Source organism: Hypanus sabinus, chromosome 13 (genome assembly GCF_030144855.1).
Source record: "Hypanus sabinus isolate sHypSab1 chromosome 13, sHypSab1.hap1, whole genome shotgun sequence".
Lineage (NCBI taxonomy): Eukaryota > Metazoa > Chordata > Chondrichthyes > Myliobatiformes > Dasyatidae > Hypanus > Hypanus sabinus.
In genome coordinates this window covers 45524651-45596739 of record NC_082718.1, presented here as the reverse complement: position 1 = coordinate 45596739, position 72089 = coordinate 45524651, and the positions used below count along the sequence as shown (strand labels likewise).

Sequence of the window (72089 nt, the reverse complement as noted above, 5' to 3'; positions counted from 1 at the left end):
GCTTTTCCACTCAGTTTAGTGTCATCAGCAAATTTTGCTTCGCTACACTCAGTCCCCTCTTCCAAATCATTAATGTAAATGGTAAACAGCTGCGGGCTCAGCTCCAGCCCCTGTGGCACCCCACTCACCACTGACTGCCAACCAGAGAAACACCCATTTATACCAACTCTCTGCCCTCTATTGGTTAACCAATCCACTATCCATGCCAATACTCTTCCTCCGACTCCATGCATCCCTTACTTGTTTATAAGTCTTCTGTGTGGCACCTTATCGAACGCCTTCTGGAAATCCAAGTATATGACATCCACCTGTTCTCCTCTATCCACTGCACTCATTACATCCTCAAAGAACTCCAGTACGTTTGTCAAACAGGACCTGACCTTTCTGAATCCATGCTGTATCTGTCTAATGGAACCACTCCTTTCTAAGTGTTTCGCTATTTCTTCCTTAATGACAACTTCAAGCATTTCCCCGACTACAGATGTTAAGCTAACTGGCCTATAGTTGCCCATGTTTTGCCTACATCCTTTTTTTAAAAAGTGGTCTTCCAATCCACCGAGGCCTGCCCAGAGTCTAGAGAGTTTTGATAAATGATTACCAACGCATCTACTATAACCTCTGTCAATTCCTTCAGCACCCTGGGATGCCTCCCATCAGGACCAGGGGACTTATACTACCTTCAGGCCTTCTAGTTTGCTCATCACTACCTCTTTAGTGACAGTGATTTTATCGAGGTCCTCACCTCCCATTTCGTCCATAACATCCTTCTTTGTCATAATAGATGTGTCCTCCACCGTGAAGACTGACACAAAATAGTCCCTCAATGCCTCAGCCATTTCCTTATCACCCGATATTAATTTCCCCTTATTGTCTTCCAAGGGACCTATGTTGATTTTAGCCACACTCTTCTGCTTTATATATTTATAAAAACTTTTGCTATCTGTTTTTATATTTTGTGCTAATTTACTTTCATATTCTATCTTCCCTTATTTCTTGTTTAGTTGTTCTCTGTTGCTTTTTAAAAGTTTTCCCAATCCTCCAGTCTCCAACTACTCTTTGCGACTTTGTACACGAGCTTTTACTTTACTATCATTATTTCCTTAGTTATCCATGGCTGGCTGTCCCCAGACTTACTGTCCTTACTTTTGACTGGAATATACTTTTGTTGAGCACTGTGAGAAATCTCTTTGAAAGTATTCCACTGTTCCTCAACTGTCCTATCAAATAGCCTGTGCTCCCAATCCACATTAGCCAACTCCTTCCTCATCCCATTGCAGTCTCCCTTGTTCAAACATAATACACTAGTTTTAGATCTAACTATTTCATCCTCCATCTGAATCCAAAATTCAATCATACTATGATCACTTTTTCCAAGAAGATCCCTTACAAAAGGTTCAGAAAACCAGGTAATAATAGAGATATAGAAGACTATAAGGCTAGCAGGAAGGAGTTTAGGAAAGAAATTAGGAGAGCCAGAAGAGGCCATGAGAAGATTGTTAATCTTACCTGTCTTAGTGCACAGGACTACATCTAAGATAGTATTTTCCCTTGTAGATTCACTAACATGCTGTTCACGAAAGCCATCACGGATCCATTCTATGAAGTCCTCCTCAAGACTTCCTTGACCAACCTGATTCACCCAATCTATGTGGAAGTTAAAATCCCCCGTGACAACTGTTGTTCTGTTCTTACAAACCTTAGTTATTTCTTGGTTAATTGCTTCTACTAATGCAATATTTTTATTAGGTGGCCTATAGACATCACCCACCAGTGATTTTTTTCCCTTTGCTATTCTTAATCTCTACTCAGATGGACTCAACATTCTGCCCCATAGATCTTATATTGTCTCTCACAATCGCCCTGCTCTCATCCCTAATCAAGAGCGCCACTCCACCTCCTCTGCCTTCCTGCCTACCTTTCTGTATTACCTGACCATCATCGTCATCATCATGTGCCATACTCTGCCAGAGCCTCGGCGACCACTTTCTTCCACTGCGATCTGTCGGCAGTCAACCGCGCGCATCTCTGGTGATGAGGCTGGTCCACTTCTCAATGTTGTTGATCCAGGATGTCCTCTGTCTGCCTGATACGCTTGGATATTTAATTACCTGTCATCTTCACCTTGCAACCAAGTTTCTGTAATGGTCAGTAAATCATATGCCTTGGTACTGATCCGTGCCACAAGTTCACTAACATTGTTTCTAATACTACAGGCATTTAGATAAAGTGCCCTTACACTCATTGTCCTTTTAGAATCTACTGACCTGTGTGATTTTTTGTGTGGGGGTCTGTTCCAATGACACAGGGAAAGAATGATAGGTTACAGGAACCGTGGTGTACAAAGGCTGTTGTAAATCTAGTCAAGAAGAAAAGAAGAACTTACGAAAGGTTCAGAAAACTGGGTAATGATAGAAATATAGAAGACTATAAGGCGAGCAGGAAGGAGCTTAAGAATGAAATTAGGAGAGCCAGAAGGGGCCATGAGAAGACCTTGGTGGACAGGATTAAGGAAAACCCCAAGGCATTCTGCAAGTATGTGAAGAGCAAGAGGATAAGACATGAGAGAATAGGATCAATCAAGTGTGACAGTGGAAAAGTGTGTATGGAACCAGAGGAGATGGCAGAGGTACTTAATGAATACTTTGCTTCAGAATTCACTACGGAAAAGGATCTTGGCAGTTGTAGGGATGACTTGCAGTGGACTGAAAAGCTTGAGCATGTAGATATTAAGGAAGAGGATGTGCTGGAGCTTTTGGAAAGCATCAAGTTGGATAAATCACTGGGACCAGATGGGATGTACACCATGCTGCTGTGGGAAGTGAGGGAGGAGATTGCTGAGTCTCTGGCGATGACTTTGCATCATCAATGAGGACGGGAGAGGTTCTGGAGGTTTGGAGAGTTAGATGTAGCGTATATGGATTTTAGCAAGGCATTTGATAAGGTACTCCATGCAAGGCTTATTAAGAATTAAGGAGGCATGGGATCCAAGGGGACATCGCTTTGTGGATCCAGAACTGGCTTGCCCACAGAAGGCAAAGAGTTGTTGTAGATGGGTCATATTCTGTATGGAGGTCGGTGACCAGTGGTGTGCCTCAGGGATCTGCTCTGGGACCTTTACTCTTTACTCTCAACCCAGGTAAGTGTGAGGCACTTAGAAAATTAGAGGGCTCTGGGTAAGCCTAGGTAGTTCTAAGGTAAGGACATGTTCAGCACAGCTTTGTGGGCCGAAAGACCTGTATTGTGCTGTAGGTTTACAATTCAAGGAGCAGTTAGAATGAAAATGTTTTAGATTGTAAAGAATACATAGCAAATTATTTATTATTTTACTTTGTCTATATCCTTTGATATATACAGAGGAATGCCCATTATTTTCAACAGCATCATTTCATTAAACAAATTGAATCTAGCTAGTTATTTTCCCTATTTCTTTTAGGTTTTCTTTGTGTAGTTTACACTCAATGTTATTTGAATAGAGCAGTTTAAAGTAATTATTTACTTTTCCTTAGTTTAGTCTTCCAGTTACAATATTGTCAGTACCTATTGTGAAAGGAACCAACCATTTTCTTCTCCAAAAATCTTTGCTAACATCACCTAATATCCATTCCAGGCTTTCTTCCCTAAATTTTACTGCAGTTCTTATCACTTCTTTATATTCACTTGGTATACATGATATCCTTTCCCCAATCTAGGAGATCTTCCTTTTTGTCCGCCTTATTTTTTTAAGATTAATCCTCTCTGATTGCCCTGCTTGACCACTCTGACCTAACACACAATGGTCCTCTGTCTTTCCATCACTCTCCCCAATGAGTATACCATTTATTTTAATTAATTTCTATTTTTGTAAACTTAATTTTCTTTTTTTAACAAGCCCATTGAAAGACATCTAAAAACTTTTAAATTTTCTTGTACATGGTGCTCCTATTATTTCTATCTATGTATAAATTTGTTATGTCTAGCTTACATTTATGGACTGTTACTCTTAATTGATCTGATTAATTACAAAGGCTTATTATTCAAATTTATTCTTGGATCAAGTACAAATAACATTAAACAAAATAGTCTTGATAAACTTTATTGATTAAATGATTAATCAAAGATTATTTTCACTCCAGTATCCCAAATTTCTGTTTCCTTGCTGATTTCTTTTGATAATTAAATTATTAATAGCACGTGTCTGAAATTTTATCATGCTGTGTTTCCTTAATTGTTTTTCAAAAACAATTATTTTAAAATTGTTTCATATCTTTCTCTCAAAGAACTTAAGAAGAACTGGGAAGTATTTGTTTAAAGTTATTCAGGTCTTAATGCTCAATATACTGTATATAATGCTTTCATCATACCGGAGAAAATAATTTCTTTAATTATTTTTTGCTTTACATGGTTATAAAAGGACAGTATAAAATGATTTTACTTAGCTTTTAGCCTTTCAATACACTTCCCATTAATGGTCCTATTGACATTTTCTTATTTATGCCTTGTTTATCTTTGATTGTTTCCATTTTAACCTTATTGTACACCAGCATTTTGCATTCAATTTTAGATTTTGTCTCTGTCTCTAGCATTTTATCTGCTTATTTTGAACAAATGTATGAAAAAATTTGAATATTTTTGAAATCGATAAATCCAAAAATTGAGCTTATTGTAATATATGAAGTTACAGATGGATATATGATGCTGGAGACATGCAGATGGCATGTTTTGTCACCCTAGAATTATTAGCTGTACAGGCAGGGTAAGTAATGGATGATCACCCAGTGGAATGGTAAGTGCAAGCAGGTAGTGCAGGAGCCCTTGTGACCAATCCATCTCAGATTTACCACTTTGAATACACTCCAAAGGAGGGGATGGTTTTGAGCAGAAAGGAGGAGCAGCCATGTCTGTGCCACTATGGTTGGTTCTGTTGCACAGAAATGGGGGAAAAGGCTAATAAAGCTATAGTGATAGGGAATTCATTTGAAAGGGGAGCAAGCAGACAATTCTGTGGCTGCAAACAGGATACTCACTTCGTATGTTTCCTCTCTGGTGCCAGGGTCAGGAATGTCTCAGAGCTACTGTAGGATATTCTAAAAGAGAAAGGTAAACAGCTGGAAGATATAGTCCACATTAACCACCTAGGTTTAATAGAGGGATAACATCCTTTAACATGAACTCAGAAAATTTATGTCATAGATTAGAGCAAGACCTTGGAAGTTATAATCTCTGGATTGCTTCCTTTGCCACTTGCAGATGAGTATAGAAAAAGCAGGATAGGGCAGATGAATGAACGACTGAAAGAATGGTGTAGTAGGTAGGATTTTAGATTTTGATAAATTGTGGCATTTTCTACGGAAAGTGGGTCCAGTACAAACAGGAAGGATTACACCTGAAACAGAACTGGTCCAACAACCTTGCAGGAAAGTTTGCTCATGCAGCTGGAGAGGGCTTAAGCTAATTTAGCAGCAAAATACAACATAGTGTAGATGGAACATAGAACTATACAACATAGTACAGGTCCTTCAGCCCATGATGTTGCATCGACTGTTTAACCCACTCCAAGATCATTTTAATGCATCTCCCACATAGCCCTACACTTTTCTTTTGTACCTGTGCCTATCAAGTAGATGCATAATTGGCAAAAAGGTATTGTAAAATGAAGAGGAACAGTCAATTCAATAGGCAGAGCAGACATGGACATACAAACAAATACAAAGACTGGAAGTCACCTATTTTAATGCAACTAGCACGACTGGTAAAGCATATGAATTCTGAGCAATGATTGGCACATGAGCATGGTATTGTTATGTATATCAGTGATTTTATTGGATGATATGCAAGTCTGGAATCTCAATATTCCAGAAGCTTCAGAATTGAAGGAGTAGAAAATAAAAAAGCAAGGTGCAAATGCTATATTGGTTAAGTAGACCATTGCTTCAGTAATGAGTGGAAATATTTCAGGTGACACTTCAAATGATATCATTTGAGTCGAGCTTAGAAACATAAAGGGGTGATCACTTTGGTGGGTGTATACTCTAGGCGTACAAATGTTTAGCAGGGGGTTGAAGAGTAGATAAGCAGGGTGGTGAGAATGTGGAATGAGCTGTCAGACGAAGTGGTAGATGCCAGGATGATTTCAGCACTTAAGAGAAATTTGGGTAGGTACATGGTTGAGAGTGGAATGGCCAACTACAGTCCAGGTGTAGGTCGATTGGTCTAGGCAGATTAATGGTTTGGCGTAGACTAGATGGGCTGAAGGGCCTGGGTCTATGCTGTAGTGTTCTATAAATATCATGTTAGTTAGAGGATGGCTTTTGGTGCCCTCTGTTAAGCAATTCATTCAATATAATGGAAATAATAAAGATTTGGTAAAAAAAGAGAAAATAAAAAAAGGAGACAATAATGTTTACCTGAGTATGTTGTTTTCTTTTTATTAGTCTGAGAAGATCTGGGATAAATATCATTGCTGCTATTCCTGTCCTGCGCCAGGTAAGTATGTATGAGTATAGTGTACAATTAATTGTTTGTTATTCATTAAAGGTGCATTACTCAAAGAAGGGAAAGTGCTCAATTATCCCCAATTGTGAATGTGTGTTAGTTTGTGGCAGAGTTGGGCATTCCTGCTGCAAGCATGCTACAAAAGATTTTTCTTAATACAGTGGATTCTGGTTAATTGGGACACATCAAACCCAGTGCATTTTAGCCCAATTAAATGGCTGCCCCAGTTAGCTGAAGTTTTATGAAAATAGTTATAAAAGACAAACTGCTGTTGAACTGAGTAACAATTTGTGTATTTGAATGAAATATAGAATAAATTAGAATACCATCAATATATCTACAGTACAATAAAACTGTATTTGTTCCTAATAATTCTCAACAGAAAGTTCACCCAATGGATCATCTCTGATAATTGATACATTATCTTGTGAATGAAAGAACATTTAGGGCAATGGGTGTTCAGAGGTTGGGGGTGGCCCCCTTGCCTAAGCTTTGGGTGAAATAGAGATCTGAGCTAAATCATGCTTTAAATTGCATTGGCTGAGTTGCTAATGATATTCGTATATATAAAAAAACTAATCTGTATAATCGTAAGTGCTCTATGATCCAATCTCAAAACATTGAAAAAGAGTGAGGTTATTTTGGATACACCTTTAACTATGGGTACAATAGTATTGTACCCGCTGCATTATCTTTGTGCCTACACCTGACTTTCCATCATTGCAAGAAGCATATTTCAGTGTAAAATTCCACCAAGTCATGCAAACATCAAACAATTTTCAGATATTACTTCCAATCTGATTTTCAATTTCTTAGAGAAAAAGGTGCCAATTTACTTGCAGAACAGTTAGTGTGTTTATTATTATTATGTTCTTTACCTTTTGTGTATTTTTGTGCGGCACTGGATCCAGAGTAGCAATTATTTTGTTCTTTTTATACTTCTGTAAGCAAAATGACATTAAACCATCTTGAACGTTGAGCTAATAGCCTGCTCCAAAGCCACACCACTGAAAGGCTTCAAATGCATTTTTTGTAAGACTGTTCCTCAGCCCTCTGTCGTCTCATAGTTTACTTTGTACACTTTCCATAAAAAGCAGAGCTTTCCTTGCATCTCTATGATTTTGCTGCAGATAAAATGTTCAATGTGTATTTGTCAACAATCAATTTGTAGGCATTGCAACCTTCCCCAAACATTCACAGGTTACTTATATGACTTCACTGGCAAATTCTTGCAAGATCAATTGATTGGTTGCCATGGCCTAGAGCACTGAAAATACTGCTAAAGGTGTTACTTTGAACAGCTTGTCCAGGATCACCTCTGACCACTCTTCCTTTTATTCCATAATGATAATAACAATAATAATAATAATAATAATAATAATAATAATAATAATAACAATAACCATTCTTCAGCACTTTGATATATTGCTACCTATTTTTCAGATCATTAAGTATAAATTCAGAATTACTCTGATAATTTTCACCCTCGTTGAATACTATTCTACTCTGGAAGTACCAATATTCAGCTGCTTAATTGTAGTTTATTGTCATTCTGCCACATATGTTTTTAAACCTTCATACAAAATGTATAATTAGTTGTGTATCACTGTTAACAGTTGAGAGATTGAGATAAGGCAAATCTAGATATTTGTACTACTTTATGACTCAAGAGTATCCAGAACATTACAGCCCAGTACAAACCCTTCGGCCCATGTCAATCTAAGATCAATCTTTCCTCTTACATAGCTCTCCACTTTTCTATCATCCATATACCTATTCATGAGTCTCATAAAAGTCCTTGAAGTATCTGCCTCTACCATCACTCTGACGTGGTGTTCTACGCACCTAACAATCTCTGTGTAAAAATCTTGCCTCTGACATGATCCCTACACTTTACTCCAATTACCTTAATATTATGCCTCTTCACCTTGGCCATTTCTGCCACAGGGGAAAGGTCTCTGGCTGGCCACTCAATCTATACCTCAGCATCATCTTGTACATTTCTACTGAGTCACCCTTCATCCTCCTCCACTCCAGACAGAAACACCCTAGCTCACTCAACCTATCTTCATAAGGTATGTTTTCCAATGCAGGCAGCTTCCTGGTAAATTTCCTTTTCACCCTCTCTAAAGTTTCCACAGCCTTTCTTTAATGAGGTAACCAAAATTGAACACAATATTCCAAGTGAGGTCAAACCAGGGTTTTATGGAGCTACATAGAAAACTTACAGCACAATACAGGCCCTTCGGCCCACAAAGTTGTGCCAAACATGAGCCTACCTTAGAAATTACTAGGCTTACCTATAGCCCTCTATTTTACTAAGCTCCATGTACCTATCTAAAAGCCTCTTAAAAGACCCTATCATATTTGCCTCCACCACCATTGCCGGCAGCCCATTCCACATACTCACTACTCTCTGAGTAAAAAACTTACCCTTGACATCTCCTCACATCTCTTGAACTCAATCCCCCAAATAATAAAGGCCAACACACCATATGCCTTCTTAAATACACTATCAACTTGTGTGGCAATTTTGAGGGATTCATAGATGTGGACACCATGGATGTTTCTCCACACAATGCTAAGAATCTTGCCATTAACCCCTTCCCCAATTAAAAACTTCCACAATACCATCTGGTCCTATCCCGCTGCAAGACTATAATAAAATTCATGAGTTGTGGTCACTGTCTCTCAAATGCTCACCCACTGACAGCCCTGACTCTTGACCTGGTTCATTGCCTAGCATGAATCCAGTATGATGTCTCTGATAGTTGGCCTACCCACATATTGCATCAGGAATCCTTCCTGGACATACCAAACACCTTCAGTCCCATCTAAAGCTTTTGCACTAAGGAGGTGCCAAACTATATTAGGGAAGTTTCAAGCCTCCGTGACAACAACCCTGTTATTTTTTCAACTTTCCAAATTCTGCTTCCTCTTTTGTTCTTCAGCGTCTCTCTTGCTATTGGGATTCTGTAGAATACTCCCAATAGAGCAAATGCTCCCTTCCTGTTTCTGACTCAGTAGACAATCCCTTCTTGATATCCTCCCTTTCTGCAGCCTTGTTTCTATTTCTGATTACCAGTGCCACTCACCCCACCTTCGTCCCTGTCCCTTTTGAAACATCTAAACCCCGGAACATCCAGCAGCCATTCCTGCCCAAGATAATTCTCCATAATAGCCACATGTCGAAGTTCCAAGTACTGACCCATGCTCTAAGATCATCATACTTGTTCCTTACACTTCTTACATTCAACCCATCCCACTAACCACAAATTTGCCTTATCCTTCCTCAGTCTCTCTACGTGCTGTATCTGCCTGTACATCAACTGCAACATCCTCTGACCTATCACTTGGGTAATTATTCCCCTGCCAAACTAGTTTAAAACTCTCCCAACAACTCTAGTAAATTTGCCTGCAAGGATATTTGCTCCCCCTCAAGTTCAGATGTAACCCGTCCTTTTTGTGGAGATCATATCTCCCCCAGAAGAGATCCCAATGAGCCACAAATTTTAAATTCTGCACCAATTCCTCAGCCACACATTCATTTGCCATTTCATCCTATTCATACTCTCACTGGCATGTGGCACAGGCAGCAACCAGAGATCATTACCCTTCAGGTCCTGCTTTTCAGCTTCCTACCTTGCTCACTATATTTTCTCTTGAATCTCATCTCTTTTCTTACCTGCGTTATTGGTACTAATGTGTACCACAACTTCAGACTGCTCACCACTGCCCCCCTCCCCCCCCACCGCTCAGAATGTTGTGATCTGATCTGAGATATCCCCGACTCTGGCATCTGGGAAGCAACATACCATCTGGGATTCTCTTTCATGTCTGCAGAATCTCCTAACTATTGAATCTGTTATCACTACTGTTCTCCTCTTCTACCTCCTTCCTTTCTGAGCCACAGAGCCAGACTCTGTGCCACAGATCTAGTCACTACAGGTTTCCCCCTAGTATGCATCTCTCTCTCCCCCCACCCCAAAACAGTAATCAAAGTGGTATAGTGAGGGGAACAGCCATAGGCATATTCTGCACTTGCTGTCTGCCCATTCACTTTCCCTCTCATGACAGTCATCCGGCTACCCACTTCCTCCAATTTAGGAGTGATTACCTCCCTGTGGCTCTCATCCATCACCTCCTCATTCTCCCATATGAACCAAAGGTTATCCAGCTACAGCTCGATGCACTTCACACAGATGTAGCTATCAGGGAGAACCCCTGTATTTGACATGAAGAACACACCACTGGCCGTGAATCAATTCTCACTACTCTGGCTGGGCCTAGTAAACAAAATATAAAGCCAAAGCCTGTCCACTCACACATTGCTTCAACCTAATTTCATTTTTTTGTTTTTATCCCAAGCTTGCCAACGTTCCAAAAGGCTCCAGTCATGGATAGAAAAGAGAATACCTGTACAAGTTTTTCTGTTTAATTCTTAGCCTGCTGCGATAATTGATTATTTTATTATTCTTTCACAGGAAAATCATGCAAGCCTAACACTTATAACAAAACAGTTGAAATTGAAGCATGTAAACAAGTTGATATTGAACTTACAAAATGCCAAGGATATTGCCCAGGATTAGCTGAGTAAGTTTATTTTTCTTTAATTTTCTAATTTAAACAACACTATAGAGTAATGGAGTAAATCTATAACTATGCCCTTATATTAAGTAAATATGTTTATATCTAGATATGCAGACACTTGGTGAAATCTGACATGTTTTGATGAAAGGGTTAAAGCAGAAATTAAATTTGTATAACTTGTTTGAACAAATAGCACTCAAGCACAGAACGGATGCAGATGTTTGCAACTCAACACACACCATCAATGGAGCCAGTTACCTGATGAGAGATTGCAGTGTTGGTGCAGGTGCAATGCACCTACCTTTTGGTTTAACAACAGACACTGTCTTTTCTTACCTCATCTCCTGTTCCAATTCCTCCTGCAAAACAAAGGGAAACACCAATAACATGTTATTTTCTGAGTTCTGTTTCTCTTGTGATTGTTGGAAGACATCCAATAAAGTAGGAAGGTTTTATTCAGATGATTTTCCTCAACAAATTTCCTGAATACATGTTGCTGATGTACAGGTAAATTCTTGGCAAATTGTTCCAAAATCAAGGTAGCAGTAGAAATGCCAGTCTCTATACTGAATAATTGATTTGTATGGTATTGAAACAAACCTTTTGGCCCACTCAATGCCAACCAGCATATCATTCTATGCTATCCCACTTGCCTATATTAAATCCATATCTTCCCACTTCTTGCCACCCCCACCAGGCTCTGCTCATTCAAGTACCTAAAAAAAGTTCCTTAAATATTGTTACTGTTCCTAACTCCACCACTTCCTCTGGCAGCTAATTCCAGATGCCAAAGCAAATACCATAATGCTTTACAGCGCCAGCAACCTGGGTTTAATTCCTGCCACTGTCCGTAAGGAGTTTGTACATTCTCCCATGACCATGTGAGTTTCATCCGGGTGCTCCGGTTTCCTCCCACATTCCAAAGATGTAAGGGTTAGTAGGTTAATTGATCACATGGGTGGCATGGGCTCACTATCCTAGAAGGGCCTGCTACTGTGCTATATCTCTTAAATAAAATGTAGCCTTGGGTCTCATTTACACCTCCTTCTTCTACCCTTAAACCTTTGCTATTGAGCTTTCAACATCCTTACATGAGAAACAGACACTAGGAATTAACGTTATCTATATCTCTCATAATTTTATACATCTGGATCTGGCACATTTTAGCCTCTTTCACAATGGGAAAGACAGACTAAGCCTACCCAATCTTCCTGATAACTTAAGCACCTCCAATTTAATTAATATTCATGTGAATTTTTCCTGTACCCTTTCCATTTTACTTTATGTCCTTCCTACAGTATGACCAGAATTGCACACGATAGTCCAAGTGCAGCCTAATGATTTGTACAATGGTAAAATTACATCTCACTTCTAATATTACTTTATTAAACATTTGTAGATAATCTATTAACTGAATGTTTCCATGTACCATTCAACTTTCAATCCACCCAGATTATATGGTTTTTTAAAATTTATTAAACAGACTTGCTTACTTCTGCTTTTTCAATAGATAAGAGCCCATGAAATACTCTGGGTGAGATAAAACTGTGCTAGCTTACGTAATAGGTTGCATACATTGCCTATTAATCAGTCCTCAGATAGTACCTTCAAATTTTTGCATTGTTTAATTGTGGGAACAAAAGTCACTGATAAAATTGGATGACATATCAACAACTAAGATGAACAAAATAATTTGTCCTTATTTAGACTGATATGTGTTACTTCTTTTTCCATTAATGATTCCATGGGGTAATCTACTTCTTAAACCTGGACCTGCCTAGCTTTCATCCCTTCTCTACCAAGTACATTAGAGTAGTGGAATAATTCCCATTGGAAAACCTATCTGTGTCAGTGAGAGGAGATTAATGAGTGACAATTGATTCAACACGTCACAGAAACAAAAAGGGAAAAGATTAAAAATTATAAAGAGAATTTTTAAAGGAAGTTATTTAGCATATTCATCTTATGATGGCAGTGTCCTTTATCATCATGCATACTGTTTAACAGTTCTAACACATGGATGACTAGGATTTTGTCAAAACAAGTTAGTTATCTGGCAGTATTCTGGACAATTTAATGTGTTGAAAAACAAAAATTGATGTCTAGAGGTGAAGATGTGTTTTTAAATTTTATATATTTATTATTGAGACACAGCGTTTAATAGGTCCTTCCAGCCATGCCACCCAGCAAACCTTGATTTAACACCAGCCTAATCATGGGACAATTTACAGTGATCAATTAGCCTACTAACCGGTATGTCTTTGGAATGTGGGAGGAAAGTGGAGCACCCGGAAAAAACCCATGTGGACACAGGGAGGACATACAAACACCTTGTAGATGATGCCAGAATTGAACTCTGATGTTCCAAGACTTAATGACAGCATCATAGAGGTTTTACTACTTCACTTCTGGTGATCCCAATAGGAAAATTCTCTGACTTATAACTTATCAATTTTTGAAATTATATTTTACTCAATATAATTACGTAATTACCAAGGTAAAAGTAAAATATGAAAGCATGTTACTTAAAACTCTAAATTTACATGATATAGAGAAAATAATCTAAATTTTACAGTTTCCCTTTAATCTGTATTTGTCATTTTCTAGATATAATATCAAGACAGGAAGTATTGAACACATGTGTAAATGCTGTCAAGAAGAAGATTTTGAAGAGAGAGAAATACAGCTTGATTGTAATGAGAAAATGGGTGTTTTCAAAATTTTCAAATATATTTACATTAAATCATGTGAGTGCAAAGAATGTGAAGCTGAAAAATAATGAAGTCAAAGAGCAGATTTAATTGCATATCATTTCTTTGATTTGGGAAAATATTTTTTTTTAAATAAGATTAATAAGAAAAATAAGATTGCTTTTAGAGTAAAGTTAGAAACTTAATTTTAATCATATGCTCATTCATGCTGACTGAAAATCTAATTTCAAACAAAATAAATAATGCTCTGTTGTCATGCTTTTGAAGAGTCTGTCTGTGTCAAAAATCCTGTGGCTTTCATATCATTATAAATCCATTTGTGGATGAAGCTTGTGGTTCACTTAAAATATTTATGTTAGCTAACTATTCATGTACATTACAAATGTTGCGTATGACATGCTTTGATTGACCCAAGATAATTCAACTCCTGTTACAAATAGTACGGATTGAAAATACTCACCAATAGATGCAGTTATGGAACACTACAGCACTGATGTTAGAAGTAAACATTTTAATGCTTCCGCAAAACTTATAACATTATATTACAAAGAGAATTGTGATGGGTCAATAATTAATAAATACATAGCACCAACAGAACATTGATTTGAATACATTTTCTGTGCATGAAGAACTTAATTGCATTTGGCACAAATTCCAAATTGGACTTCATCACCACTCTCCCCGCCCCCCACTAATAAAACACTCAAGATGAGCCAAGGATGATTTACATGCCAAAACAAGCAATGAAACTGAAGCTGCTCATTTCCTGGGATCTCCTTAGCTCTGATCCCAACATCTGCCAATCTAACAGTCAGAGAAACAAACCAGCATTCTCCTTGCCAGCCACACAGCTGTAACACATGCTAGCAAAGGAAGAAGTCTGAGCTGCAGAGAGGCAATTCCCAATGTATTGAGAGTGACACTGTAGTCCTTGTCAACAAACATCATTTCAAAAGGAAGGTTCTGCATATGGTTGGGCCGTGACACTCTGCAAGGCCATCATAAGTGCAGCCCAGCATGAGTCAGAAGCCGCATGATTACTTACAATCCAGATGTGGGCAGTATAGGTAGGACATGCAGGATATTGCTGCTATCTTCACTCTTGTGCCTTGAGTTGATTTAGGGCTAGTGAGATAGCCAAATATGGGAAAGGGACCAAGTTATCTGATGCAAATACAGTGAATGAATAAAAAGTGGGAAGGAGCTTCACCCAACCTTGGAATTACACTTCACATTCTGACTCTGTATAACCTTCCCAGTAGGTGGATAAGATACTTACTTTGATTACTATTCATAGATTAACAGTTATACAACAATGGAAACAGTCTAACTAGTCATGTTGACCAAGATATCTTCTTATTTTACTGCATTTCGCCAATATCCCTCTGTTAATGTACACATACAAATGTCTTTTAAACATTGTTATTATATCTGCCTCTTGCATATCCTCTAGCAGCTCTTTCCAAAACCGACCACTTTCTGTGAAAGGCTTGTCCACACATTACATTTAAATCTTTCCCCTCTCACCTTAAACTTATGCCCTCAAGTTTAAGACTCTCCTACTCTCTTAGAAAAAAAAGTGTGACTACCTACTTATTTGTTCACCTCTATAAAGGTCACTACCACAGATTCCTGTGAGACTGAAAAAAAATAATCTTCTTGTATCTAAAGCCTTCCTTTTCATGTGAATTTCAAAGTACACTGCTTCTGTCCTTAGGGTGAGGCTTGCATTCCAGGACATCTGAGGTAGCCTTCTTCTTCTACCACATGATTTCCTTTTCTCTACCATCACTGCTGCCCTCACCCAATTCTCCTCTATTTCTCAGAAATTGACTCTCACCCCATCCTTCTGCCACCATAATAAGGACAGAGTTCCCTTTGACCTTATCTATCAACACATGAACCTCTGCATTTAACATATTATTCTCTGTAACTTGTATTACCTTCAATGAGATCCTACCATGAAACACATCTTTCCTGGCCTCCATCTCTGTTTTCCACAGGGATAGTGTGACTCGCTTACCCACTTGTCCCTCACCATTGACTTCCCTCCTCATATTTACCTTGGAAGCAGGACAAGTGCAGGAAGGAATACCTCCTTCCTCTGCACCATTCATAGCCCAAAACAATTCTTCCAAGTGAAACAACACTTCATCTGCAAGGTTGTTAAGATCATCTACTGCATCCGGTGCTCCTGGTGCAGCTTCCTCTACATCGTAGGAAGGCAGCATTGATCATCAGAGATCTGCACTGCCTAGGCCATGCTCTCTCCTCACTGCTACCATCAGGTAGAAGGTACAAGAGCCTCAGGACTCACACTGCCAGGTTCTAGAACTATTACTACCCCTCAACCATCAGACTCTTGAATAAAAGGAGATATCTACACTCAACTTCACTTGCTTCATCACTGAAATGTTTCCACAACCAATGTTCTCACTGTCAAGATCTCTTTATCTCATTACATCACATTCTTGTCATTTATAGCTATTTACTTATATCGACATTTGCAGTTTGTTGTCTTCTGCACTCTGGTTGAACTTTCAATAATCCTGTTATAGTTACTATCCTATAGATTGGCTGAGTATAGCCACAAGAAAATGAATCTCAGGATTGTATAGGGTGACATATATTTGGTAACTTCTACTTTACAAAAGACTACTCGACAATTTTATGGCCAAAAGAATATCTTTATCTGGGACGGCAAATGATATTTACAATACAGAGGCTTCTAGGAACCTCGTGCGACATGGGTGATGGAACTATATACAATGCATACCGGGAGTAAAAAGAGCGGAAGTAAAAACCCCGCCAACCCTGGAACCCACTTCTTGTTACCAACAGCTTCCTGATTAGTATTAACTTACTTTTAATAATACTCACATTACAACATATATGTACTGAGATAATAAAATTTACTTTGAACCACTGAAGTCAGGCTAACTGGCCAATAATTTCCTTACTTCTGCCTCCCTTCCTTCTTAGAGTGGAGTGACATTTGTAATTTTGCTGTCCTCTTGAACATAGGAGCTAAACTAGGCCATTCTGCCCATCAAGTCGGCTCCATCATTCCATCAGAGATGATTTATCCTGCTCAATCCCATTCTCCTGCTTTCTCCCCATAACCTTTGATGCCCTTTTTAATTAAGTACCTATCAACCTCCACTTTAAATATTCTCAATTACTTGGCCTTGATCACTGTCTGTGGCAATAAATTTCACAGATTCACAAGCCTATGGCTAAAGTAATTCCTCATCTCGGATCTAAATGGACATCCCTCTATTTTGGTCCAAGACTTCCCATTATAGGAAACATCCTTCCCATATCCACTCTATCCAGACTTTTGAATATCTGATCAGTTTCAATGAAATTTCCATCCTCATTCTTCCAAACTCCAAAGAGTACAGGGCCAGAACCATCAAATGTTCCAGATATGTTAACTCTTTCATACTAGGAATCATTCTCGTGAACCTCCTTTGGACTCTCTCCAATGCCAGCATATCTTTTCTCAAATAATGGGCTGAAAACTGCTCACAATATTCCAAGTGCAGTCTGGTCAATACCTTGTGAAGACTTACCATTACATTCTTGCTCTTATACTCTAGACCTCTCTAAATGAATGCCAACATTACATTTGCCTTTTTTACTAACTCAATCTGTAAGTTAACCTTTAAGGAATCCTGCACAAGGACTCCCTAGTCCTTTTGCACCTCTGATTTTTGAATTTGCTCCCCATTTTGAAAATAGGCTGTGCCTTTATTCTTTTTATCAAATTGCATGTCCAAACACTTTCCTACACTATATTCCAACTGCCACTTTATAGCCCATTTCCCAATCTGTCTAAGGCCTTCTGCAACCTGTCTGATTCCTCAACACTATCTGACCCTTGATCTATCTTCATATCATGTGCAAACTTGACCGCAAAGCATCCAAATCATTGATGTAAAATGTGAAAAGAAGCAGTCCCAAAACTGACCCTTGTCAAACATCACTAGTCACTGGCAGCCAACCAGAATAGACCCATGACTGTGTTGCCACCAACAGCTCCAATCCGCTAATTCAATTTGCTGACGATACTATGCTGATACAAATAATAATAAGGCAACCTACAGAGAAGAAGTCATCACCATCACAGTGGTGTCAAGAAAACAACATCTTCCTCAATGTCACTAAAACAAAGGAGCTGGTTGTAGACTACAGGAGGAATGGAGACAGGCTAGCCCATATTGACATCAATGGATCTGGGGTTGAGAAAGTGAACAGCTTTAAGTTACTTAAGGATCACACTTGGTCTGTGTGGTGAAATAGGTACAACAGCACCTCTTTCACCTCATATGGTAGAAATGTGGTATGGGCCCCCAAATCCTAAGAACTTTCTACAGGGGGACAATGGAGAGCATCCTGATTGGCTGCATCACTGCCTGGTATGAGAACTGTACTTCTCTGAACCGCAGGACCCTGCAGAGAGTGATACAGACAGCCCAGCGCATCTGTAGATGTGAACTTCCCACTATTCAGGATATTTACAAAGACAGGTGTGTACAGATCATTTGGGACCTAGGTCACCCCAACCACAAACTATTCCAGCTGCTACCATCCAGGAAATGGTACTGCAGCATAAAAGCCAGGACCAACAGGCTCTGAGACAGCTTCCTCCACCAAGCCATCAGATTGATTAATTCATGCTGACACAACTGTATTTCTATGTTATATTGTATACATACTATTTATTGTAAATTACTATAAACTGTACATTGCACATTTAGACAGATGTAACGTAAAGATTTTTTACTTCTCATGTACATGAAAGATGCAAGTAATAAAGTGAATTCATTCATTCGCTCTTTGCCTCCTGCCAGTCTTAGTCATAGAAAACTATAGCACAGAAACTGGCCCCTCAGCCCATCTAGTCTGTACTGAACCATTAAAACTACCTACTCCCATTGACCTGCACCAAGACAATAGCCTTCCACACCTCTATCATCCATGTACCTATCCAAACTTCTCAATTTCAATGTTTAAGAGCCTACATGTGAGAATATGAAGAGGGTAAGGGGTACGTGTAGAGGGGGTGGGCGAGGGGTAAGTGTAGCAAAATATGTAGACAGGACAAGAGAGAGGTACGTCATTGGGGAAGTAAGGAGAGGTAGCTAAAATAAGGTGCCAGGCCAGACGTGGAGACCACAAGGAAAAGGGAACCTGTGACCACAAGACAATGTGCTTGGCAAAATATTTTAAGGATACCTATTTCAAGTGTCCTGAAGCACGTCAGTATTAATTCTAGGTATTACACTCTAACCTTTGCTAAATTCTGAGTATTTCACATGCTTAGCTATGCAACAGCCAATCAATTGATGAATTCGATTCAGTAACCATATTTGCGAATGTAGTACCCTGCTTTTGGGTATAAGTATGACCTTTGTAAACCGACAAATTGGGAGTTGGCTACCTTACGCCCGAAGTGCGTGGGGCTGCGAACTCCTCTCTGAATAAAAACCGTTTCAGAGGTAATTTTGTGTCTCTGGTGTTCTTCCTCAACTGAGCAGGTAACAGTTACAGGTTGACACATGCACCACCTATACTGGCAGCTTGTTCCACACCGTTATGACCCTTTGATTGAAGAAATTCCTTCTCATAATCCCCTTAAACTTTTCACCTTTCACCCTTAACCCATGACCTATAGTTGTAGTCCCACCAAACCACAGTGGAAAAAGCCTGTTTGCATTTACTCTGTCCATACCCTTCATAAATTTGTACACCTCTATCAAATCTTCCCTCAATCTTCTACAATCCAAGGAATAAAGTCCTAACCTATTCAATCGTTGCTTCTAACCCATGTCCTCCAGACCCAGGAGCATCCTTGTAAATTCTTCCTGTACTTTTTCAACCTTATTTAGATCTTTCCTGTCAGTAGGTGACCAAATCTGCACACAATACTCTAAATTAGGCCTTATCAATGTCTTATACAAATTCAATGTAACATCCCATCTCCTATACTCTATACATTGATTTATCAAGGCCAAAGTGCAAAAGCTTTCTTTTGACCAACCTAACTGTGACGCCACTTTCAACTAATTCAACTACACCCCCAATCCCGATGTCATCTGCAAATCTGTTGATCCAGTTAAACATCTAGATCGCTAACATAGATGACATACAACAACAGACCCAGCACTGATCGTTGAGGTGCTCCAATAGTCATCGGCCTTCAGTCAGAGAAGCAACTATCTATTACCACTCTCTGGCTTCTCCCACAAAGCCAAGGTCCAATCCAATTTACTACCTCATTTTGAATACCAAGCGACTGATCTTTCTTAACCAATATCCCATACGGTATCTTGTCAAAAGCCTTGCTAAGGTCCATGTAGACAACATCCACTACTTTACTTTCATCAACTTTCCTGGAAACTTGCTCAAAAAATGTTATAAGTTCTCATTTGCCACACATGAAACCATGCTGACTATCCTTAGGCAGTCCATGTCTATCAAATACTTACTGCATATATCAGGTCGCTCAGAATATCATCCAATAACTTTCCCACTACTGATGTCAGGCTCACCTGCCTATAATTTCTTGGTTTATCTTTTAGAGCTGCTGTTGAAAAGCGGAAAACAACATCAATTATTCTCTAATCCTCTGGTACTTCACCTGTCACAAAGAATGACTTAAATATCTCTTCTATCTTTTGTTCATATCAATATCTTTCCTGCAACACCATGGGCTCTTGCCTTGCTGAGTAGCCTAATGAGCTGCACCATTTCAAAGGCCTTCTGAAAAGCCAAGTAAACATCTACTGACTCTTCTTTGGCAATCTTGCCTGTTATTTCCTCAAAGAATTCCAACGTATTTGTCAGGCAAGATTTCCCATTAAGGAAACCATACTGACTTTGGGCTGTTTTATCACATGTCTTCAAGTATGCTGAAGCCTCCACCTTAATGGTCTCCAACATCTTCCTAACCAGAGACGTCAGGCTAACTTCCTTTCTTCTGCCTCACTTCCTTTTTAAAAAGTGGCGTAGCATACACTATTTTCCAGTCCTCTTCAACCATCCTGAATCTAGTATTATTTGAAAGATTGTTACTAATGCCTCCACAATCACTTCATCTACCTTTTCAAAACTGTAGACCAATCCGGTCCACGTGACTTATATACCTTCAGACCTTTTGGGTTCCCAAGAACCTTCTCCTTGGTAACAGCACCAATACTCATTTCTGCCCCTGAAACTATTGATTTCTGACATGCTGCTAAGTGTCTTCCACATTGAAGACAAGTGCAAAATAAGTTCATCTGCCCTTTCTTTGTTCCCAATACTACCTCTCCAGCATCTTTTTTTTCAGCATTCTGATATCCACTTTCACCTCTCTTTTACACTTTATATTATATATCTGAAAAAACTTTTGGTATCTTCTTTTATTTTATTGGCTGCCTTGCCTTCATATTTTATCTTTTCTCTTCTTATACCCTTTTATTTGCATTCTGATGGTGTTAAAAAAACACTCCCAATCATTCCCAATACTTGTTGCTGTATTATAATCCTTCTCTTTTGCTTTAATGCTGTCTTTGACTTCCCTTGTCAGCTACAGTTGCCTCATTCTCCCTTTTGAATACTTCTGCATCTTAGGGATATATCTATCCTGCATATTCCAAATTACCCCAAAAAATCTCCAGCCATTTATGTTCCACCATCATCCCTGATATTGTCCACTTCCAATCAACTTTAGCCAACTCCTATCTCATGTCTCTCTAATTCCCTTTAATCTACTGTATAGATTTGACTTTAGCTTCTCTGTCTCAAACTGCAGGGTGAATTATATCATATGATCATTCTCTCCTAAGGGTTCCTTTACCTTGAGCTTCCAAATTAAATCTAGTTCATTAAACAACACCCAATGCAAAACTGCCTCTCGCCTAGTGGGCTCAACAGGAAGCTGCTCTAAAAAGACATTTTGTGAGTGTTATAGTTTATAGTGGAGTAAAGGAATTACAGAGGTATGAGAGAGGAGGTAGCCAGAATTGATAGGAAAAGTACACTGGCAGGGATGACAGCAGAGCAACGATGGCTGGATTTTCTGGAAGCAATTCAGAAGGCATGGTATATATACATCCCAAAGTAGAAGTGTTATTTTAAAGGAAAGGCGACACAACTGCGGCTAACAAGAAAAGTCAAAGCCACCATAAAAACCAAACTGAAGGCATATGATAGTGCAAAAATTTGTGGGAAGTTAGAGGATAGGGAACCTTTTAAAAACCAACAGAAGGTGACTCAAAAAGTCATTAAGAATGTAAAGTTGGAATATAAAAGTAAGTTAGCCAATAACTTTAAAGAGGATACCAGTTTCTTCAGATACATAAAGTGTAAAAATCAAGCGAGAGTGCATGTTGGACCACTGGAAAATGATGCCAGAGAGGTAGTAATGGTGGACAAGGAAATGGTGGATGAATTGAAGAAGTATGTTGCATCAGTCTTCAATGTGGAAGACACTAGTAGTTTGGTGGAAGTTCCAGGTGTCAGGTGTCATGAAGTGTGTGAGTTACCATTACTAAGGAAAATGTTCTTGGGAAACTGAAAGGTCTGAAGATAGATAAGTCACCTGAACTAGATGGAATACACCCCAGAGTTCTGAAAGAGGTAGCTGAAGAGATCATTGGGGCATTAGTAATAATCTTTAAAGAAACACTAGATCTGGAATGGTTCCAGAAGACTGGAAAATTGCAAAGGTCACTCCACTCTCTAGAAGGGAGACAGGTAGAAGAAAGGAAACTATAGGCCAGTTAGTCTGACCTCAGATGTTGGACTCAATTATTAAGTTGAGGTCTCAGGGTACTCGGAGGTACATAATAAGTTGTAGTCAGCATGGTTTCCTCAAGGGAATATCCTGCCTAACAAATCTGTTGTAATTCTTTGAAGAAACAACAAGCAGGATAGATAAACGAGAATTGGTGGATGTTGCGTACTTGGATTTTCAGAATGCCTTTGCGAAGGTGCCACACGAGGATACTTAACAAGCTATGAGCCCATGGTATTACAGGAAAGATTCCAGAATGGATAAAACAGTTGCTGATTGGCAGGAAGCAAAGAATGGGAATAAAGAGGAGCCTTTCCTTGCTGGCTGCAAGTGACAAGTGGTCTATGTTGGGACGAATTCTTTTAAAGTTATATGTCAATTATTTGGATGATTGAATTGAGGTTTTATTGCAAAGCTTGCAGAAGATAGGAAGATGGGTGGAGAAACAGGTAGTTTTAGGAAGTAGAGAGACTACAGAAGGATTTAGACAGATTAGGAGAATGGGCAAAGAAATAACAAATGGAATGCAGTGTTGTGAAGTCTATGGTTATGCACTTTGATAGAAGAAATGAAGGGGTTGGCTATTTTCTAAATGGAGTGAAAATACAAAAAAACTGAAGCACAAAGTAACTTGGGAGTCCTTGTGCAGGATTCCCTAAAGGTTAATTTGCAGGTTGAGTCTGTGGTGAGGAAGGCAAATGCGATGTTAGCATTCATTTCAAGAGGACTGTAATATAAGAGCATGGATGTAATGTTGAGTCTTTATGAAGCACTGGTGAGACCTCTCTTGGAGTATTGTGAACAGTTTTGGGCCCCTTATCTTAGAAAGGATTTGATGAAACTGAAGAAAGTTCAAAGGAGTTTCATGAAAATAATTCCAGTATTGAATGGATAATCATATGAATAGCATTTGAAGCTTCTGGTCTTGTATTCACTAGAATTCAGAAAAATGAGGAGTGACTTCATTGAAACCTATTGTATGGTGTTACGGATTCAAGCAACAATAAATATATGAGTAAGGCAGGGGATTTTATAACAAATAAAACATTTATTAAACACTGAAAAACAAACCCCCAAAAGTAAACAAATCACCAACGTAAATGGAAATCGGCTGCTGTGCGGCAGCTTAAACAGTTCTTAAAGCAATGAAGCTTAAACAGTTCTTAAAGCGATGTTGCAAAAACAGTTCTTCAAAGTAATATTGCGAAAGTTCAAAATGCTTACAGTCCATTAAAGGGAGAGACTTTTTAAGACGATTTAAATTCTCTTTCACGTCATGTTATTGCAATTCCCAGTCAAACCACACTTTTCCCACGAAGAATTTACGGAGATGGAAAAATGAAACGGCTTAAAGGCACTGACCTTTCCTTTACAAAACTGTTCCCAATCCTTTCTGCTAATCACAGGGATTAACACGGGCACAGTCAATGAATTCCTTCCGAATGAGGATCAAACAGGGTTGAACCTGTTTCACCGTCGAAATCGACTCTCCTTGATCCTTTAATTCCCAAACTCCGATCTTCACTCTCCACTGATTCTCAACTAGCAGTAATATAAAGAAACTGCTGGCAATGACCTTTTAAACTTTAGGCATTCGGTAAACTCAATTTTTCAACTAAACTGCGTCAAAACATTAAATCACGCAGTGGCATGAAGTCAACATGGCAAATCCAGACACGAACTGCCCCTCCTCACAGGGAGGGGTCCTCCTTTTATACCCTGTAAAAAAAACCTGTCACATGACCTCTACTGGCGGGAAAATGATGTCACAAGACCATTACCTCAAGTCCAGTATAGCTTCAACACCTGTCACGTGACAAGTACACCACTGTCACGTGTCACAGGTACGTAACAATCGTGAAAGGCCTAGATAGAGTGGACATGGAGAGTATGTTTTCTACGGCAGGAGAGTCGAAGTCTAAGATCAGAGGATACAGCCTCTGAATAGAGGGGCATCCTTTTAGAATGGAGATGAGGAGGAATTTCTTTAGTTAGAGAGTGGTGAATCAGTGGCAGTCTTTATGTTTATTAAAGGTAGAGGTTGATAGATCTTTGATTGTTCAAGGAATGAAGGGATATGGAGAGAAGGCAGGAGATTGGGGCTGTAGGTGAAATTTGATCAACTATGATGAGATGTTGGAGCAGACTCAATGGGAAAAACAGCCTAATTCTTCTTCTATTTCTTATGGTCTTACAGAAAGCACTCTACAAATTCTCTCTAGTGATCTAGCACTAACCTGATTTGCCCAATCTACTCTATCTGCATATTGAAATCCCCTATAAGTATCACAACATTCCCATTTTTACATGTCTTTTCTATCTCCCATTGTAATCTCAATCCTCTTTCCTGTCTACTATTTGGAGGCCTGTAGATAACTCCCGTCAAGGCCTTTTTACCCTTGCAGTTTCGTAATTCTACCCAGAAGGATTCTACACCTTCCAATCCCATGTCAACTATTTATAAGGAGTTTCATTTACTGACAACAGAGCCACCTCACCCCATCTGCCTACCTGCCTCTCCTTTCGATACAAGGTGCATCTTTGGATGCTCATAAAATTCGTCTGGTCAGGTCCAACCACACGCTTAAAATGTATCTCCAACTAGAATAAAGCAGCCCACTTGACTGGAACCCCATCAACCATCACATTCTTTTACAGCACCTTCCAAACACACAGTCTTTACCACTATTAAAGAAAAGACCCTTCCATTAGTGTTTTTTTTTTGTCACTGGATCTAATTCTGATACACCAGATTCAACAGCAACAGGGGAATGTGCTTACCTTACAGATAGTATTATATTCCCACCAGCAACTAAGAATGGGTGATAAATGCTGTCTCTGTTATCAAAGCCAACAGCATAACAACAAATGCATTCAATTTTTCAATTGTATGCTGAAATAACTGATGCACATACCAACATTATACAAAAATTTAAAGTTAACATCCTGGTCAAAGATAAGAATAGTTCTGCATTTAACTATAGAGTTGGAAATGAACTGTTTACATTTTTCTCATGGTTTTCCTTTTACTCCATGGATTACCTCAGTTTTCAACACTGACACCTATTACTAAGAGAATCTTTATTTAGTAAATAAGAAAAAGGATGCTTCTGCCAAAGTAAATATCACAAAGACTTTGAAGTAATTTCTCATGACATTGTTACTTCCATAGATGGTCTCATACTCACTGAGCTTCATAAATTGTTTGAGTTTTACAGTAGCCTTGTTTCATTGCCCAACTTTCATCGACAAGCATAGGTGTCTTAAAAGTATTGGACGACAATCTTGTTTCATTAATGTTCCCTATCAAAAGCAATAGATGTAAACCTCAGCTGTTAGGTTGTCAGTTTAAAGAAAGAAAGGAAAAGAAGCTAAGAAATTCTTCCTTAGTTCTAAAGGTACATTAAATAAACAATATATCAGGCCCCTGCACATTATTTTGCGTGCAACACTCTGCAGCAATATTCTACTGCATAACAGCCCATGGGTAGTCTACAATGAAACCAACCATGGACACAAAAACAAGTAGATGTTCCTTCTGTTTATACAGCCTAGTCAGATTCTGGTTAATTTATTCTCATACACACCAGTGTGCAATGAAATTTCTTTGCTTGTGAAGTTCAGAGTAAACAGCATACATAGTAATAATAAGCACAAGACTAAATACAGAGATCTGAACAAAACAGAATGCTGCAAAGGTAGTAGTTCAATGTGAAGTAGTGCAAAAAGAAATGCTAACAGGACAATAATGCAATATTTGAGCTTGGCAGGCTTAAGAGACCAAGAATGTGGCAACATCACCAGGAAGAGTGACGTGAGAGAGGCAAATGGTTCAGAAGGTCATTGGTAGTATGTGATGAGGAGAGGATCAGTTGGTTATAATGGCAAGGACATTACAGGAGACATAATAGGAGTGGTGGATCAGATTGGGGGATAGCAAGATGGATATATCAAGTGGATATTGAAGTCAGAAATGTACAGCACAGTAACAAGCCCCTGCACTGGAACCATAGCCTTCAATACCCCTACCATCCTTGTACCTATCCAAACTTCTCTTAAAAAGTTGAAATTAAGCTTGTATGCACCGTTTGTGGTGACAGCTTATTCTATACTCTCACGACCATCTGAGCAAAGAAGTTTCACCTCATAATCCCCTTAAACTTTTCACCTTTCATCCTTATCCCATGACCTCTGGCTGTAGTCCCACCCAACCTCAGTAAAAAAGTCTGCTTGCATTCACTCTATCTATATCTCTCACAATTTTACATACAAATCTCCTCTAGTTCTTCTATATTCTAGGGAATACAGTCCTAACCTTTTCCATCTTTCCTTAAAACTCAGGTCCTCCAGACTCAGCAATATCCTTGTAAATTTTCTCTGTAACCTTTCTTACATCTTTCCTGTAGATAGGTAACAAAAAATATACACAGTTCTCCAAATTAGGCTTCACCAATGTCTTATACAACTTCAACATATCATCCCATCACATTGATTTATGAATGCCATTGTCCCATAAGTTTTTTTATGACCCTATCTACCTGTGACACTACTTTCAACAAATTACGGACCTGTATTCCCAGATACCTTTGTTCTACCGCACTCCTCAGTGTCCTACTGTTCACTGTTAAAGACCTACCCTGGTTGGCCCTACCAAGGCACAAAACCTTGCATTTGTCTGCATTAAGTTCCATCTGCCATTTTTCACGCTGATGCAGATCCCTCTGCAACCCACGATTGCCTTCCTCGCTGTCCGCTACACCCCCAATCTTGGTGCCATCCACAAATTTGCTGATCCAGTTAACCACTTTGTCATCCAGATAGATGACAAACAACAATGGACTCAGCACCGATCCCTGCAGCACCTCAGGAGTCACAGGCCTCCAGTCAGTGGCAAACATCTACTAACACTCTCTGGCTTCTCCCTCAAAGCCAATGACTAATCCAATTTACTACCTCATCTTGACTGCTGAGTGACTGAACCTTCCTGAACAACCTCCCGTGTGGGACCTTGTCAAATGCCTTGTTAAAGTCCATGTAGACAACATCCACTGCCTTGCCTTCATCCACTTTCCTGGTAACTTCCTCAAAAACTCTATAAGATTGGCTAGACATGCCCTGTCATGCCCTATTATGCTGACTATCCTTAATCAGTCCATGTCTATCTAAATACTTATATAGTTGGTCCCTTAGAATGCCTTCCAACAACTTTCCCACAACTGATGTCAGACTCACCAGCCTGTAATTTCCTGGTTTATCTTTAAAGCCTTTTTAAACAGCAGAACAACATTGGTTATCCTTCAACACTTTGGTAACTCTCCTGTCACTAAGGATTATTTAAATATCTCTGCTAGGGCCCTGATAATTTCTGTACTTGCACTTGTAGGGTCTGAGGGAACACCTTGTCAGGCCCTGGGGACTTATCCACCCTGAATTGCCTCAGGATAGCAAACAGCAACTCCTCTGTAATCTGTACAGTGTCCATGAGACTGATGTCACTTGGCCTCACTTCTGTAGACCTTATAGCCATCTCCTGAGTAAATACAGATGCAAAGAAAATATTTATGATTTCCTCCATCTGTTTTGGCACCACGCATTGAGTACCATACTGATCCTTCAGAGGACTAATTTTATCCCTTGCAACCCTTTTGCTCTTAATATATCCACAGAATCCCCTACGATTCTCCTTCACCTTTTCTGCTAGAGTAACTTCAGGCGTTCTTTTAGCCTTTCTGATTTCTTTAAATGCTTATACTCCAGAAGCACCTGATTTGTTCCTACCTATACCCACTATGCACCTCTTTTTTTCTCTTAACCAGGGCCTCAATATCTCTTGAAAACCAAGGTTCCTCATACATGTTAGCTTTATCTTTTATTCTGACAGGCACATACAAGCTTTTGCTCTCAAAATTTCACTTTTGAAGGCCTCCCACTTACCAAGTACACCATTGCTAGAAAACATTTTTTATTCCTTTTTTGTTTTTTATTCCTTGTTGTTATATATTTCTGATCCTGATAGGTCTATTCCCGTTATTTTATCCTTGTTGGCTCAATTTGGTAGTTTTTCTGGTTATAAACTAAACTTGGATAAGAGTGATTTATTCCCTTTAAACGCGCAAACTTTATTGAATGACAGGATACCATTTAAAGTTGTTACTGATAACTTTATCTATTTAGGTATAAAAATTACCAAGAAATATAAAGATTTATTTAGACTGAATTTTTTACCTATGCTCCATCAAATTCAACAACTTACTACAAGATGGTCTCCCTTATCCTTATCATTAGTTGGTCGGATTAATGCTATTAAAATGATGATTTTACTGAAATTTTTATATTTATTTCAAGATTTACCAATTTTTATTCCTAAATCTTTTTTTGATAACACTGATTCAAAAATTTCTTCATTTGTGTGGCAAAATAAAAACCCCAGGTTAAGTAAAAGGCAATTACAAAAATCTAAAAAAGATGGTGGTTTAGCTTTACCTAACTTTAGATTTTACTATTGGGCGAATAATATTCGTAACTTAATATATTGGAAATTAGATTTGGATTCACCATTGTGCCCACAGTGGGTAAATTTAGAATGCAATGAGGCACAGGGATATTCTCTATTCTCCGTTCTTGGTTCTTCTCTTCCTGCTGATTTAGTTAAATTCAATAAACAGATATCCAATCCTGTTGTCAAACATACATTACGAATTTGGTTTCAATTTCGTAAATTTTTTACTCTGAAAAACTTTGTTCTTGATAGCCCTATTTTACTTAATTTTTTTTTTCAAACCTTCTTTGACAGATCAAGCTTTTAGCATATGGAAAAGGAAAGGTATAAGATGTTTTCGTGATCTTTTTTTTGAAGGTAGTTTGATGTCTTTCGACCAACTTTCCAACAAATTTAAGTTACCTAAATCTAATTTTTTTAGATATTTACAAATCAGAAATTTTTTACATAAAGTTCTACCATCTTTCCCCAATTCAAATTCAAAGGATTTCTCAGATTTGATTTTTACCTTAAATCCTTGTCAGAAGGGATTAGTGGCTTTTATTTATAATATGATTATGAAGATACAACCAGAAATATCAGGTAGAATTAAACAAGAATGGGAAAAAGAACTTCAATATATCAACAGAAAAATGGGAAAAAATTTTACAAATGGTTAATCCTTCTTCTATATGTGCTAAACATGCTTTAATACAATTTAAAATTGTACATAGAGCTCATATGTCTAAAGATAAGCTTGCTCGATTCTATTCTCATATTAACCCTCAATGTGACAGATGTCATTCAGAGGTGGCTTCATTGACCCACATGTTTTGGTCATGTCCCACTTTATATAACTATTGGAAGGACATATTTGCTACCATTTCCTCAATTTGGAATATCAATTTACAACCTCATTTTATTACTGCAATTTTTGGTATACCAAATGAGGATGGTAATCAGTTTTCCCCTTCAATTAGACGAATGATTGCTTTTGTAACATTAATGGCCAGAAGGTCTATATTACAAAATTGGAAAGAAGTAAATCCTCCTACCACGTTTCAGTGGTTCTCTCAAACTATTTCTTATCTGAGCTTGGAAAAAATTAGAAGCACTATTTTTGACTCATCAATTAAATTTGAAGAAACTTGGGGACCGTTCATTCGACATTTTCATATGAATTAATTTGGCCCCTTCCAGACCTTCTCTCTGTTTATTCTTGTTCAGGTATGGAGTTCCGGAGTTTTTGACACTATCAGATACATATAAACTGTTATTATTGCCCATGTTAGTTTAGTTTAGTGTTTTTTTTCTCAATATATATATTTTTTTATTTTTAATTTTTTTTTCTTTTGATTATTTTTTTTCATATATAATTATTATAGGCTTGATTGATTAATGTACTATTTTTTTTCTGTTGATATTTTAATAAGATATTGTTATCTTATTATTAATGTAATTTCAAGTCTATTGCACTTATAACCTATTCATTATTATGTTATGTTATTTTTATATATATGAAATTCAATAAAAAGATTGAAAAAGAAAGAAAACAGCCTGTTCCAATCCACACATGCCAGATAATTTCAGATACCATAAAACCGCTCTTTCTCCAATTTAGAATGTCAACCTGTGGACCAGGTCTAACTTTGTGTACAATTACTTTGAAACTAATGGCAGTGTGGATGCAAAGTGTTCCCCTACACAAATTCTGACACCTGTCTTGTCTCATTCCCTAATAGCAGATCTAGTATCGCGTGCTCTCTCGTTGGGACTTCTACATACTTTTGAAGGAAACTTTCCTCGAAACATTTGTCAAACCCTATCCCATATAGCTCTTTTACAGTATGGGATTCCCAGTCAATATCTGGAAAGTTAAAATTATCTGCTATAACAAACTTGTTTCTTGTAACAGTCTGCATCTCTCTACAAATTTGTTCCTGTTGGTCCCTAGGACTGTTGGGTGGTCTGTAATATAGCCCATTAATGTGATCCTGCCTTTCTTTTTCCTCTGTTCCACCTATAATGCCTCACGATGAGTTCACCAGACAGAGCACTGCTGTGACATCTTCTCTGACAAGTGTGATGGGGTCCTGAATGACCCCATGAACTGGGCTTTTGAAAAGAGAGAGGGGGGTTGTTGTTCAACACCAGACACCTTGTTACTAAAAGAGAGGTGAAGACTGCTCGGAGATGGTGTTATGGCTTCTCTGCAAGTATGTTTACACTTCTGCAAGGACACTGTCAGCTTCTGTATTCTTACAGAGAGGGAAGGGAGGAGCTGCTTGATGGACAGCTGGTGTTCAGCACGGTGAGATAAATAGGTCGTCAGCTGATAGACCTACAGACACACTGTTTTGGACACTGAATGAGCTCTGTTGTGCCCACAGAAAAGGTGGGCTTTGGAGGATCGATCAGGCGGATTGATCAGTGCTCTCGCAGTGTGGAAGGGTGTGACTGGTGGGGAGTTATTCGTGTGTCCACCCTCACCTGGGTTGATAATTCCACGACAGAAGAATGGTCCCCTGTGTTGTGATCACAGTCAGTGACTTCCAAAGGATTTCGGAGGACAATGGGAAGATCAACGGCATCAGCTCACCTAAACATCTCTCTCTCTCCCCATCAGTACTCAATTGCATACCATGAACTGAACTGAACTTTACTCATCACCATAAGACTGTACCTATTCACCCCTAGGCTTGAAGAAGTGTGTGTGTGTGTGTGTGTGTGTGTGTGTGTGTGTGTGTGTGTGTGTGTGTGTGTGTGTGTGTGTGTGTGTGTGTGTGTGTGTGTGTGTGTGTGTGTGTGTGTGTGTGTGTGTGTGTGTGTGTGTGTGTGTGTGTGTGTGTGTGTGTGTGTGTGTGTGTGTGTGTGTGTGTGTGTGTGTGTGTGTGTGTGTGTGTGTGTGTGTGTGTGTGTGTGTGTGTGTGTGTGTGTGTGTGTGTGTGTGTGTGTGTGTGTGTGTGTGTGTGTGTGTGTGTGTGTGTGTGTGTGTGTGTGTGTGTGTGTGTGTGTGTGTGTGTGTGTGTGTGTGTGTGTGTGTGTGTGTGTGTGTGTGTGTGTGTGTGTGTGTGTGTGTGTGTGTGTGTGTGTGTGTGTGTGTGTGTCCTGTATTCTCTAGAATTCAGAAGAATGAAGGGTGACATCATTGAATGATGGAATGATGGAAGTACATGTAGAGAGGATGATTCCTATGGTGGGAAAGTCTGGGACCAGACAATACAGCCACAGAATAGTGGGACATCCTTTAAGAATGGATATGAGGAGGAAATTCTTTAGCTAGAGAATGCTGAATTTGTGGAATTTGTTGTCACAGGCAGCTGTGAAGGCCAAGTCTTTATGCATATTTAAGGCTGAGGTTGATAGATTCTTGATTGGTCAGGGCATGAAGAGATATGGGAAGGGGGAGGGCAGGATATTGGAGCTGAGAGGAAAAATGGATCAGCCATGATGAAATGGTGGAGTAGACTCCATGCGCCAAATGGCCTAATTCTGCTCCTATATCTTATGATATGGTAGAAAGAAAAAATATTGAAGATCATTTAGCAGTCTCCTTGAAAAATTGTTACATCCTCATTAACTTACGGAAATCACTGACTGATTACCACTCAGAATTGAGAATCAACTTACAGAATAGCATTGTCGACTTTATTGTTTTCTCAAGAGACACACAAGAGCCCAGTATAAACAGCAAAAGAATGCCTTGCCTCTTAAACCATACATTCACTTGTCCAGTCAGGCATCTCTATCCCTATGCATTGTTGAGCTTGTAGGTCCTACAAAAACCTATCAGCTGCTCTAGAGTCCACAAGATTGGAGAAGAAATTAATTCTTGATCTCAAAAACATCCCCAAGAAATTATGATGCATTTTATGGGTATGAAAACCAGTTCCAGCCAGTCAATAAGTGTATTGCATCTGCTCTATATAATTTTTATGTGTAAACCAGAAAGCATAGGACATCAACAATTCATACCATGGTTCCATACAGAAGCAGAACACAAATTACAGCTGGAATTATTATTTTCTATGGGTCTCAAACATCCCCAAAAACTATCCTGAAACCCATTCACTGGGAGAAATAAGAAATACTAAAGATAAATCTGATTTCCTGAATGTTTAGATTGTGAAAACTTGTCTGTCTGGTTCAAAATTCATTTTAATTTTATTTCTAACACCTTAATGGAATGTTCCCATGCATCATTCTTTAGGTAACAATAATGTGAAAGTTCATCTGAATTTGTCTTATTCTGGTTTGAATCTGTTTCTCCTTAGCTGAGTATAATCAGTATGCTTGGAAAGTACTTTGGGTTTACTTTTTCTATCCCATCTTCTAATTAAGTTTTTTTTTCTATAAATGCCCTCAAAGTATTTTATATATTTCTTGAGAACACAATTCTGTGGCAAAATGATTATCATAATTCTCATTTAGAGTATCATTGATCAAAACAATGCCAGAATCAGGATAGGTACTTCCAAACAGTTTTAGTAATACTGTTCAGCATTCTATATTGTTTCAGATATTTATAACCTGGTATTGCCTCTCAACCAGAGCTGGCCCTAATCATCAGAAGTATATTCTCTGTATATCCCTGACCTTACCTCCACCATCTGTCTCTGAAACCTCTTTCATGACTTTATCTTATTACAATGATTATTCCAATGTGTTAACTGCTAACATTTAACCTTCACAAATCTCAGCTCAAAATGAACAGAGGGAAATTTTAGCAACACACACAGACACACACACAAAATGCTGGCAGCATCTATGGAAAAAAAGTACAGTCGATGTTTCAGGCTGAAACCCTTCGGCAGGACCAGAGAAAAAAAGCTGAGGAGTAGATTTGAAAGGTGGGGGAGGGGAGAGAAGAACACCAGGCGATGTGTGAAACTTTGGAGGGGGAGAGGTGAAGCAAAGAGCTAGGAAGTTGATTGGTGAAAGAGACAGAAGGTCATGGAAGAAAGAGGAAAAGGCAGGAGAGAGGAGCACCAGAAGAAGGCAATGGGTGGGCAAGGAGATAACATGAGAGGGGGACAGGGGCATGAGAAATGGTGAAAGAGGGGATGGAGGCATTACTGGGAGTTTGAGAAATTGATGTTCATGCCATCAGGTTGGAGGCTGCCCAAATGGAATGTAAGGTGTTGTTCCTCCAACCTAAATGTGGTCTTATCCTGACAGTGGAGGAGGCTATGTTGATCTGCGCTCGACCAGAATACTTCAGGTTCAGACCAAGGGAATAATTGTCAGACGCAGCTTACTTAAGATTACATAGTGTTTATTGCCAAACTTGCATCTCAGTTGATACCACAGAGCCCCGGCTCATAGAGGCTGGAAAGTCTGTAATCAAGTGAGCCCCGAGCACTGTCCAGGGCTGCTTGTTAAACATTTGTTATCACCTGTTACTCTGATCATTGCCAGGCATCCAAGCTTAGTGGTTACACAAAGCAGCGTTCTGATGCAACAAGCACTCCATTGTTCCTTAGTTATCTTGCAACATCATTCCCACAGCATGACTAGCCAAACTGCAAAACAAGTCAGTCAGGTTAAACCCTTTTAATTCTGTATATAATTCTTCATTTCCTCCTTTTGTCATTCCATGAAAACTAGGATTATCAATGTTGGGGTTGTTGTACATCTTAATTTTCATAGTCGTGTAAGAAGGGTGGATAGTAATCCTTGGGATAAGCCAAAGGGCTTTCTGAGTCTTTGTAGTCTCCATCCTCATCATTTGCACCTCGGTCTCTCTGAGCTCCCCTTCCCTCTGGGGGACTCTTTGTATAAATACCCCTGCAGGTGTAGGGCAAGAACACTGACTGACAAGGGGCCAGAAACATCAGAGAAGTACAAGTATGAGCACTCCTGCGATGATAGCAGAATCTAGCAGTATACCGCTCCACCCTGTGAAGATGCCACTGATGGGACACCATCCCCCTTTTGGGCTAATATCATGTAGGTTGGCCCTGACTTTCCAGATTTTATTTACCTCCTTTTGAATGTGAATGGAGAGAGAGGTAATGTTTTCTGATTCATCTGGAATGTAGGTGCAGTACTTCCATCCTATAACGGCACTTGCACTTTCGTTTTTGGCCAGTACAAAATCAAGGGTGATTCAGTTCTGTAAAGCTGTACTTTGTAGCACCATCATTTCAGCGGTGACGGCCCTCACCTGTTCCTGGACGCCATCCATGGCCTTAATGGTACCATTGCCCATCTCCTCCAAAACCGTGGCCAGGTTGATGATTTTCCTTGAATTGTGGGCCGCCCGTAGAAGGGGAAAGCTATCATCCAGAAGCACTCTGGTTGTGACATTTGTTGCTTCTGCCGTAGGAGGGAAGAGTGCTGGTCCAGGGTTTTTAGCATTCACATGCGGGTACAAGGTAAGTCAGGAAGTAGCATCCCATCTAATTTCTGTTTCTCTCCTGGGAGCCACAAGTAGGCCCTTTCCCAGCAAACCCATTGAGCCCATTCAGGGGGCATGATAGTTTGACCGCTGTATAAATGGCATAAGTGCTATTGCCCAAAAAGTAAATCCCCTTATCTTTGAATTTGCAGCAGCAGATAGTATTCACTCATTGGTCAGATCTGACAATGGTGGAGGGCCATGATGTCTGACCTCCCCATTGGATGGCTTTTTCTGGGGGGGGGGGAAGAGGAAGCAAATGTACCAATTATCAAAGCAGTGGGATCCACAGTCTCCAATCACATCACTCGTGTAATTTTGGCCCTCACTAGTCTGAATGTCATTAGAAAAGGCCCAGACTGACCGTTGTTCACTGCTTTTCAGTGGAATGGCTATTAGGGGAACCTCTATTTTTCCATGGGGAGGAATCGCTACACACACCTAGCAGGCAGATGAGTTAGTTTTCCCAGCATGACTACAGCAAAGTGACAGGAAGGTGCTTGGCTTGGTTATTACAATATAAGCGCTCAAGATTACACGCATAGACAGTAATAGCTTAGTCATGAATGCACACATTTGACATGTCCTAGATATGCCCATTTCAGAAGTCCTTGTAGTTTGACTGCCTTCGGAGTGGTGAGTAACACTTGATAGGGTCCTTTCCAATGATGCTTAAGCTTCTTTCTATGATGGTTCTTTACGAGAACAGTCTACTAGGTGAACTCAATGTTCATTTTCCAGTTCCCCTGCTTCCTGGTGGGCCTCCTTCACCTGCAAATGCAAGACCTGGAGAGATTTGGTTAGTGCCCTACAATTTCATTCCAGATTTGATTCAGGTCCATCTCAGGTAATGTTGGGGTCGGCAAGGCAGCTTTCCAGGGGGTTCTTAACGGTGTGCCATATACTATTTTGGCCACTGACAGACCATGATAATGAGTACTCATCTGGAATAAGACTATACATTGCACTTTGAGCCAATTTTGACCAGTTTCTTGTCCTAGTTTAGCCAATTTGTTTTTAGCGTCCAATAAGCCCTTCCAATCAGGCCGGAGGCCTGCGGTCTGTGGGGGTAACGGAATGTCCATTTAATACCCAGACCCTGGCATAGTTGGGTATAAATCTCACCCAGAAAATGAGGGCCGCTGTCAGATACAATTTGCACCGGTAACCCGAACTTGGGAATGATTTCTTTCAACAAAATACACACTACAGCATAGACTTTGTTACCTGTGGTGAGATATGCTTCAAATGATTTACTAAAAACATCAGGAATTACAAGACATTACTTATAACAGTGCACATGTGGTAATTTGATAAAATCAAGTTGTAGTTGGCAAAAAGGGTATCTCAGCAATGGATATATCCTTTGGGCATGGGGTGCCTTTTCCTGGTTTATGTTCTTGACATATCAGACATCATCTGGCAACATTCTCTGTACTCTCTCCTGCTCCGGGTTCCACCATGATTCCAAACATTGCCTTACCATTCCCTCCTTGCCAAGGTGAATATTGGTATATACAAAATCTACAATATAGACCAGTATAGTTTCAGGTACGTAGATCTGACGGGCAGGAGTAAACCAGAGGTCCTCAGTTGGTGAGTAAGAACATCCAGCGGATTCTCAAGTGGCTTTCCCTTTTGTAGAGGCGTCCCTCTGTAAAATACGCACATCCTCAATTCCAGGCATACGCTTTGATTCAGAATAGGGAATTTGGTTTTTCCCTGGCAATTCATATTTGGAAAACAATCAGTGCTCTGGTAAGGGCAGCTTGTTTCGCAGCTGAGTCAGCTCTATTGTTTCCACAGTCAATCTCAGTAGTATCTTTAGTGTGTGTACAGCATTTAATAATGGTCAATTCTGAAGGAAGACAACAGATGACAAAAGGTTGTCAATGTAAATTTTATTACTGATGGGCATACCAGTGGAGGTGACACAACCTCTAGCTTTCCAAAGTTGGCTGAAGTCATGAGCGACTCCAAAGACTTATCTAGAATCTGTAAAAATATTGGCCAATTTTCCAGCGGCTATGAGTGCAAAGAGTTCAGCTTGCTGCAGCGAGTGAGAAGAAAGAAAGGAAGCAGACGCCACAGTTTCTACGTTGGAAACAACAGCATAGCTTGCATGGTGCTGGCCTTGGTTGTCTATAAAGGAACTTCCATCAAAATAGAAGAGTAAGTCCGGGTTAGCGAAGGGGACATCAGTCATGTCAGGTCGGACTTCAGTCAATTGGTGATTTATCGTTGCACAGTCATATTGAGCGGTGAATCTAGATGCTCAGGTGGGCATTCTAAAAAGGTGGCTGAGGTCACAGTAGAACAGGGGAAAAAATGGAGAAGGACCTCATATTTAGTGCAATGGGTCTGCATAAGGCTCTGAAATTTGCGGTTGTTCATCATGGCGACTACATCATGATAGGTGAGTACGTCCACTGGCTGGTGCAAGGTAATGATACTTGCAGCCAGAACCACATCATATACTGCTGGGAGAACCTGAGTACAGGGAGGTAAGCCAGAAGCTACCAGATTGAATTTCTTGGAGAAGTAGTGACAGGTCATTGTTGATCCCCATGGCTCTGGGAAAGGAGAGCAGTGGCACATCCATCCTTGATTGTCACATAGAGTGCAGGCAATCATATAGGGGTAAAATGGCCCAAGATGGGGTACGACATCAGGGCTTGCTTGAGGGAAGCAAAATCTTGTTGGGCCTGCCCTGAGAGTTGAAAGGGAGTCTGGCATTTGGGCGAGGAAAAGGGGTAAGTGATTTGGTGAGCGATTTGGCGAGCAGGACAACATCGCGAATCCAAGTGCGGCAGAAATTGACAAGGCCCAGGAATTTACACATTTGAATTGGCGTACTGCAGACATCCCAGCTCTCCCGAAAGTTCCGGGAGTCTCCTGCTTATTGATAGTGGCTCCCTGACGCACGCAAATTATATACGATATCCCGGAAATCAATTTTTTTGAAAGGGAGAGGAAGAGGAAGAGCTAGAGGGAGCATCCTGATTGATCTCTCTCCATGCTAAGTAGATCTATCAGTTTTCTCTGTGGGTGTGCTTTACAGTCGACCTCAAAAACAATGATTTTTCTATTGCCCATGGTAGGTTAAAATGTCGAAGACATGTTGAGGTGAGTTTAACAAGTGTCATTCGTTCATTAGCATAGCTAACATTATTTAAATTAGCTGGCTAGCTGCTAAGGAGCTACTCTATTGACATCCTATGTGATGAGGCCAAACTCCCTGTAGACTTACTTAAAGTTGTAATAGAATAAAAAAACTACTCCATGAAAATATAAGTACATGATATAATGTCACATTTTTTGCATATAACCAACTTGATTTACAGATTAGACAAAATCACTAAACAAAGTATTACATACACCCTTGGAGGTCGACTGGGGGGGTGAATATGGGGTTGTGGGGACAGGGGTACTACCTCTCTGAAACAAGTTTTTGTAGGGTGGAACGTCTGCATAGTAATGGATGAGATATTAGCAATAGGAGTTAAATGTTCTGAGGTGAGGGATCTGTCCGAAGCAGAATTGACCATACACAGGAACTTCACCCAGGTCTGAGCAACGTGGAATTTGGAAGGAGGAACACTGTAGCCATAGTGATGTAGGAAATTCAGAAGGGCTGTAGTATCCTTCCGACAAGCTTCCTCACTCGAGCTGGCTATCAGAAGGTCATCAACATATTGGACTATCGTCGAGCCCTCAGGGGGCAAGAAAGTCATCAGTTGAGACATCAGACACTGAGGAAAAATTGTGGGAGAGTGAATGAATCCCTGGGGTAGGTGGGTCTATGTATATTGCTGGTCATTATAGGTACAGGTAAAGGCAAAGAGATACTGGCACGTGTCGGCGATTGGGATGGAGAAAAAAGCATTTTGCAAGTCCACAAGGGAAAAGACTGAGGTGTCAGATGCAATGCAACTCAGTATGGTAGTGGGGTTGGGCACTACAGTATGCACAGGTGCAACCATATCGTTAATGGCTCTAAGGTCTTGGACAACGCAATACTCTGAACGTCCTGGCTTTGGCACTGGGAAAACGGGAGTGCTGCAGGGGAGTAGGATCCCCTGTAGTAAGGATGGATGGATCATGGGCTCAAAACCAGACTCGGGCCTTGTGTTTGAGTGGATACTGTGGAATATGGATATGGTCAATGTTGACCTTTTCCACCTCTGTTTTACCAGAGGCCCATAGTTCGGGTTCCACATCACTCTTTGGCATAGTGGATTGATGGTGAGTAAGTATGCCAATCAAGGTATATGGTTCAAGGCAGTAGTGGATGATTCCTTTGGAAAAACCTTGGATGGTAAAGTACTGAGGGTTAGCCTGGTGCACAAGGATGCGGGCCAGAAAACCCAGATCCTTTGGTTTGTGATCAGGCGTGACAGTAAGGGTGCTATGTTACAAGGCAGGACTGTTTCCACAAGGTGGGATCTATTGCTACCAAAAGAGCAGTTCCTTTGGGCTCCTTAATCTCTCCCATCACTGACAGAGCAAGTCAGCTACAATAGAGGTAAGTAGGATTCCAACTCTGAATTTTTACTGGAACAATAATAGGCCAAAATAACATGAGGGTCTTGAGGGGCAGGAGATGGGATTACTGACGGATCTAAACTGAGCGCCCACCATTGTAGGATGGCAAAATTAGGACACTGTTGCATTGTAACTGGGCTAGAGACCAACATGCCCTCGTTAGTGCATTTGATCTGCAACCCCAGGGCACAGTATATCCCTTGCTGCTATATTGACCCCAATGTTGCCACAGTGAACTCTACCTCCTTTGGGGATGCTAGGTAATAGTAAATGGGAAGAGGCTTGATAAGTGTGTAACTAATTACAGAACCTTCAAATCCTTGAAGGGAGACAGTCTTATCAGAAAGGGGTAGACAGAGCTGGAAGACAACTGACAGTTGTATGGAGGAGCAAGTTGAACCAGTGTCGACCATAAACTTAGAGGACGTCAGCTGACAATGACGGTGAAGAGGGGTTCATCAGCTGTATTGCTGGTGAGGATAGATATCTCGAGGGCAGTCTGTCATGCAAAAGGGTTATGAGCGGGAAAAGGGGCCAGGCGAAGCCCAGACTGAGGTGTGCTTCTCTGGCCCCACTGGCGATCAAGGCAATGTCCCCTTCAGCCACCATTGTAGCATTCATCCCAAGAGACAGGGTGAGGATGTGGATGTGGCGCAAATGGGGCATTAGGAGGTTGTGAGTAAGGAACCCATGTGACTTTCTCCTGGCGGAATGCATGAAGTGGGCCTCCTTTGTTGCATGTACTCTATCTTAACTCTGATCGGGGGTGGGGGAATTTTCAGAACTATCCCAAAAGTCCTTCACAGCCTGATTAAGTTACACTTGACTGGATTCTGTCCAGTTCATATTGTTGACTTTGACTTTGTCGGCCACCTTGCTGGGCAGGGCTTGGAGGAGGAGAGCACAGTACTGTGGGGACTGGTTCCCTGCTGCGTACAGCCGATCTCCCGATCGTGCAGAATAAACAGCATTAAAGTGTTCTAGGAAATAATCAGGGGTTTCACCTTTCCTGGTTTTACATTCTAAGACCTCTATGGAGGGGGCCAGAACGTGGGACAAGGCATTCAATATATTTTCAATCATTTGTGGTTCGGTTTGCCTGATTGGGATTAATTGGTCATAGTTGTCATGTCTGAACCGAGTGTTGAATCGTGTTTGATCAGAAGGAGTAAGGACGGCCATGGCCAGAGGGAACAAACCTCAGGAGTCAGTGGAATAAATAGTCAAGACAGTTCTTAATTACAAAACCCTTGGTGGTTGACCTTTTTGTCAGGGGCGGCATTCAGTTCACCACAGAGTTTGGAAGCAATCCAGGGCTTATGGATTTGCATAGTAGGTGCTTGCCCCGCTTCTCTGGTTTGTGGGTGAGGAATGGTCCTCATGGGCAATTGATACTGAGTCTGTATCGGTCCTGGTAAAACCAATGACCCTTGTTCAGGGGTCCAGTCTGACAGCGTGTGCGGGCAGAAATGTGTATTGGGTTTCCCAACCTTTCTGGAGAAACTACACTGGTCGGTGGTGATGCAATGACCATTGAGTTGGTGACTGAGATACCAGGGCGAGAGTCATACAGGGGTGGGGAACCTGACCAATCTAAAACAGGTGCCGATGCAGCTATGGATAGTACAACGGGATAATTAGGTTGCCTTACCCATTCATAACCATCAGTGTCATTTGGGGAATCGGTCAGTATGTCTGGATAGAGGCGGGGTACCCCGTAATTATTTTATTTTCCGCTTCTCTTTTGCCTTTATTCATTCTTGCATGGTCAGTATATTTTGTCTCTGATACAATTTCTTTCCCCGTCTCCTTTGTTTCTGTCCCTTATCCTATTCTTCACAAATCACTCTCTAAGCTCTTGCCAACACCTAGGATTGCCTCTTTTGTCACGTACATCTATCACTCTTCGCTTAGTGTTATCATTCCAACAATTTAATATGTCTGTCTTCTTTTATTTCTGCCTCTTGTCACCATAGGCCAATCAGGTGACCATACGCCTGCCTTCTCTTTACATATTCCCTGTTCCTCCTGCCGTATTAAAGTTAAATCAAATGTATCTCCTACAGGCCAGTTGTCTTTTCCCAAATGTTTAGACAAGAAAACTCGAACGCCTTATTTGTCTAAGTGCGCACCCATCGTATTGACTTACTAGAAGACTTGAACTTCTGTTATTCCAGGGGACCCGTGTCCACTTTATTCCCTTTGGGTCCTGTCAGTGGATATTCCCTGCCAAAATGAGGGAACAGAGTTGTCAGAGAGCAGCAAGGAACCAAGGTTAAAGCTTACATTGTGGGCCCATTCGTCTCTGATTCACCTCAATTACCCGTCCGTTCACTTCTTCAGTTTTGGCGAGGAGTCTACAACTTACTGGGACCCTGCTCATGACTGCGCCAAGATGTTGATCTACTTCTCCACCACAGGACTTCAGGTTCAGACCAAGCGAATAATTATCAAACACAGTTTACTTAAGATTACATACTGTTTATTAGCAAGCTTGCATCTCAATTGAAAATAATAGAGCCCCTGCTCATTCAGCCTGGGAAGTCTGTAATCAAGTGAGCCCTGAGTACTGTCCGAGGCTGCTTGTTAAACATTTATCATCACATAGTATCATTGCCAGGCATCCTTGCTTCGTGGTTACACAAGCAGCTTTCTCATGCAACGAGCACACCTTTGTTCCTTAGTTATCTTGCAACATCATTCCCACAGCATTACTAGCCAAACTGCAAAACAAGTCAGTCTGATATTAGCCCTTTTAATTCTGTATGTAATTCCTCAGTCATGGATCGACATATCAGAATGGGATTGACAAATGGAAATAAAACGGGTTGGCCACTGAGAGAACCCGCTTGCTCTGGTGGTCAGAGCACAGATGCTCGGCAAAGCGGTCTCCCAATCTGGAAAGATATGTATGGCGGTGGGATCCAGTTGGAGGTGGCAGAAGTTTTGGAGAAATATGTGCGGGATGCAGAGGCTGGTGAGTTGGTAGGTGAGAGCAGGAGGAACCCTATCCCTGTTAGCGTGGCGGGAGGAGGGTGTAAGAGCAAGCATGCATGAAATGGAAGAGATACGCTTGAGGGCAGTGTTGATGGTGGAGGAAGAGAAGCCTTTTTGTTTGAAAAAGGACATAGTCTTCATTTTCCAGTGAAAATCCTCATCCTGAAAGTAGATGAGGCAGAGACGGAGGAATTGAGAGAAGGGAATGGTGTATTTACAAGTAGCAGGGTGTGACGAGGTATGGTCCAGGTTACAGTGATTTGGTTTATAATAGACATCAGTGGATAAGCTGTCTCCAGAGATAGAGACAGTGCGATTGAGAAAGGGAAAGGAAGTGTCAGAAATAGACCAAGTGAATTTGAGGGCAGGGTAGAAGTTGGGAGGGAAATTTTCATTTATACAGTAAATGATTAGAAGTCTGAAATGCACTGCTGGGCATACTTGTATAGGGAGATTCAATTGTAGAGAATAATTATTTGAAAGAGATGCATTTGCAATCTGTGGGAAGAGGAGTGGAACTAACTTAATTCCTTGCATGAAGAGCTGTGTAAACTTGCTAAGTTGCAAATATTGTAATTTTGTGAAATCTCATCACTGGGAAAGGCAGTGAATTCAGGGATTTAGACCATGTTTCACCAGATGATCATCTTGAATGTTACAATGAAAAGGGATTTGGAGCATGCAATTGTCAATAGCATTGTATAAAGGCAGTTCAATAGGGGTACTAGGTGACTGCTCTGATGTTGATTATTACATACACTGGATGAATTCATCCCTTAATAACTATTAGGAATTAATACTGTTATGCCTGTGCCCAACTCTGAGGGGCCAAAGGGTCCAAAGTAGCCCCCTCCTTTTTGAGAATCGCAAGATCACTATTAATTCAGGTCAGGAGACCCAGGAAATGAGAAAGACACGTTTGGAATGTCCTGGCCCTCAGCGATACAAAGCCACGGAAAACGGTCATTGTCTCTTGGAGACGGAATTGTGTATTGAGTACTGTACTTCATGGAAGCCCTCAGGGAATGATCAGAGGGGGTTGGTGGAGGGATTGCATCATCCCAACCTGATTGACATCTGAGACCCTGTGAGTCAGGATAAAAGAGGGTCTGGGGAACAGCCCCTTGAGACGCACCAGAAGAAATGCTAGAAATCCTGTAACAGCGTAATAGCAACAGCCGGTGGAAAGCCCACGTGCGTCCTTTTCCATTTGCCTCGGAATTGGTGGGACTTACCACGGAAGAACAGCTTTAGCTGCAGATTTTCTCTTGTTTGTGTAAGAACTGAGTCTGTCACATACTGTACTCTCATGTACAACCAACACTTCTCTGCCAATGTGGAAGAAATGTCACTGCTGATATTTCAGTCACATCTTTTGCCTATGCCAATCTCTAAATATCGCGACTAACCTAACTGTCCGCCATGATGACCAGGAGACAGTAGAGATCCGTCCTGCTTAAAGCTGCCGACCTGTTATTGCACGAGAACGGGGTTGTCCTTCCGCTACCCGCTGTGGCCGAGGACTGGGTTTGTGAGCGTGGTAAAGGCCGATGGCGTACTCAAGCTGGGTGGAGTGACTATACCTTTGCATTCTGCATGGCGGGAGGATGTTCAGTACAGTTGTAGGTGTGGGCAGAGATGGTGAATGTTCATGGTAGATGACGTGAAGTGAGCAGATGAACGTGGTTTAGCATGCAGATTGCAGGAAGAGGTTGGAATGAAGTTGAATGCAGATCTGGAAAATGAAACATAATGTTGGAATGACTTCAAGTGATGGAGAGGAAGGGGTGGATATCTTTGTAAAAAAATGCAAGGTATTGTTTAAACAGCTGCCCTTTATCAATCCCATTAAAATAACAACAAAGCTAAAAGCAGACATAGGGAATATAGATTGTGCTCGTACTTTAAGAGGAGGGAAGGTGTTAATTATGTGCAAGGATAAAAAGCAGTGTGAGAAGACATTACGGTTGAAGACTTTACTTGGCTAAAAGACAGTATCCATTTTGCCCAGTGAAAATACAGGTGTTGTAACAGAGGTTCCGGTGGAGATTTCAATAGAAGAGGTTAAAGGTCATTTATTGGGAGGCACGGTTAAGGAATTAAAGAGAATGCAAGTAGTCAGAAATGGGGAAAGGGTGGATAGTATATATATATAAATATTTTTTGATGAAGTGAAGCTCCCAGATAAAGTTAGTTATGTTTGAGCTTATATTCCACCCCCGCTTAGATGTTACAAATGTCAGAGGTTTGGGCAAGTTGTGGCAGTATATTGTGGGTAACTAAGATGAAGCAAGTGTGGTGGGGAACACAAATTTGAAGATTGTTAAGTCGCAATGTTTAATCATACTTGCGGAGAAGAACATAGTGCTGTTTATAAAGGATGTGAATTGTTTAAGAAGGCAGCTGAAGTTGAAAAGGTTAAAGTACAGTTAGGTGTCTTATACAGAGGCTGTGCAAAACATTTAACCAATCATTGATAAAGTATTACTAGTCAGAGAACAGACTATGAAGTCAGAGGTTATACGTCAGCATCATACTCCTCTTACTAAAGATACTTAACTAGTTGATAAAATGAAGTTTGTGATATTTGTAACGTATGTGAATTGTACTGCTCAGACATCTAGTTACACTGAGAAAATTAAAATTATTGTGAAAGCTGCTGAAAAGTATCTGGGTGTAACAAGTGTTAATGTGGGAAACTAAATGAAGCTCTAATGGGTTGTTATGACATTTAAGTTTTTCTTTGCAGAATTATATTGTAACTAGGTATGATAGATTAGTAGGTGTAGGGGGTGGTGTTACAAATTTTATAAGGAAAGTACAGGACATAAAGTTGTGGATGTAAATTAAGTATATGAAGCACTTGAAGAAGAAGTATTTAATTCAGCTGGTAGGGGTATTAAAGTGTTACATTTTTATAACCCTTGATTGATTTGTTGTAAAGTACATGTAGCTCTAGCTCACTAAGGGTTGTACGGTGTGGGGATTTTAATGTACAAAGTTCACTGCGGAGTTGTTTGCAGAATGATGCTAATGGTTTGATTGTAGAAGATTTTTCAGTATTTCATATCTTGTGTGTCTTAATGATGGGAGGGGCACAAAATTTAATGTTCATAATAGTTCTGAAACTGCTATAGATTTCAGTTTCGAACATTCTGGCTGGAGTGAGTGAGTGGGATGTCCTAGGAGATGAAACATTGGGAAGTGATTATTTTTCTGTAAGGTTGGGTGTGAATTTATATCGGGGACAGGAGATCACTCTTAGGAGGTGAAATTTTGGTAAAGCAAATTGGGAGACGTTTAAGGTTTTATGTGATGAATATCTATCAGGGTTGAATGTTGAGGATAATGTGTATTTCTGCAATGAAAGGTTATGTCACATTATTCATCAAACTGCGGAGGAAGTGAATCCTATTAGAAATATCATCAATAGGAGAAAGGCTGTACCCATGGTGGACTGTTGAGTGTGTAAAGGCAAATAGGGAGAAAAATAAGGCATTTAGGAAAGTTAAGAAGTATCACTCTTTGAGTGACCTTATTAAGTATAAAAGGACACAGGCTGTGGTGAGGAAAGTAGTGAAGGGTGCAAAAAACGTTTACTGGAAGTCATTTTGTGATAGTATTGGAAGGGGCATTAAACTTGGAGATGTTTGGGGAATGATTAAAAATATGGGGGGAACTCATAAGACTAATAATATTCCAGTATTGATTAAAGAAGGTAATATGATTGTTACTGAAATGGAGAAGGTTGAGTTACTGGCTCAGTCATTTGCTGCAATTCATAATCAAGATGATTTAAGTGAAGAGGCTAACCAATGTAGGGATAAGGCTCTACATGAATACCCTGATGTGTTGGAAGCGAGCTATAGTATTGATAGTTTTAGTGATGTAGAGTTTTCTTTGTGTGAACCTATGAAAGCTATTAATAGGAGACAGTTCCAGGAAAGGAACATATATGTTATTATATGTTTAAACATATGGCTGACAGCTCTTTTAAGATAATATTAAAATTTCTGAATCATATTTGAAATTTAGGCCATCTTCCCTCCTCATGGAAAATGGCAGTAGTAATGCCTATTGGAAAACTCCCATTGGATCCTTCTAATTATAGGCCAATGTCATTAATGTCCCATTTGTGTAAACTTCTGGAACATACTGTAATAGTGTGGTTGAGTTATATGTTGCAAAAAAGAGGTGATATAGTGTTTTATCAGTGTGGATTTTGGAAGGGTACAGTGACATTGGATTCAGATTTATGTTTGGAAGATGATAATAGGAAAGCACAGGTAAATAAAGAGGTTGTAATTGTGGCATTTTTTGTTATAGAAAAAGCATATCGTATGCTATGGAGAGAGGGTCTTTTGATTAAATTATGGAAAGTAGGAGTGAGAGTAAGGTTAAATAATTTTTTTCTGAGTTTCTTATTTGGACTGTCTTAGCAAGTAAGGGTAAGAAAGTGTAAGGGCAAGTAAGGGTTCTATAAGATAGAGAATAGGACTCCATCAGGCAGTATTTGCAGTCCTTTATTGTTTACTATTATGATTAAAGACATTTTTTCTGAGATGGGCAAGGGGGTAGGTAATTCACTTTTTGTAGATGATGGAGCTTTATGGATCAGAGGGAAAAAATCAATTTAACTGAATATAGGATGTAATTAGCAATTAATGTCGAACAGTGGGCAAGTTGATAGGATTTTAAGCTTTCAGTAGCTAAAACACAAGTTATATGTGTACCACTTACCCAACAGGCTGGTATATGTCTAGGGGAAAAGGAGATCCAGCCACTCACCAACCCCACCTCCTGTACACGCAGGTGTTGTGAAAATCAAGTTTATGCCTCACGCACGCACACAGTATCAAATTCACACCAGATACCGTTATAGAATATACTTTAAAGAGTTTACTAAAACTAAGAGTACTATCCAATACAGTATATATGAAGGAAAAGAAAATAAAGGAAAAGGCGCCAACGTATCAAAGTTCAGTCAGTTTAGTGCACATCGTTGGAGCTCAACCATCGAACCATTCGACCCCTCATCACTTTCCTCCGACCTCCATGTCCTCGCACCTGGGACCACCCTGGTGGTCGACCAAGCAGTGCAGCGCATGTCCACCTTCCTTGTCGTCTTCTTCCCGACTCCCCTGAAAAGACCGGAAAACCCCCAAGCTCCCAGCCTCACAAGACGAAATAACATTCCCCATTGGTTAACAAATGAATACAATCCTGATATCAGCAAGTCTAAAACTAAATAACTGCGAGAGAAAGCATTTATCATACAAAGAAGCATTCCTATTCTTAACAAAATAAAGAAGCCATTTTGATTAACATACACAGTACATTGTACATATGTTTTACTAAGGGATCAATAGACCTGCATTCAATTTGAAAGTGTATAGTCAAACACGAAGTGTCAGTGTCAGATTTCTTGGCATGTGGCTAGATAATAAGCTAACATAGAAGCACCATATCAGTATGATAATTGACAGATGTAAAAGGGCATTAAATATCCTTCAGTGTCTATGTGGGTATTCTTGGGGAGCTACATGAAAATCTCTATTGACTTTGTATATTTGTTTAATTAAATTGGTATTTGATTATGGCTTTGCGCCTTATGGATCAGATTCAACTTCAAATTTAAAATGTTTGAATACGATACAAGCTCAGGTGTTAAGACTGGTGTTATAGTGCAGTAAGGTCATAGAAACATAGAAAACCTACAGCACAATACAGGTGCTTCGGCCTACAAAGTTGCGCCAAACATGTCCTTAACTTAGAAATTACTAGGCTTACCTATAGCCCTCTATTTTTCTAAGCTCCATGTACCTATCTAAAAGTCTCTTAAAGAACCCTATCATATCCACCTCCACCACAGTTACTGGCAGCCCATTCCACACACTCACCACTGAGTAAAAAAACTTACCCCTGACATCTCCTCTGTACCTACTCCCTAGCACCTTAAAACTGCATCCTGTTGTGGCAACCATCTCAATCCTGGGAAAAAGCCTGACTATCCACATGATCAATGCCTCTCATCATCTTATACACCTCTATCAGGTCACCTCTCATCTTCCGTCACTCCAAGGAGAAAAGGCCGAGTTCACTCAACCTATTCTCATAAGGCTTGCTCCCCAATCCAGGTAACATCCTTGTAAATCTCCTCTTCACCCTTTCTATGGTTTCCACATCCTTCCTTGTAGTGAGGCAACCAGAACTGAGCACAATATACCAAGTGGAGTCTGACCAGGGTCCTATATAGTTGCCACATTACCTCTCAGCTCCTAAGTTCAGTTCCATAATTGATGAAGGCCAATACACCATACACCTTCTTAACCAGAGTCAACCTACTCAGTTGCTTTGAGCGTCCTATGGACTCTGACCCCAAAATCCCTCTGATCCTTCACACTGCCAAGTGTCTTACCATGAATGCAATATTCTGCCATCATATTTGACCTACCAAGGGGGTTTCCGGTGACATCATCGTCGAGAATGGCAGTTTAAGTCACTAGCTCCTTCGGAAAAATGTGTATTAAGCCCCATTAACCCGTCAAATATAATATTTTTCGAAAAATATTTTAACTGAAAAGAGGGGCAAGAATGGGGAGAAGAAATGGAAATTAAAAAAGCGACACTGCGGAGCCTGCGTCTGAGAGGAGTGCAGTGAGTGGCTCTCCGACCCGACCACGTGCGAGTGAGGCGGCCGCCGGGCCTCGTTTGGATGAAGCAGCGAATATCTTGGAAATCCTGAGAGAAGTAATGGAGGTCCAGAAAGAAATAAAGCAGCAACTCCATGATATTAAGGCCGAGCTTGCCAGTGATAATCAAAAAATAGCGGTGGCAGAGACTCGCATTGAGAAGGTGGAAGATCGTATTCAACACGTGGAACGGATACTGAGCAAGACAATAAAAATCATACATCACCAAGAAGGTAAACTGCTTGATCTGGAGGGAAGATCACGGCGTAAAAATATCAGAAGCTACAACGTTCCCGAAGGAGCGGAGTTTATGACGGAGTTTGTCGGAAAGTTACTGCGGGATGCGCTGGATCTTCCCCCAGCTATGGAACTGAAAATCGAGAGAACACACCGCGTGCTAGTCCCAAAACCTAACAACAATAGAAAGCCATGATCATTTATAATTAAATTCCTTCGGTACAGCACCAAGGCGGAGATTCTACGAAGGGCCTGGGGTAAGAAGAGAGTGTTCTTAGAGGATAAATTAATATATTTTGACCAAGATTACCACCCCCCCCCCCCGCTGTCCTCCAGAAAAGCAAAGAATACTCCGAAGTAAAGTGAGTACTAAAGCAAAATAAGGTTAGATTTCAAACTCCGTACCCTGCTAAACTTCGAGTGTTTTATGACAACAGGACGCAGTTATACCAGACAGTGGAAGAGGCGACTAGACATGAGGGCCAGGGGGTTGCCGGTCAGCATGACCAAAACAAAAGAAAGCCCGGCTGAGGAATTATCCCGCTCAGCTTGGGAAATAGTGCGAGAATCGAGAAGGCAAGTGGAGAGAAATGTATCAGGAAGAGACCGGGAGTTTCCCAAAGACAGTACTCACTCCTTTCAGAAGAGCCATAAGGTTTGGCTAACTTTAAAAATGCTGAGAAGCTAAACAGAAGCAAAAGTACACTGTGATATACCTATCTTGAGAAATACTTATCATAATGTAGATTTTATATTACTTAGCTGTTACATTTTATTCGCTCAATTACTCATTTTTCCCCACCAAAATGAGAGTGTGAGTGTGAGAGAGTGAGTGTGAGTGAGTGAGTGAGTGTGTGTGTACGTACACACATTGGAGTACACAGGAAAATCTTTTCTGTATAATGGATTTGTTCACTGACTTTTGTGAATACTGCAGTGGGGGCCCTCAACCCACAAATAGGAGTGGTTATTTCCCCCCCCCCCCCCAGCTGGACATTTCCTCTAGCTCAACGGAGGGTCATTTACTAGAGACCTCAGCCTTGGAATTACACGTTCATTGCCATTTTTGTTATTATTTGAGCTTATTGGTTCTTATTTGTTCAGGGAGTAGATTGATTAAGTTTTATTCTAATTTCAATGATACATTGACAGATAAATACAGGTGGCTAAGGACAAGGTAAAATACATTTCTTTTAATGTAAATGGGCTATTAAATCCAATCAAACATAAGAGAATTTTATCCAAATTGAAAAAAGAACAAGCCCATGTAGAATATTTACAGGAAACTCATTTAAGTGATAATGAGCATAAAAAACTAAAGAGAATGAGCTTCACTAATCTGTTTTTCTCCTCATATAAATCAGGACATAGGAGAGGAGATGCTATTCTTATCTCAAGTAAGCTAAATTTTGAAGAAGTATTTGAAATGGGAGATAAATACGGCAGATATATTCTGGTAAGGGGTAATATAGACGCCAATTCAGCTACTCTATTGAATATATACGCACTCCCCGGAAGTGATATTGGTTTCTTTCAGAAAATTACTGATATTATGGTAACGGAAACAGAAGGTCTCCTGATATGTGGGGGAGACTTAAATCTACAATTACAACCAAACTTAGACTCTTCCAATAGAAAAACATATGAAACAAAATCTTTACATAAGAAAGTTAATACACTTTTTGAGGATGTTGGTTTAATTGATATATGGAGGGACCTTTGCCCTGACAGAAAGGATTACACTCATTATTCTGCTCCACATTTTGTATATACAAGAATAAACTATTTCATAACATTTGGAAAAGACAAAGACAAAATAAACACCTGTGGAATTGGGACCATCTATTGTAAGTGACCATGCACCTATATATTCATCTGTTGATTTTGACCTACAACCAAAAAATACTATTTGGAAACTAAATTCAAGTCTACTCAATGATCTGTACTTTAAGGAACAAATTAAAAAAGGAATTAGTCTCTACTTAGAATTTAACGATAATGGAGAGGTTTCACCTCCCATTTTATGGGATACTCTGAAGGCGGTCTTAAGAGGGAAAATTATAGCAATATCTTCATATAAGAAAAAAATAAGGAATAAAACATTAAAGGAATTACAAAATAGACTGAAGGAACTAGAGAAAAAACAAATTGAATTTGGCACAGGATACATTAGGGGAAATTAAAAGAATTAGGAATGAAATAAATAATTTGGCTACGCAAGAAATCAGGAAAAACTTAATGTTTCTGAAACAGAGACATTATGAAAGTGGATCGAAATCTATGAAAATATTGGCGTGGAAACTGAAAAAAAAAAGATAGCAGAAAATACGATTCATAGAATTAGGGACCCAAGAACGAAAACGATAAAAAATAAGCTAAGTGAAATTCAAGAAGCTTTTGAAATGTTTTACAAAATGCTATATTCCAAAGTTCCGGGGGAAGCATAACTCAAATTGTCACTTTCTTGAATTCTCTAGAGTTACCCACTTTAAGCAAAGAACAAAATAGAAGGATGACTGCTGACATAACTGAAGTTGAATTAAAAGCTGCAATTAGTAGGCGTAAATTAAGCAAGTCACCAGGATCAGATGGGTATACGGCAGAGTGGTACAAAGAATTTAAAAATGATTTAATTCCTGTTTTACTCCCCACACTGAACTAAGCTCTAAAAAAGGCACAAATGCCACCCAGTTGGAAGGAAGCGATAATCTCAACTATACCAAAAGAAGTCAAGGATAAAATGGAATGCGGGTCATTTAGACCAATATCCATTCTTAATGTAGATTATAGGTTATTTACCTCCATCATGGCCAAATGATTAGTGGAGTTTCTACCCATACTGATATGTAATGATCAGACAGGTTTTATACGAAAACTCCAGACTCAAGACAATATACGAAGGACACCACATTATGGATCATATACAAAAAAATAAAATCGAAGCAATAGTGATAAGCGTGGATGCTGAAAAAGCATTTAATTTGGTTAATTGGAATTTTCTTTACAAAGTTTTACAAAGATTTGGTTTCCAAGACACAATTATTAAAACTATACAGACGCTATATGACAATTCTACTGCTAGGATTAAAATCAATGGACATTTATCAAATAGTCTTACCCTAGAAAGGGGCACGAGACAGGGTTGTGCATGGTCACCACTACTCTTCGCGCTATATCTGGAACCATTAGCTCAATACATCAGACAAGATGAAGATATCAGGGGAATTACTATTAAAGGGACAGAGCATAAATTGGCTTGTTATGCGGATGACATTTTGATCTATCTGGGGCAACCAACATACACTTTACCTAATTTGATGCAATCCTTTGAACAATGTGGTCAATTATCAGGATACAAGATCAACATAGATAAAACCCAATTACTTTAATATTACTATAGCCCACCAAGAGAAATTGAAAGTCAATATCCCTGGGCCATGGCACACAGTCTTTCAAATATTTGGGCCCCATTATGCCAAAAGATTTGGCAAAATTATCAGAATGTAATTATCAGCCTCTATATAAAAAAAATTAAGGAAGATGTGGCAAGATGGAGCCTGATTCCTTTTTTCAGTCTCAATTTAAGGATTCAGTCTATTAAAATGAATATACTGCCCAGACTGTTATATCTCTTTCAGACCCTATCAATAGAGATTAATCAAAATCAATTCAATGACTGGAACAAGAAGCTATCAAGGTATATTTGGCAGGGTAAAAGGCCTAGAGTTTGTCTCAAAACTTTGCAATTAGCAAAGGAAAAGGGGGGATGGGGCTTGCCTTCTCTTAGAGATTATTATTTGGCAGCACAGTTGAGAGCTATGATATTTTGGTGCAACCCATCATATGATGCTCAATGGAAAAACATTGAGGAGTGGGTACTTCCCATCCCCATACAAGCAATTTTGGCTGATAACAACCTGCAAAGGTACATAAATACTATTGATAACCCATGGATGAAATTGACTCTTAAAATATGGAAAACCACTATAAAAGAATATAATCTAGAGGGAGATATAGCAAATCTTAAATGGTGTGCTTATGATTCTGATTTTACACCAAATAAATTGGATGCTAGATTTAAGGACTGGACAGCTAAAGGAAAAACAGTTCTTTGCAACATAATGAAAGAAGGAACACTGTTCAGTTTTGAAATTCTTGAAGAGAAACACTTATTAGAAAAACAAGATTTTTATCTGTATTTACAGATACAACAATATGTTCATAGGACGATTAAAAATGCAACCAAGGCAAAAACATGCTTGATAGAGCTCTTTAGAAAAGCATATAATTCAGATAATGGTAGTAGAATAATTTCAAGCATGTATAAGTGGTTGTCAAATCTTAAAGCACATTCGACTTCATACATTAAAACAAAATGGGAGAAGGAAGGAGGGATAATTATATTTGAGGAAGAATGGACAACAATATGGAGATGTCAATGGAAGTGTACCAATTCACAGAAATGGAGGGAGTTTGGAGGGAAAACTTGATAAGATATTTTATTACACCCTCTCAGAAATCCCATTATGATAGTAACCTCCCTGTTTGCTGGAGAAATTGTGGAAATCAAAATGCAAATCATTATCATATTTTTTTGGACTGCCCTGTTATCAAAAACTATTGGAGGGGGATACACAATGCCCTACAAGACATCTTTAAATGTGAAATACCCTTGGAGAGTAAGACCATATATTTTGGATATATACCTCAAGAATGGTTGAAAAGAGATAAATATTTAATGAATATACTGTTGCTGGCTGGTAAAAAGACCCTTACTAGGAAATGGTAATCACAGGAGAACCCAACTTTAAATACATGGATGGAAATTACAATGGACATTTACAAAATGGAAAAGATAACAGCATCTGTTAATCATAAGCTGGAACAATTTGATTCATACTGGGGAAAATGGTTTAACTACACAATGCCTCATAGGCCTGATTTTATTCCCACATATCAATGAATCTGTTGAAAAAAAAAATCACTCCCTACTTGTACATAGTTCTTTCCTTTAGCTTGTTTTTTCTTTCCACTCTTTTCTTAAGTGTATACCCAGATAAATACTTTGTGGAGATTTTGTGATATATGATTATATGATGTATATGTACAATATCTGAAATACATCTTATGGAAATGGTTGTTTGATGAAATTCAATAAAAAAATAAATTACAAAAAAAATACTTGACCTACCAAAGTGAACCACTTCACACTTATCTGGGTTGAGCTCCATCTGCCAATTCTCAGCCCAGTTTTGCATCCTATCGATGTCCCGCTGTAACCTCTGACAGCCCTCCACACTATCCACAACACCTCCAACCTTTATGTCATCAGCAAACTTACTAACTCATCCCTCCACTTCCTCATCAAGGTCATTTATAAAAATCACAAAGAGTAAGGGTCCCAGAACAGATCCCTGAGGCACTCCACTGGTGACTGACCTCCATGCAGAATATGATCCATTTACAACCACTCTTTGCCTTCTGTGGGCAAGCCAGTTCTGGATCCACAAAGCAATGTCCCTTTGGATCCCATACCTCCTTACTTTCTCAATAAGCCTTGCATGGGGTACCTTATCAAATGCCTTGCTGAAAACCATACACACTACACCTACTGATCTTCCTTCATCAACGTGTTTAGTCACATCCTCAAAAAATTCAATCAGGCTCATAAGGCACGAGCTGCCCTTGATAAAGCCATGCTGACTGTTCCTAATCATATTATACCTCTCCAAATGTTCATAAATCCTGCCTCTCAGGATCTTCTCCATCAACTTACCAACCACTGAGGTAAGATTCACTGGTCTATAATTTCCTGGGCTATCTCTACTCCCTTTCTTTTTTTTTTGTAACTCAAATTTTTATTATTATTTATTCTTATCTTACAAAGCTGCACAGCATATCATAGAGCAGATACAGTACAGCATATTTACATAGCCATCCCACAACAGGAAAACGTATAAAACTAAGAAACAGAAAAAAACTTCTAATTTAAGTTTAAATTAACATACAACCAAAATTGAACCCATGCGTCTTGCACTTCTCCCTCACTGTTAATTCTTCCCAACATGTGTTCATATGATGAAATCTTAACCATTTCCTCAGTCCATTCCCTCACAGTGGGACATCTTTTTTTCCAGTCTTGCAATATAATTCTTGCAGCCGTGATGAGACCCACCTTTAAAATAGTAAATTTGTCATAGTTTACATTAGGTATCATTGTCCTATCACCCAGGAGACAAAGCCATGGGCACAAGGGCAGTGTAGGACCTGACCAATTCCCCATCAAGAACTTTACACTAAAATGAACGAACCATGGAACACTCCCAAATCATGTGAAAATTTTTCCGACCTCATTTTTACATTTCCAGCATAAATTATTATCAACAATCCCCATTTTGTAGAGTCTAGTTGGTGTCCAATAATATCTGTGTACTATCTTATACTGAATAAATTTCCCTCTCACTTCCCTTATATGTCTACCCACATTTGATAAAATATTTGACTGCTCATTATCTTCAATATCACTTCCAAGATCCTTCTGACATACTGCTTTGAGATTGTTATACGGTTCACCCACAGAGTGCTTGAACATTTCATAAAACACTGATGCTTTATGAACTTTCTGTGGCAGTATATTCAGTTAAAGGATTACTTTGTGGGCCACCATTCTTGAATATGCTACTAACGCAATGTCTTATTTGTAAATACTTCCAGAAACTCCCTTTATCTACAAAGTTATATTTCCTCTGCAAATCCACATGACATAAAAATCCCATTCTCATATAGATCACCTACTGTATTTACACCTTTAATCTTCCATTCTTTCCAGTACATTCTTTTCACCATTCTTTTCCCAATGCATATCTCAGGGTTATTCTAGAGCGAGGAGTATAACTGATTTAAATGTGACATTCTACAAGCTTTATGAATGGTACTCCACACAGTCCTTGAGTGAAATAGTATAGGATTTAGATTAATCTTGTTTTCCACATGTTGTGAGAGAATGTTAAGGGGAGAATGTGGTGCAGCCAAGTTCTGTTCTATAACTACCCAAACTTAATCAACATCAGCCCTGTCCTAATGTTTAGCTAACTTGATCATTTCAAAGGATAATTTATATGCCTTGACGTCTGGTAGACTGAGCCCACCCATGTCCCTGGACATACACATCTTACTCATTTTAATTCTGGGCTTCTTCTTACTCCTTAGAAAGTCACTAATAATTTTGTTGTATTGCTTGTAGATCAAATCTGAAATATTTAAAGGAAGCATCATAGAAAGATAGTTAAACTGAGGTGCTATGACCATTTTAACTACATTGACTTTACCCCAGAGTGACAATCTCAGTAGCCCCCACTTATCCAGATTATTTCTTATCCTACTCAATAATGGATCATAATTTAGTTATTTCATCCAAATTCTGACTGTTTGACCCCTAGATACTTCATTCCAACTGGCACCCATCTGAAGTTAAACTGAGATACTGAATTTGAATAACAAAATTTTGACATTGGCATAGATTTACTGCAGTTGATTTTATAACCAGACACTTCAGAATATAATTGAATTGTTTTCATTAGTGGGGGTAAGGAATTAGGAGGGTCACTAATCAGTAATAAAATATCGTCAGCATATAGCATCAACTTATGCTCCTTTCCGCTTCCCTTCACCCCTCTAATATTTGGATTGGCTCTAATCATGATTGCCAACGGTTCCAAAAAAATCGTAAATAACAATGAAAAGAGGGGGTAGCCTTGGCGTGTACCCCGTGAAATGTTGAAAAAATGGGAATATGATGTCATTTGTAGTAACTGTAGCCTTAGGGTTTTTATACAAAATTCTAATCCATGATTTAAAGATAGAGCCAAACCCAAAGGATGACAAGGCCATGGTTAAAAATCTCCACTCAACCCTGTCAAAGGCCTTTTCAGCATCCAGGGAGATGGCAATAACTGAGATACTACTTGGGGAAGTTCAGTCATATTAAGTGCAGTAATCTCCTTAAATTGTCATTTGGGGATCTGCTTTTAATGAAGCCAAACTGGTCAGTGTTAATTATAGATGGCAATACTTCTCTCATGAACCCAGTATTTTAGTCAGTATCTTACAGTCCACATTAATTAAGCTTATAGGCCTATAATTGGAAGGATCGATTGCACCCCTGTCTATTTTTGGGATCAACAATTATTAATGCTTCATTAAATATATTAGGTAAAAATTCCAAATTAAATGCTTCTGAGTAGATTTTTGTTAGAATAGGAGCAAATATGTCCAGAAATTTCTTACAATATTCAACTGGGAAGCTATCCATACCTGGAGATTTCCCCATTTTTATAGCCACAATAGCCCATCTGACCTCATTCTCAGTATCTGGGGCATCCAAGGACTCAGCTTGTTGTGGGGATCATGTAGGCAATTTTATGTTAGCAGAAACTGATTCAGCTCCTCCTGGTAATAATTAAACGGTGATGCATATAGATGTTCATAGAACTGTTGAAAGACTTTATTTCTTTATATGATGACACTAATGTATCCCCTTTCTTAATTACAGGTATTACACTATTTGTATTCTGCTGCTTTAAATATCGTGCCAGCAACTTACCAGCTTTGTCACCATATTCGTAGAAACTCGTTTTTAATCTAAATAATGCATATTCTGCTTTTTTGTTATATGTTATTTAGCTGGAATTTCAAATTGCACAGATCTTTGTATAAGTCATCAGTATATTGTCTTGATAAGACCTTTTCCATCGCGGTTATTTCTGCCTCCAGACTTATTTGCTCCATACTTTCAGATGTTTGTGCTATTAATTTTCCTCTTATATATACCTTGGATGCCTCCCATACTGAGGACAGCTTTACTGTGTTCCCTATGTTCAATTCAAAAAATGAAATCAGATCCTCAGCCAGCTTATCACTGAAATCCTTTTTTAACAGCATAATATTCATTCACCATCTACCCCTCCTTCCCCTTTCAGTATTTAAATCAATTTGAATTTCGACTGGTGCATGGTCTGATAATGCTATTGGGCCAATTTTACAGTCTATCATCTGTTCAGCAATGGAGTTGGATATTTAAAAAAATCTATTCTAGAGTAGGATTTATGTCAATGAGAGAAAAATGTACATTCTTTCCTGGATGGATTCACCAATCGCCATATATCCATCAGACTGATATCCTCAATAAGTTGATGTAAGGCAGCCCTGTGCCTAGGTAAAGGTGATGTCTGAAATTTGCTTTTATCAATAACAGGGTCCATTACTTGGTTAAAGTCTCCTGCTAAAATTATTTTTCCTTCCTTGGCACCTAAAATTTTGTTCAGCTTGTTAAGAAAGTCTGGGTCTTCCTTATCAGGTACATGTATGTTACAAAGTACTACCTTCACCCCATTAATAAGTGCATCTATACAAATTGTCCTGCCTTCCTTGTCCTTAAATTCTCCAAGCAATACAAAATTAAGTTTTTTGTTAACTAAAATCATTGTCCCATTTTGTTCCTATTAAATGATGAATAGAATACTTGGCCCACCCAATCTCTTCTAAATTTCAATGCTTCAAGATCTTTAAAATGTGTTTCCTGGACAAATGCAACATCAATTTGTTTACCGTTAAGGTATGATAAAATCTTTTCCCTCCTGAATGGGTTTCCACACCCATTAATGTTCCATGATATGAAATTACCCATTTTCATGTCAAACTTCGTGCACACACGTACAAAAATATACATGTTCCCCGATGACTGAGTCTGGAATGCAATAATTCCAAAAAAAATTCCAAAGAAAAAACCTGCTGTACTCTATCCCCATGCTCAATTATTACCAACAAACACTGCAAATTGCTGCACTTTCAAACAACAATTAAACAACCAACATAACCCAAAAACTTAGCGATGATATATTCCCACCAGATTAACTAACAAATAAAAATAGGCAGGATAAACTCTACAAAGAAACAGAGAAGAAAAAGACTCATGATATGGTCCGCCAAAGTAACGTGCCAGCTAGTAAGCCTAGTATTAAAGGGACAGCTTTATCCAGCTCCCCGCCCACCCTGTTGTACCTAAAAGGTTATCTCCACCTATTAGTCTCTCAGTCAATGCCAGCGCCACACTTTTCCTTAATGAATTTCTCTACTTCTGCAGCAGTAGTAAAGAACTTGTTCTTTCCTTTCCACATGAAGCGTAGAACTGCTGGATAAGCCAGTGTATACCAGCCTGGGGGGCGACCCTCGCCCGGCCTTGGTGCCAGGACCCGATGCGCCCGCTCTGCGTTCAGTTTGATGCCAAATCCCTCGGACATGATTCTTTGCACACACTTAATCAGACCGCCCGTTTCCACACCCTCCTTTAGACTAATCAGCCTGACGTTGCTCCGTCTGCTCCTGTTCTCAAGCTCCTCGACACGGTTCCACAGCAGGTCCGAGCGTTCATTATTCTGCTCGCTGACACCCACCAGTTGCACAGTGGTGTCCTCCACGCTGGAGAGGCGACTCTCAGCTTCCGTCGGCCTCTCGTGAATGGCATTAGTGGAGTTCTTCAACTCCGTTGTCGTTTCCTTAATCGTAGGTACAACGGTAGCCACTGAAGTGTGCAGGTGTTGTGACCGTTATAAAACAGTTGAATGTATTCTTTTACAATGCAAATCATACAAGGTTGAAAGAAAGGAAATGCAAGCTGCACTACTAGCTTTGGGAGCTTACAGTTTTCATCTAAAACTTAACTAAGTTATGGAAATGACTTTGATTTAATTCACAGTATTGCCCTTCATTATTTAAAATCTAGAGGGCTTTTGGGGTAATTTAGTTCTCAGTTGATAAAGAACTAGTACTCGCTTGGATAACTGGAGAATAATTGAAGGGAGCAGAGACAGGTTCCAAGTGATGACACTGGCAGTGAAAACAGTAGTGGACAGGCTGTTCGGCCCACAGTATTGTGCTAATCTTGACATCAATTTGTACTAAGTATCCTCTTCCTTTGTATCATTCATATTCTTCCATTCCTATTATATCTAAGGGCAGCAGTGTAGCATAGTGGTTAGCATAACACCATTACAGCAACATGTGTGTTGAATTTTTTGGTAATATTTGAGAATTACTGTACACCCTATCTTCGGTACATGCGGGGGACACGTTCCTTGCAGTCGATGCATAATGTGAATACAGTAATTATTTAAATGGAGAAAATAGGGATGCGTTCCAGAGGGCTTCCTAAATAAGTTTTATCTATAATTTATTCACATTTGCATACCAATACGACACAAAAGCAGTACAAGGCAAAATTCGTGTTATATTTAATCAATTTAAGGTAATATTCAACGTAATAAATCATAGAGAGTTAACGTACTAGGGTGTACAGTACTCACCAACAGTGGCAGGTGTGTTCGCTCCGGGAGATGAGTGCTGGTTGTGGTGTCGGGATCATATCAAGCACAGCAAGGGGTGAAGGAAGACTCACAGAACCCCCGGCAACAGGAGATGACACCGGTTTGAAAAAAAGTGGTGAGGGTTGTTTGCTTGGCAGCATTTTGTTTTTCAGCAGAAATTTGCTTGTAGGGAAGAAGGGTTGACGGCTGAAATGCTGCCTCGGTTCTGAACGTCGGTCCATGCTCATCGGCATTTGTACCAAGGGTTCCGACTTCCACCATTCCTTCACCGTTCGTCAACTCCCGGGATTTCCAAAATCGCCTGTTGCTTGCAGCATCTGAGAGATAGTTCGCCGTAAAAAAAAACGCCTTTGTAGTATTGATGTGACTCGGACACCGCTGTAGATTGAACAACCCTGTTTAGTCAACAGGCTCCATTTTCCTTACCCCCCGACCTGACGTCATACGCACTCCGACGTACGAATACTCACACAATACATTACATCCCCCTTCTCAAGGTTTTTTTTACAACACTGAATTACCAAAACAATCCTTCTAGGTATGCCTTTCTTACATTGCAACAGCCATAACATAAACTAATAAACCTTTTATTTCACACCTTGGAATTTATAGCATGTGTGACTTTGTCTTAGACTGTGTGAGACTGCAGGTGGATCTAGTCTCTGTGTCTAGCTGGAAGTTTGACTTGTCTCCCAGACCGTGTGTGTATCACAGCTGTGACTGTGCTTGTCCTTCATCAGTGTCAGTCTCTCAAGTGACCTCTGTCACTCTTGGTGTCGTTTGTTTCCATGTCTGTATATGTGGAAATGTCCTGTGCACCTGTACGTGGAAACTCCCTCTCGCCTGTCTTCAGCAGATGCTTCCTGTTCCTCCTGTGGACTCTTCCATCCGGCGTGCGAACTATGAAGGATCTTGGTTGCTGATGTCTGTCGTAACCACAGCTGGCTGCCAAGTGTCTCCTCTCTGTATTCTGACATTTTCACCTGTCTGCAGATCTGGCAACTGCCTTGTATGTCTGTCATAATAGCTCTTTTGCTTTATTTGATTGTACTTTTGCCTGTCATGTACTTGAGCATTACTTTCAGGAGTCAGTAGAGTTGTGGATGTTGGAGGTTTGGACTTCAGACGACGTCCCATCAACAGCTGTGCAGGAGAGAAACTCACACCCTCAATCGGTGTGTTGCGGTATTCAAGCAGAGCAATGTACGGGTCACCATTGCTGCTTTGTTCCTTCTTGAGCATGTTCTTCACAGTTTGTACAGTTCTCTTTGCTTGTCCATTAGACTGAGCGTGCCCTGGACGGGAAGTAACATGTTGAAATTCCCAGCTTTCTGAGAACCCTCTAAACTCACCACTGGCATATTGTGGACCGTTATCACTAATGACAACATCTGGAATACCATGTCTTGCGAATGTCGACTTCATTGCGGTAATGACACCTTGACTGGACATGTCACTTAACTTGGTGATCTCTGGTGTTATGAATGTACCACAGCTCTGAGGCGGGAGCAGCCCCCTCCTTCCGGAGAATCGCAAGAGCACTATTAATTTGGGTCTCGGACCCAGGCAAATGAGAGACAATGTAATGGTTTTGGCCATTGCTCTTAGAGACACCTGTGCTAAGTGCATGACCCTGCTACGTGACAGCTACCATGGATATGGACACCCTCGGGCAGTGTGGGGGTGGGGATTGCATCACCCTACTTTGATGGACATCTACAACTCTGCAAGTCAAGATAAAAGGGGACTGCAGAAGGCGGTACCCCAGCGACGCATCAGAAGGACTCCATCGCTCAGCACTCCCGTGATAGCTGGAAGCCAGTCAAAAGCCACGTGCGCTCCGTAACTCCGTAAAGCCTGGGGAGCGGGTGGCTGATAATACCGAGAAGGACTTCGAACTAATAACAGGGAAACAACGCTCCCCTGATTCAACGGTGTTGCTTCGTCAAAGACCCGGGCAAGTTTTTCCCGTTTCTCCTCACTCTCTCTGAAACACGTGAAACCCAGTGATTCCCCAAAAGGCTGAAGCCTGCAGACTTCTGAGTGACTTTTATATTTCCAACGGACAATATATTATCCCCTAGACAACAGTCGAGATTATTTCTTAATGATGATTATTGCTATACCCGCGCTTTAGATTGAGTTTTGCCGATGTACATGTTCTGAATGTTTGTATTAACCTTACTTTTGTGCCCCCCTTTATGAATAAAACCGTTCGAAAATATTGCCATCAGACTCCAACGGACCTCTCTATCTTTGCTGGTGAGTTATCCAGTTACAGGATACGTAACACTGGATATTTTGAATAGTCGTCCACACAAAGCAGATATTCTGCACCATTGTAGTGAAAGAGATCTGTGCCAATCTTCTCCCATGGTCTTCTTGGTAGTGGGTGGGGAAGCTGAGGCTCTCTTGGATTGCTGTTTTTATTTTCATTACAGACAGTGCACTGAGACACAATGTCCTCTATCTGAGTTGACATGCCTGGCCAATAGAGAATGTCCCTTGCTCTTTCTTTACGTTTCACTATCCCCAGGTGTGACTCATGTATTCTGTTGACCATTTCCCATCTCATTCACTTTGGTACGATGAGTTTTGCCGTTTTGAACATTAGTCCTGATGCATAGCTGATTTCCTCTTTAAATGTCCAGTATTTCTACATTTCCTTTGGAACATCTTTTCTTTCTGTTGGCCATCCATTCTTTGTAATGTCTTTTAGCATTTGTATTTCAGTCACTTTCCTGAACATTTTCAACTCCTCAGAGATGGGTAGCTGAGGTGTAACCCAGCTGACTTCCAGCTCTCTTCCTAGCAGCTCTTCCTTTTGCTCTTTGAGGTAAGCACGGCTCAAAGCATCAGCGATGTACAGTTCTTTTCCTGGCTTACAGGTGACTGTGAGAGTGTACCTCTGTAGCCTGACAAGCATCCTTTGCAGCCTCATAGGAGCTTGATGAAGTGGCTTTTTGAAGATGCTCTCAAGTGGTTTGTGATCACTCTCAACCTGGATTTCTTCGCCAGATACATACCAGTGGAACTTCTCACACCCATAAACTATGGCAAGTAATTCCTTCTCGATTTGAGCATATCGGCATTGACAGTGTTGAATCTATGGTGTCAAAAAAGAAAATGACATTCTCAAAGACTTTGCTGACTTGTTTTCTGGATTAGGATGTTTACCAGGGAAAGACCATATCCAGATTGATCCAGCTGTTGCACCAGTCGTGCATGCCCAGAGAAAGATTCCAGTAGCTCTCAGGGATTGAGTAGTGGAGGAGCTACACAGAATGGAACAGATGGGAGTCATAACGAGACAAATAGAACCGACCAACTGGGTGAATAGTATGGTGACGGTGGTCACAGAAAAAAAATGTAAGTGCTGGCATTTTTTTTCTCAACACCATAGATTTGCTTCACCAGGCCTAGCTTTGTGCATGTTGCTTTGCCCAGTATTGCTGGAACATGTTGCTGTGCTACTTCAAACTCCATCTTGTGTTTTTGTTCTTTGTACACAAAGGTGATTGCTTTCTTTCCCAAAGGCGCTGTATTGTGGCCGAAATATGCAACAAGCTTGCAGGTGGATTTTCTCAGTCTTCCTCTGATATCCAATGAGTTGAATGTTTCTGCTGACATTTCAATAGACAATAGGCAGTAGGTGCAGGAATAGGCCATTCGGCACTTCTAGCCAGCACCACCATTCACTGTGATCATGGCTGATCATACACAATCAGTACCCTGTTCCTGCCCTCTCCCCATATCACTTGACCCCACTATCTATAAGAGCTCTATCTAACTCTCTCTTGAATGCATCCAGAGACTTGGCCTCCACTGCCTTCTGGGGCAGAGCATTCCACATATCCACCACTCTCTGGGTGAAAAAGTTTTTCCGCATCTCTGTTCTAAATGGCCTATCCCTTATTCTTAAACTGTGGCCTCTAGTTCTGGACTCACCCATCAGTGGGAACATGCTTCCTGCCTCCAGCTTGTCCAGTCCCTTAATAATCTTATGTTTCAATTAGATCCCCTCTCATTCTTCTAAATTCTGGTGTATATCAGCCCAGTTGCTCCAATCTTTCAACATGTGACAGTCTCACCATTCCAGGAATTAACCTTGTGAACCTACGCTGCACTCCCTCAATAGCAAGAATGTCCTTCCTCAAATTTGGAGACCAAAATTGCACACAATACTCCAGGTGGGGTCTCACCAGGGCCCTGTACAGCTGCAGAAGGACTTCTTTACTCCTATACTCAAATCCTCTTGTTATAAAGGCCAGCATGCCATTAGCTTTCTTCACTGCCTGCTGTACCTGCATGCTTCCTTTCATTGACTGATGTACAAGAACACCTAGATCTCATTGTACTTCCCCTTTTCCTAACTTGACTCCATTTAGATAGCAATCTGCCTTCCTGTTCTTGCCACCAAAGTGGATAACCTCACATTTATCCACATTAAACTGCATCTGCCATACATTTGCCCACTCACCCAACCTGTCCAAGTCACGCTGCATTCACATAATATCCTCCTGACATTTCACACTGCCACCCAGCTTTGTGTCATCATCAAATTTGCTAATGTTACTTTTAATCCCTTCATCTAAATCATTAATGTATATTGTAAACAGCTGTGGTCCCAGCACCGAACCTTGCGGTACCCCACTGGTCACAGCCTACCCCGGATGGATGGGGGGTGGCACCACAGGTCAGATATGGCTCAAGTGTGGAGTGAGAGACATTAAAGCAGGTTGAAAGTTCACAGACTTTAATTTGAAAAAGGGAAAGTAAATCAATAAACACAAGGCCAAACAGGGCCGTTAATTAAAACTGTCAAAGGGAAATGAAGCCTACACTGTGACTGAAATGATCATCTAAACATTGAACAAATGCTGCTAGTCTTCAGAGTCAGTTGATTTTGAAAGTCCAATGGCTCAGGGAAAGCTAAATGCAAAACAGCAGCAAAGTTTTACTATGCTCTGTCTAAGTCTCGACAAACACTATAAAGATAAGAATAGAGTTACATAATATCATGATTAAATAATAATTACCTGACATGTGCAAATTCACAAGCGCAATTGCCATATCTACTATGCTGCCAAATCCATGGTTGTGACCGGGAGAGTCAGTGGACATGGTGCATTTGGACTTTAAGGAAGTTTTTAAAAAAGTCCCACATCAGAGATTAGAGTACAAAATTAAAGCACATAAGGCATACAGACTTTTAGCAGTTGAGGGTTAGTTAGCCAACAGGAAATAGGATAAGAATAAATATGTCTTTTTCTGAAGACAGGCAGTGAACAGTTTTGTTTAGCAGGGTTCAGTTTAAGGATCAAACCTAAGGGGGGGGGGGGGGGGCGTCACATGATGACGTAGGCTCGAGACGTTGGGAATCCAGTTCCCTCATAAAAAGTAATGAAATTGGGTTTAAGTGAAGAAGAGTTAACAAATACCTACTAGAAACTATTTATAAGCAACTCAGGATTATTTTTAGATATGGCTCCTAAACTGAAACAGAAGAAAGCTACTACTTCGAAGACTGCGCAAATCAGCGGGGAAAAAGGCCTAACCGTTTCGGCGAAGCCTCGTACTCAAGTTGGATCTCCTCCCGGTGAAATGCATGGCACTTCTGATGGTGCAGGACAGGAAGTGGCGGTAATGTCAGCGGTCTCTAAAAAGAAACAGCAAGAACAACGCATGCGCGAAGAAACAAGTATGCATTAACAGATATTAACAAAACTACAAATCCCAAATACATCTGGAAGTGAATCAGAAGTGGAATCAGATTCTTTGGGAAACATGGATGAAGAAGAAGAGGAAAAGGAGGAGATTAAAGGAGACATAAGAGATATCCTGATATATATGATGAATGAACTAAAAGCTAAAAGAACAGATATAAGAAGGATGCAGATTACACTCGACAATGTGGTGGAAAAACAAAAGAAGATGGATAATAAAGTTAAAGAGATGGAAGTAAAAATGGAAGAAAACACTGAAAGAATAGATAAAATAGAAGACAATAATCTTGCCTGAACAACAGAAAGAAAACAGATGTTGGAAAAAATAGATGCGCTTGAAAACTCTAGTAGACGAAATAATATTAAAATTGTTGGTCTTATAGAAGGTACAGAGGGAGAAAATCCAATAAAATTCTTCCAAGAATGGATTCCAAAAATTTTGGAAATGAAAGAAGGAAGTCAAGTAATTGAAATTGAAAGAGCACACAGAGCTTTAAGACCAAAACCTCAACAAGATCAAAATCCAAGATCAATTTTGATAAAATGCTTAAGGTACCAAGATAAAGAAATGATCTTGAAGGCAGCTACTCAAGGTGCTAAAAAGAGAAATGGGCCATTGATGATAGAAGGGAAAAGAGTTTTTTTTATCCAGACATAAGTTACGATCTTCTGAAGAGGCGGAAGGAATTTAATCCAGTGAAAAAATCTTTACGGGAAAAGGGCTATAATGGAGGAATCGATCTATGGATGGAGACTTAATTCAATTTTATTAAAACGTCAAGATTTTTGTGATTTTATGAAAAAATAGATTCAATTTTTTTATACAAATTTACATTCAGTTGAGGATAAAATTGTATTATGGGAAGTGATGAAAGCATATTTAAGGGGTCAGATTATAAGTTATACATCTAAAATTAAGAAGGAATATATGGCAGAAATAGATCAATTGGAAAAAGATATCATAAAGTTAGAAAAAGAATCTCAAAGATATATGACAGAAGAAAAACGAAGACAACTTGTTAATAAAAAATTACAATATAATACACTCCAGACATATCGCACAGAAAAAGTAATTATGAGAACTAAACAGAAATATTATGAATTAGGTGAAAGATCACATAAGATTCTTGCTTGACAGCTGAAAACAGAACAGGCTTCTAAAACAATAAATGCAATTAGCACAAGTCCAAATAAGGTTACTTATAAACCTTTAGAAATTAATGAAAGTTTTAAAAAATTTTATACTGAACTATATCAATCAGAATCACAAAATAAGATTGCTGAGATAGATAAATTTTTATCACAAATAACCCTTCCAAAATTAAATTTGGAAGAACAGAAAGGATTAGATATGCCCTTTACATTAAAAGAGGTTGAAGAAGCTTTTGGATCACTTCAGAGTAATAAATCCCCAGGAGAAGATGGTTCTCCTCCTGAATTTTATAAAAAATTTAAAGATTTATTAATTCCACCTTTTATGGAATTAATATATCAAGTGGAAAGAATGCATAAACTCACACAATCTTTTTTAACAGCGATCATAACTGTATTGCCAAAAAAAGATAGAGATCCTTTAAAACCAACATCATATAGGCCTATTTCTTTGTTGAATACAGATTATAAAATAATAGTAAAAACTTTATCTAATAGAATATCTAAATATTTACCAAAATTGATACATATGGGTCAAAGAAGTTTTATTAAAAACAGACAATCAATGGATAATATAACTCGGTTACTTAGTATAATTCACTTGGCACAAAAAAGAGAGGAAATGAGTGTGGCAGTTGCTTTGGATGCAGAAAAAGCATTTGATAGATTGGAATGGGATTTTTTATTTAAGGTATTGGAAAAATATGAGTTAGGAAAATCTTTTATACAATGGATTAAAACCTTAAATACTAATCCTCAAGCTAAAGTAGTTACAAATGGTCAGATTTCAGCACCATTTTGCTAAATGAGGTCAACTAGACAAGGCTGCCCATTATCACCTGCTTTATTTGTATTGGCAATAGAACCATTAGCTGAATTAATTAGAACAGATTCAGACATTGGGGGCTTTAGAGTTAATCAAGAAGAATATATGATTAATTTATTTGCTGATGATGTTTTGATTTATTTAATAAACCCATTGCAATCTTTGCAGAGATTATCTTTTAGATTGGAAGAATATGCAAAAGTATCAGGCTATAAAGTAAATTGGGATAAAAGTGAAATTTTACTCCTTACCAAAGGAAATTATAATCATTGTTGATTAGTCACTCAATTTCGATGGTCAATAAATGGGATAAAATATTTAGGTATTAGAGTTGATAATGATGTAAAAAATTTATATAAACAAAATTATTTGCCATTATTAAAAAAAAGAGGATCTTGATAAATGGATGACGTTAACAATAACATTAATAGGTAGAGGTAATGCTGTAAAAATGAATATATTTCCTAGATTGCAATATTTATTCCAAACTTTACCAATACAATTGCCTCAGAAGTTTTTTCAAGAACTGAATTAATATGTAAGGAAATTTCTTTGGAAAGGAAAGATGTCAAGAATATCATTGGGAAAATTGACGTGTAAGTTTGATTTAGGAGGGTTACAACTTCCAAATTTTAAGAATTATTATAAAGCAAATCAACTTAGCTTTATTGTGTCTTTTTTTGATGAAGAAAAACCGGCATGGATTAGAATAGAATTAGATAAGATAGGAGAAAACATACCAGAAGATTTTATATATAAATGGGAATTCAAATGGATACACGGAAAAAAAATCTCCTATATTAAGACACTTGATTGGTTTATGGAATAAGGTAAATATGGACGATGAGATAAAGAAATCTTTATTAGCAAAAAGAACTTTAATTCAAAATAGGCTTATTCCTTTTACAATGGATAATAAACTTTTACATAATCGGTTCCAATAGGGGATTAAATATATAGGTGATTGTTTTGAAGGAGGTATATTGATGTTGTTTGATCAATTAAAAAATAAATATAAAATATCAAACAACACTTTTCTGTTATTTTCAATTAAAGGCTTACTTACAAGAAAAGCTGGGTCAAACAATGTTGATGCCAAAACCTAGTGAAATAGAAATAGTAATTCAAAAAGGAAAATTTAAAAAATTTACATCCTGTATGTACAACTTGATTCAAAATCAGACAATTAAACCAGGAATTCATAAATCAAGACAAAAATGGGAATCTGATTTGAATATTAAAATTGATGGAAAAAGCTGGTCAAGATTATGTTCTGATAGTATGATAAATACAATAAATGTTCAACTTAGATTAGTACAATATAATTTTTCACATCAATTATATATAACACCACAGAAAATAAATATATTAAATTCAAATTTATCTGATCAATGTTTTCGATGTAATCAAGAAATTGGTACTTTTTTACATTCTACTTGGTCTTGTTTTAAAATTCAATCATTTTGGATAAATCTAAGACTTTTATTGGAACAAATTAATGGAGTACAACTCCCACATAGTAAAATATTATTTTTATTAGGAGATATTGAAGGGACAATACCGAAACTTAAATTGTATAAGTTTCAGAAAAAAATTTATAAAAATTGCATTGGCAGTAGCCAAAAAAGTTATCGCTGTTACTTGGAAATCTGATCTATATTTAACTATGGATCATTGGAATAATGAAATATATAGTTGCATTCCACTTGAAAAAATTACATACAATCTAAGAAATGAATATGATATATTTTTGAAAATTTGGCTCCCATACCTACAAAAGATAGGATTAAATACATAGGTCCTTTGAAGATAAAATTATAAAGTAATTGGGGAAAATTAAAAATAAAAGTTAAAATTATTTTGAACTCCATGGAGCATGTGGGGATCCTCCGATATCCAGGCAATCTTTCTCTTCTTTCTTTCTTTCTTTCTTTTTTTTTCTTTCTTTAGACAAGGGTTAAGGGGGGGAGAGTTAAGGGGAGGGGGGAGGGTTAATATTTTTTCTCTTTTGTACTATTTTATCATTACATTTATTCTTTGTAATTTTCTAAAAATTTAATAAATAAATTTTTAAAAAAAGGATCAAACCTATTCACAATGTCTATTAAATTTCAGTATACAGTCAGTGGCCTCTTTGTAATTTATTTTTTATTGGAGTTCATCATCAAACATTTCCATAAGATGTATTTCAAATATTGTACATATGCCACAAATCTCCACATAATATTTATCTGAGGTATACACTTATAGAAAAGAGAGGAAAGAAAGAATAAGTGAAAGGAGAAAACTATGTACAAGTAGGGAGTGATTTTTTTTACAACATATTCATTTATTTGTGAGGATAAAATCAGGCCTATGAGGTGTTATGTAGTTAAACCATTTTTCCCCAGTATGAATCAAATTGTTCCATCTTATAATTAACAGATGCTGTTATCTTCTCCATTTTGTAAATGTCCATTGTAATTTCCATCCATGCACTTAAGGTTGGGTTTCCCTGTGATAACCATTTCCTGGTAAGGGTCTTCTGGCCAGCCACCAGCAGTCATTAAATATTTATCTCTTTTCAACCATTCTTGAGGTATATACCCAAAATATATGGTCTTACTTTCTAAGGATATTTCACATTTAAAGATGTCTTGTAGGGCATTGCGTATCCCACTCCAATAGTCTTTGATAATGGGGCAATCCCAGAAAATATGACAATGGTTTGTATTTTGATTTCCACAATTTCTCCAGCAAACAGGGAGGTTAGGGACAGCAGTGTACCATCCCAGAGTGGTCTTATGCTGCTGAGGCTCATCCACTAATTCAATTGTTGTAATGTACGGCTATTCGCATTACTGTTGCTTTCCTATCACCTTTAACCAGTCTGACCATTGCTGTATGGCTTCTCTCATTAACAAGGCATCCCCCCCCCCCCACCCCACAAAGATCTGCCACTCACTGGATGTTTTTTGCATCATTCTCTGTAAACTCTCAAGTATGTACTGACAAAGGGTCTCGGCCCAAAGCATTGAATGTACTTCTTCCTATAGATGCTGTCTGACCTGCTGCATTCCACCAGCATTTTGTGTGTATTGCTTAAACTCTCAAGTATG

The 72089-nt window shown here is 39.3% G+C and overlaps 1 long non-coding RNA gene across 2 annotated transcripts; it reads right to left on the bottom strand.

The window, feature by feature from the left end:
• Positions 1-32178: 32178 nt before the first annotated feature.
• LOC132403825 (uncharacterized) lies at positions 32179-61713 on the bottom strand. 2 transcript variants are annotated; one of them, XR_009515363.1, is made up of 3 exons: positions 61267-61713; positions 42130-42206; positions 32179-37089 (listed from the first exon to the last, which is right to left on the bottom strand). It is a non-coding gene; the product is annotated as an uncharacterized LOC132403825 (long non-coding RNA). The 2 variants fall into 2 exon arrangements; XR_009515364.1 differs by having other exon boundaries at positions 32179-36221.
• Between the last annotated feature and the right edge of the window lie 10376 nt (positions 61714-72089).